Source organism: Sorex araneus, chromosome 6 (genome assembly GCF_027595985.1).
Source record: "Sorex araneus isolate mSorAra2 chromosome 6, mSorAra2.pri, whole genome shotgun sequence".
Lineage (NCBI taxonomy): Eukaryota > Metazoa > Chordata > Mammalia > Eulipotyphla > Soricidae > Sorex > Sorex araneus.
In genome coordinates, this window is record NC_073307.1 from 154,573,571 (window position 1) to 154,633,072 (window position 59,502).

The 59,502-nt window shown below is 59.0% G+C and overlaps 2 protein-coding genes across 4 annotated transcripts in view; one reads left to right on the forward strand and one right to left on the reverse strand.

Moving 5' to 3' along the window:
• Positions 1 to 15,292, forward strand: part of RTN4RL2 (reticulon 4 receptor like 2) — a 19,198-nt gene extending 3,906 nt beyond the window's left edge. The window contains 3 exon segments of the mRNA XM_004620391.2: positions 4,115 to 4,158; positions 4,160 to 4,597; positions 13,941 to 15,292. Of these exon segments, the coding sequence (XP_004620448.1) occupies positions 4,115 to 4,158; positions 4,160 to 4,597; positions 13,941 to 14,690 (1,232 nt within the window). The 3' untranslated portion in view covers positions 14,691 to 15,292.
• An 8,004-nt stretch (positions 15,293 to 23,296) lies between these two features.
• SLC43A1 (solute carrier family 43 member 1) lies at positions 23,297 to 53,461 on the reverse strand. Of its 3 annotated transcripts, none has more exons than XM_055142810.1 (15): positions 53,184 to 53,461; positions 51,589 to 51,755; positions 39,902 to 40,079; positions 39,744 to 39,799; positions 39,524 to 39,600; positions 36,434 to 36,526; positions 33,442 to 33,575; positions 32,069 to 32,247; positions 30,901 to 31,047; positions 30,768 to 30,803; positions 30,484 to 30,622; positions 28,503 to 28,638; positions 28,240 to 28,313; positions 25,732 to 25,855; positions 23,297 to 23,968 (listed from the first exon to the last, which is right to left on the reverse strand). In XM_055142810.1, the coding sequence occupies exons 2-15, from the start codon at positions 51,740 to 51,742 to the stop codon at positions 23,843 to 23,845; spliced, it is 1,653 nt and encodes a 550-aa protein (XP_054998785.1). In that variant the 5' UTR covers positions 51,743 to 51,755; positions 53,184 to 53,461; the 3' UTR covers positions 23,297 to 23,842. The 3 variants fall into 3 exon arrangements, with proteins under 3 accessions (XP_054998785.1, XP_054998786.1, XP_004620505.2); XM_055142811.1 differs by lacking the exon at positions 53,184 to 53,461 and adding an exon at positions 52,487 to 52,597; XM_004620448.2 differs by lacking the exon at positions 53,184 to 53,461 and having other exon boundaries at positions 51,589 to 51,839.
• Between the last annotated feature and the right edge of the window lie 6,041 nt (positions 53,462 to 59,502).

The following is a 59,502-nucleotide window of genomic DNA, read 5'->3' on the forward strand; positions in this document are numbered from 1 at the left end:
CACGCACGGGGCGGCGCGCACACACGGCACCACACAGCCCGCGCCCGCCCGCCCGCCTGCCCGGGAAGGCCAAGCCCGCCCAGCACCTGCTCGGGAGTTGGGGAGATGCAGAAATCGAGACGGGGGAGGTGCTGGAGCCATAGCACAGCAGGGAGGGCGTCTGCCTTGCACGCGGCCGGCCCGGGTTCGATTCCCAGCATCCCATATGGCCCCCCGAGCTCCTGCCAGGGGCGATTCCTGAGTGCAGAGCCAGGAGTAACTCCTGAGCATCGCTGGGTGTGACCCAAAAAGAAAAAAAAATCTAGAGGGGGCAGAGGAGGAGGGAGTGTGCACGACACACAGCAGGGCAGGGGTCCCCGCCCCATGCCCCCCACCACAGGCTCCGCAGAGCCGCCCCTCCCGTCGACACCCGCTCACACCCCGAATCTTGCACGTTCATGCATTCGCTCCCACGGAGGACAGCTCGCACGCACACACGTGTGTCCACGGTGCTGTTGGCGTCACGCCTTCACACGAGCATGAGCATGGGCCCGTGTGTGCAGGTCACACCCAGACATGCACAGCGGCCTCTGAAGGCCGAGGGAGAACCTCCCCCGAGGGTCTCTCCAAACCCGTCTCTAGTCCCAGGGGTCTGAGGAGCGAGCCTTCCCGCCCTCAGCCCCACACACTGCTGCGTACATGTGTGTGCGTGCGCATGCGCGTGCATGTGCAGTGCCGGGGACTAAGCCCAGACCCTCACACATGTGAGGCACGTGCTGTGCCCAAGACTGGTTGGCTCTGCGCCTCCCAGGGCAAACTGCAATGGAGAACCCAGGAGGCGTCCGGAAGCCATGCTAGCGCAGAGGTGGGGCGTGGAGGGAGCATTCAGGGGACAGAGGTGGCCGTCGTCTCAGTGTTAGCCCAGACTCAGCACATCCCTGAGCACCCGAGGGTGTGGCCCCAAGATACCGAAGAAAGAAAGAAGAGATTGGGTTCAACTAGGTCCCAGCCAGAGCTTGGGAGGGAAGGAGGGAGGGAAGGGACGGAGGAGGAAGGAAGGAAGGAAGGAAGGAAGGAAGGAAGGAAGGAAGGAAGGAAGGAAGGAAGGAAGGAAGGAAGGAAGGAAGGAAGGAAGGAAGGAGGGAGGGAGGGAGGGAGGGAGGGAGGGAGGAAAGAAGAGGAAGGAAGGAAGAAGTAAGGTAGGAAGGAAGGAAGGAAGGAAGGGAGGGAGGGGGGAGGGAGGGAGGAAGGGGAGGAAGGAAGGAAGGAAGGAAGGAAGGAAGAAGGAAGGAAGGAAGGGAAGGAAGGAAGGAGGGAAGGAAGGAAGGAGGGAAGGAGGGAAGGAAGGAGGGAAGGAGGGAAGGAAGGAGGTTATTGAATGTCTTTGAATAGGAAGAAGCTGGAGTGGGAAATGCAGCTTCCTGGCTGTCCCCCAGGAACCCTGGTTCCACACAGGCTGAGCTGAGGAAGTTCCGGATGATTCTGTGGCAGGTGGGCCCTTGTCCAAGGCCCACTGCCCCTGGTCCCTCTGGCCCTTGCTGCGTGGAGGGGTTTGGTTTGCTGGTTTGGTTTTGGGTGCGGGGCCACATCTGACATTATTGCTCCAGTGCTCCTCCCAGCTCTGTGCTCAGGGGTTGCTCCTGGCCATGCTTGGGGCCCCCCTTGTGTGCTGGGGATCAAGCCCCAGACGCCTCGTGTAACATGAGGGACACCTCCTTCTCTGTGTCTCTCTCTCCTTGTCAAAGGTTTTGCAAAGCAACAGGAAAGTGGGGGGTCCTGGGGAGCAGTGGGGTGCCATGGGGGGACTCCAGCGAGGCCCGAGCACCCCTGCCCAGGCGCCATGGATTCCCGGGTCGCAGGCAGAGGCTTTCAAGTTCATTCTGACCTATGTTCTCATGTGGGGTGGACACATCTGCTTCCCAGGGAACACAGGGCAATGTCTGGAGACCCTGGGGCGGGGCGGGGAGGGGGGTGTCACTCACACTGAGGAAGGGCCAGAGCCATAGACCAGCAGGGAGGGCACTGGCCTTGCACACGGCCAACCTGGGTTCCATCCGGGGACCCCCACCAGGAGTGATCCCTGAGCACAGAGCCGGGAGTCAGCCCTGGGCACAGTTGGGTGTGGCCCCCAAACCAACCAAAAAAGTCGTTGTCTTGACATTTAACGGGGAGAGGACACAGTACTAGTCGGCACCTAACTAGGACCCCACCCAGGGCAGTCCCCCACACACACCCACAAAGATCTGTCCCCCTCCCAGCGCTGAAGCCGGACAGACCTGCAGGGAGCAAGGGGAGCCCCCCCGCCCCACCCCAGCCAGGGCAGCAGGGGAGGAAGAAGCTGCGCCTTGAGCCCCCACAGCCTGGCCAGTGCTGCCCGAGCTGCCCGGAGAGGCGGAGAGTGGACGTGACCAGAAGCGCGGGGTGCGGGGCTGGACTCAGATTCCCGAGGGGTCGTGCCTCAGTGGTGCATCCAACAGTGACAAGGCACCAGGGCTACACCCCACAGCGCCAGCCCAGGCCGTGCCAGGGGGATGAAGCCCCGGCCGGGGGCATGCCAGGCTAGGCCCTGGCTCCTTTGGAGCTGTGTGCCCAGTGAGGAAGTGGGGGGGTCACACCTCGTAGTGCTCAGGGACCCTCTGGCTCACTCCCGGGGATGCTCGGGGCCCGAACCCGGGTCTCCTGCAGCCCACGCATGCGCCCCGCCCGTTCACTCTCCGACAAAATCAATTGTTTAAAATTGGGGGCTGACTCCTGGCTCCGAGCTCGGGGATCCCTCTTGGTGGGGCTCAGGGGACCCTGTGCGGTGCCAGGGGTGGAACCCAGGCTGCTGTGTGTGCGTGCCAGGCCAGCGCCTTCCCCGCTGTCCAGTCTCTTGGCTCAGCCAATCAATGTTTTGTTTTCTTTTTTTTTTTTTTGGGGGGGCCATGCCCCAGCGATGCTCAAGATTCACTCCTGGCGGGGCTGGAGCGATAGCACAGCAGGTAGGGCGTTTGCCTTGCACGCGGCCGACCCGGGTTCGAATCCCAGCATCCCATAGGGTCCCCTAAGCACCGCCAGGGGTAATTCCTGAGTGCATGAGCCAGGAGTGTGACCCAAAAAGGAAAAAAAAAAAGATTCACTCCTGGCTCTGCACTCAGGAATTACTCCTGGCGGTGCTCAGGGGACCCTATAGGATGCTGGGGATCGAAGTTGGGTCACCCGTGTGCAAGGCAGACACCCTCCCTGCTGTACTATCATTCCAGCCCCAAATCAACTTGGGGGGGCCTTCTTGAGTCACATCCGGCAATGCTCAAGGTTCACCCCTGGCAGTGCTCAGGAATCACTCCTGGCGGTGCTTGGGGGACCCTGTGTAATGTCGGGGATTGAACCTGGGTCAGCCACATACAAGGCAAACACCCTCCCTGCTGTACTACCACCCTGGCCCCCAAATCAATTTTTTATTTTTACTTTTTGGGTCACACCAGGTGATGTTCAGGCGTCACTCCTGGCTCTGAGCTCAGGAATCACTCCTGGTGGGTGCTTGGGGGGGCCCTATAGGGTGCCGGGGATCAAACCCAGTCAGCCATGTGCACGGAAAACAAACACACCTCCTGCTATACTATCGCTCCAGCCCCCAAATCAATTTTTTTTAATTTTGGCTTTTTGGGGGGGCCACATCCGGCAATATTCAGGGGTTACTCCTGGCTCAGCACTCAAGAATTACTTCTGGTGGTGTTCAGGGACCATATGGAATGCCGGGAATCGAACTGGGGTCGACCACATGCAAGGCAAGTGCACTCCTCGCTGTAGTATTGCTTCAGCTCTAAATCAATTTTGTGTGTGTATGTGGGGGGTACTTTTTGTACATTCTGGGCCACACTTGGCGATACACAGGGGTTACTCCTGGCCCTGCACTCAGGAATCACTCCTGGAGGTGCTCGGGGGACCATACGGGATGCCAGAGATCGAACCACAGCAAAGGCAAGGCAGACGCCCTCAATCAATGTTTTTAAAGGTTTTTAAGTAAGCGGGCGTGGGCCGAGGGCTCTGGGGGCCTCCCACCTCCCGGACCCTGGCACGACCCTGGCACGTTGGCTCGGGCAGGGGTGGGGGGGCAGGAGCGGCCCCCTGAGTGGTCTCTCCCTGACCCCCGCAGGTCCAGCCTCCGCCTGCCTCCTGCTGCTGCTGCTGGCGCTGCCGCCCCGCCGCCCCCAGCTGCCCCATGCTCTGCACCTGCTACTCGTCCCCGCCCACCGTGAGCTGCCAGGCCAACAACTTCTCGTCGGTGCCTCTGTCCCTGCCGCCCGGCACGCAGCGCCTCTTCCTGCAGAACAACCTCATCCGCACGCTGCGGCCCGGCACCTTCGGGCCCCACCTGCTCACCCTGTGGCTCTTCTCCAACAACCTCTCCACCATCTACCCGGGCACCTTCCGCCGCCTGCAGGCGCTCGAGGAGCTGGACCTGGGCGACAACCGGCACCTGCGCTCGCTGGAGCCCGACACCTTCCAGGGCCTGGAGCGGCTGCAGTCGCTGCACCTGTACCGCTGCCAGCTCAGCAGCCTGCCCGGCCACATCTTCCGCGGCCTGGTCAGCCTGCAGTACCTCTACCTCCAGGACAACAGCCTGCTGCACCTCCAGGTCAGCCCCAGCCCGGCCCCCCCCCCCGCCCCCGCGTGTCTGTCTGTCCATCTCGAATGTCTGTCCATCTCTGCGTGTCTGTCTGCCCGTCTCTGAGTGTCTGTCTGTCTGCCCGTCTCTGCGTGTCTGTCTGCCTGCCTGCCCGTCATGCGTGTCTGTCTGTCTGTCTCTGTGTGTCTCTCTGTCTGCCCGTCTCTGCATGTCTGTCTATCTGCCCATCTCTGCGTGTCTGTCTGTCCATCCATCTCTGAGTGTCTGTCTGTCCATCTCTGCATGTCTGTCTGTCCATCTCTGCATATCTGTCTGTCCATCCATCTCTGCATGTCTGTCAGCCCATCTGTGTGTCTGTCTGTCCATCTCTGCATGTCTGTCTGTCCATCTCTGCATGTCTGTCTATCCATCCATCTCTGCGTGTCTGTCAGCCCATCTGTGTATCTGTCTGTCCATCTCTGCATGTCTGTCTGTCTGTCCATCTCTGCATGTCTGTCTATCTGTCCATCTCTGCCTGTCTCTCTGCCCGTCCATTTCTGCATGTCTATCTGTTTGTCCATCTCTGTGTGTCTGTCTCTGCATGTCTGTCCATCTCTGCATGTCTGTCTGTCCATCTCTCAGTGCCTATCTATCTCTGCATGTCTGTCTGTCCATTTCTGTCTGTCCATCTCTGCATTTCTGTCTGTCCTTCCCCCCCCCCCCCCCGCCACCATCCCTCTTTGCCTCGCTGGCTCACTTGCCTCCCCCATCTGTCCTCTCCTGCCTCCTCTGTCTGTCTCCCTTCGCACGCCCACTCCACACACACCCCCATGTCTGTCTGGGTGTATGGGTGCGTCTCTTGCCACGATCTTATCTCTCCATCCACCGCCCCCCCCATTTGCCTTCGGGGGATGTGGCCTCTCCCCAGGCACCCCAGCCCGAGGGCCGTGGGGGGATTTTCTCGCCCCCACTCCAGCCAGGGAAGCAGAGCCAAGCTAGTATCCCCACGGCAGCCCCCTGGGCCATGGGGCAGGGCCGCCTTCCCCTCTCCGGGCCTCTCTGGATGCCTGTCCCGTCCACAGCTGCTGTCTCAGTGCCAGGGAGGATGGGAGGGGGGCGGAGAGCAATTAAGGGGCTGGAAAATGGATGCTCCGGAAACGGAAGAAACAACAGTGACTGCTATTCATTGTTATTATTACTGATCTGGATGTTGCTTACCGTTGTTACGATGCGGACTGTGCCCGCCAGAGCCTTCCCTTCTGTCTCCCTGGGAAGCCGTACCACACCCTCCAAACCATTCTGGGAGAAAATCCCCCCTCGCAAGGCAGCGCCTGGTAGAAGGAACCAGGAGCCCCCTCCCCGGCTGCTCCCTAGCGAGGGCTAAGGTGCCCCACACAGGAGCCCGAGTGACCCTGAGGGGGGACAGGGCCACTCGAGACAATCATTTCACAGACTGAGCCCCACCCTGGACCAGGTGCTGAGAACACGGCACTGAACAAGGCAGACAGAACTCTCCTATAAATAGTATGTTGGGAAAATATGTGGCACGCTATTGTGATTGCAGAAATACAGAGGATAAGAATAGCAGGCGGGCCACGGCGTGGGCACAGCGCGAGCCTGCACTGTGGTGAGTGAGGACTTGACAGGCGACGACATTGTCGGGCCCTCAACTCGCGCCGAGCCTCAGCTTTCCCATCTGTAAAATGGGGGCACGAGAGTGCATGTCTCTGTGGGATTTTGTTAAGCGCCGAGTGCAGGGGTAGCTTGCGAAGCTCAGAGATGGGTATGTGGCGTGCGGTGAGCACCTGAGTGGCGCTTGTTAACATGTGATTTCAGACAAAAGAATCAGGCCAGAGAGATGGCTCAGTGGGCTGGAGCGGGTGCTTGGCACGCAGAAGGTCTGGGTTCAAGGCCCAGCACCAGATGTTCCCCTAAACACCGTGGGGAGAAGCCCTTCCCTGCCACTGCCCAGAGGAAGAGGAAAGAAGGAAGGGAGACAGGAAGGAAGGAAGGAAGGAAGGAAGGAAGGAAGGAAGGAAGGAAGGAAGGAAGGAAGGAAGGAAGGAGGGAGGGAGGGAGGAAGGGAGAGAGGGAGGAAGCAGAAAGAAGGAAGGAAGGAAGGAAGGGAGGGAGGGAGGGAGGAAGCTGAAGGAAAGATGGAAGGGAGGGAGGGAGGAAGGAAGGAAGGAAGGAAGGAAGGAAGGAAGGAAGGAAGGAAGGAAGGAAGGAAGGAAGGAAGGAAGGAAGGAAGGAAGGAAGGAAGGGAGGGAAGGAGGGAGGAGGGAGGGAGGGAGGAAGGAAGGAAAGAAGGAAGGGAGGAAGGAAGGAAGGAAGGAAGGAAGGAAGGAAGGAAGGAAGGAAGGGAGGGAGGGAGGGAGGGAGGGAGGGAGGGAGGGAGGGATGGGGAAGAAGAGGAAGGAAGGAAGGAAGGAAGGAAGGAAGGAAGGAAGGAAGGAAGGAAGGAAGGAAGGAAGGAAGGAAGGAAGGAAGGAAGGAAGGAGAGAGAGAGAGAAGAGCCTCATTTCCCGGTGCCATGCTGGCTGAGGCGGCCCATTTGGACCCATCCTGGATATCTGAGTCTGCTTCAGTCCTCAGAAACCCCGGGTAGGTTCCAGAACACTCTCTCCCTTTCCTTTCCTTTCCTTTCCTTTCCTTTTCCTTCCGTTTTTCCTTCCTACGTGTGCCCTGCACCTCAGCTGCGAGAGCCAGGGCCAGGGACATGGACTGCAGGTTTCCGGGACCACACGACCCTGGAGAGCCGATGGGCCTTGGGTCTTGATCCTTGGCTGGCGTTCTGGCACGAGGGTGAGCTCCGCCCTGGAATCACGCTCTTTGGCAGCTGCCAGCTCAGTCCTGGCTCCCGTGTGACTCCAGGCAAACCCCTTCACCGCCGCAGCCCCCTGTTCCCGGCGCCCACTGGCAGCCACCTGTACGGAGCAGATACGGCCCAGCTGAGAAACCCGGTGGGGCTCAAGTTAAACTCAGGGCCGGAGCCATAGCACAGCGGGGAGGGAGTTTGTCTTGCACGTGGCTGACCCGGGTTCAATCCCGGGCATCCCGTACAGTCCCCCGAGTCCTCCAGGAGAGATGCCTGAGGCCAGTCAGGAGTAAGCCCTGAGCACTGTGGGTGTGGCCCCAAAACCAAAACCTACCAGGGGCTGGAGCCACAGCACCCATAGCGGATGGGGCGTTTGCCTTGCACACGGCTGACCCGGGTTCGATTCCCAGCATCCCATAGGGTCCCCTGAGCACCGCCAGGAGTAATTCCTGAGTGCATGAGCCAGGAGGAACCCCTGTGCATCGCCGGGTGTGACCCAAAAAGAAAAGAAAAAAGAAAAAAAGACCAACTCCTTTATCCAAAACCAAAACCTACCCCCAAACTTTTTTAATTAAACTCAGGGCCACACTCTAGCCAATGTCCTCCTCATCGCTGTCACTTTCATCACTGTCAGTTGTGCCCGGATGACCGCTGCGGAAACTCGGACTCCTCATCAATCTGTAATGATTGTTCAGAATGAGGAATCAGATTGGGGGCGGGGGGGCGTGGGGGACGTGCTTGAATGGCCTAGAACATAAACTCTGCATGCAGGAGCCCCACGGCCCAACCCCAGCACTACACATAGTCCCCTGACCACCTCTGGGGGTGGTTCGCCCAAGCACGGAGCCTGGGATCGACCCCAGGGCACTGCCGAGTGTAGCCCCAAAGCAGAAACTAAAAGCCAATAACCAGGGCTGGAGAGATAGTACAGCGGTGAAGGCACTGGCCTTGTATGCGACTGACCTTGGTTTGAACCATATGCGGTCACCCAAGCACTGCCAGGAGTGAGCCCTGAGCACAGAGCCAGGTGTGGCCCCAAAACTAAAAACTAAAATCAAAACACCAGAATGAGGAACAGGACTCAGAGGGCCTGCGTTTGACTTCCACTTTCCCGGGCCTTTCTCTGACTTACCTAACTTTGGGGCAAATTGCTTCCCCTCCCGGGACCTCAGTGTCCACATCCTTGAAATGGGAATGCAAAGTGCACCTCCCACAACCAATGGCAGCCCTGAATGATGGAGGCGTGTATGTGCGTGCGCGTGCGTGCATGCGTGTGTGTGTGTGTGTGTGTGTGTGTGTGTGTGTGTGTGTGTGTATAGCACAGAGCAGGGTGATAGCTTAACAGCATCCCTAAGACCTGAGCCCCCCTCCCTGCCTGGCCCCATGCCTTGATGGGCAGCAGGCCAGGGTCTGGGCTCAGGGAAGCCTGGACAAAGGGGCACTGGGCAGGCCTGTGGGGTACCAGGCCGCTTCCCACCTTGCCCTGGCTCCAGGAGAAAGAGGGAACTGCCTCACTCTGGGCACTGCCTGGAGGGAGCAGGCTGGGGCGGCCACAGCAGGTGTAGAATCAGAGGGGCTGGGGTGCGAGCCACAGGGTACAGGTGTCGTCCCCAGGCGGGACTTGGCAGGAGGCAGTGGTCTGCAGCTGCAGGCAGCGTGGAAGGGAGAAAGGCAGCAGGGAGCTGGTGGTTCCCACAGCTTGTCTGCTAGATGCCAGGCACTTTGCCACAGGGGTTCATGCATCACCAATATTTATTGAGCACCTACTACATGCCAGGCAGTGCTCTGGGTGCCAGGGACGTAAGAGAGAGAATATATATATATATATATATATATATATATATATATATATATATATATATATATATATATATATCCCCGCTCCCGCTCTCTGGAGCACATTTCCTGCTTGAGAAGAAGCAGATGCTGGAGACGCCCGTTCTCTCTCTTCATCGTGACAGGACAAGTTTGAATCCCAGCCCCAACTTGCTTGGTGTCTTTTGGCAAGTTACTTAACCATTCTGAGTCTCACTGGACCCATTCATCTCTCTCTCACTTTTCCCCCCCCCCCCGGGTGCTGGGGATGGAGCCCAGGGCCACCCACGTACAAGCAAGCACTGAACCACTGAGCCACAAGCCCGGCCGTGGCCCATTCATAAAAGGGAGAGAATGATCGGCACGGGGAGGGGCGGGGGTGGGGGGGAGATTCGGGGTTGGCAGTTGTCCAGATTAAAGAAGATTCGGGGCCAGAGCCATAGTATAATGGGTAGGGCGTTTGCTTTGCATGCAGCTGACCCAGATTCGATTCCTGGCATCCCATACGGTCCCCCGAGCCCTGCCAGGAGCAATTTCTGAGTGCAGAGCCAGGAATAACCCCTGAGCATCGTGAAACAACTCTAAATAAATAAATAAATGAAATGAAACAAAATTAAAAAGATGTCCCCAGGCCCAGAGCAATAGTACAATGGATGGAGCACTTGCCTTGCACATGGCCAACCTGGGTTGGTCCCTGAGCCCCGCCAGGAGTGACCCCTGAGCACAGAGCTGGGAGTCAGCCCTGAGAATCACTGGGTATGATCCAAGAACCAAAAACTAAAGGCGAATGGGGCTGGAGCAATAGCACAGCAGGTAGGGCGTTTGCCTTGCACACAGCCAACCCGGGTTTGAGTCCCAGCATCCCATAGGGTCCTCAGAGCACCTGAGGTAATTAGGAATTACCGCCAGGAGTAATTCCTAAGTGCAGAGCCAGGAGTAACCCCTGTGCATCGCCAGGTGTGACCAAAAAGTAAAACATAAAGTCGATAAAGGGCTTAGCTCGATGTGTGGCCCTGGGTCAGCATCCTTGTGGGCCGGAGCTATAGCACAGCGGGAAGGGCGTTTGCCCTGCACGCGGCTGAGCCAGGTTCCATCCCCAGCATCTCATGGTCCCCTGAGCACCACCAGGAGTAATTCCCAAGTGCAGAGCCACGAGTAACCCCCGAGCATCACTGAGTGTGACCCCCAAAAAATCATCCTTGCCTCCATCTCCCAGGCTTTCAGCAAAGTGAGGGCACCAGTCAAAGCCCCCCCCCCCCACAAAGATTAGGGGTCACATTCTGCAAAGAGCTTAGGGCCGGTCTTCAGATCCTCAGATCTCCTGGTTCCCAGGTGCTGAGCCGCCAGGCGCTGGGCTAGTCGCTTGCCTTCTCTGATCTTCCCTCTTGCAATCCCAGAAAGAGGGAAGGAGGGAGCCCCAGGTCAGCCTCTGGCGGGGCAGGGCGGGGAGGGGGCTGGTGACAGTTGTGGTTACTTCATGGGATCTGCGTGGCTCCGAGCGTGGCACCTGGTTCAAACCAGGAAGGCAGCCCGCAGGAGGCTGGTGACGCGGGTGATGACGATGGCAGCGGGCCCCCCCCCGGGGGCGGGTGGGCCCGGCGACGGGGGGGCCCTGGCACGGAACAGCCCCCCCGCCCCCCAGGACAGTTCTGCTCAATGGCTGAGGTGTACTCCAGGGCTGGCTCATCGATATCGGATGAGGTCAGAGCTTAACCCTCAGCAGTCTCCATTCGCGGGGTTCAGAGACCACACAGGACTGGAGGCTCAGAGAAGGGCGGGAGCACCTCAAGGTCACACAGCCCCGAGCCTGATGAGGGGAGGTGGGTTGGTAGTGGCAGGTCAAGAGGAGGAAGGGGTGTGGGAGGGGGGCGGGCGGGCGCTGCTGGGCTGAGATTCCAAATGGATGCAGGGCTCTGGGAGAGGGAGGGAAATGCGGTTTTGAAATGGAAGAAGATGACTGGAGCAGACGGCCGGCCCAGAGGGAGGGGGGCGGGGGGGGGGGGCAGAGGCAGCGGGGAAGGCTGTGAAAGTCGAAAGTCGAGTGCTTATTAATGCACAGAGAGGAAGGGCCGGATCTGAGAGCTACGGTCCAGGAAATGGCAGTGGAGTTTGACAACTGGTGGAGGGGGGAGGGGGAGAGGGGGGATGGGGGGTGGGGGATGGGTCCCTCAGGCGGAGGCTCCAGGAGCCCAGAGCCAGGCCGTTAGAGAAAGCAGGAGGGCAGGAAGGAGAGAGGCACGTTCGGATCCAGGGTTTCTTTAGCCCCCAAATCGGAGCGGGGGTGGGTTTGGGGGCTGGAATGATAACAGAGCAGGTCGGGTGTTTGTCTTGTGATGCGGACCCCCGCCCCCACCCCAGGTGTGACACCCCCCCCCCCGCATCCCATCAGGTCCCCCCGAGCACCGTCAGGAGTGATACCTGAGCACAGGGCCAGGAGTCACCTCTGAACATCTCCAGATTTGGCCCCAAAACAAAAATGAATCACGGCTGAGGTGGGGGGGGGGTGTGAAAAGTGCCAAGCCCCCAGGGCTTCTGAGCGTTGGTGGCCCTGCTGAGTCCAGCGGTCCCCAAAGCATGGGTCACCTGTGCTGCTCCTACTGGCCCTCTTCTGACCTCTGGGCATGCCCTCCCTCTGCCGACCCGCCATGACAGAGTGACTCTGGGCTGGGGGAACACAGAGCCTCCAGGACTACCCAGAGTCCCCCCCCAACTGAGCACCCCGAAGAGTGACCCCTGCGCACAGAGGAATCCCTGGGCACTGCAGTGTGGAGCTTTTTTTTTTTTTTTTTTTTTTTTTTTTAGTTTTTTGGGGAGGTTTTTGGCTTTGGGGATCACATCCCACGATGCACAGGGGTTACTCCTGGCTTTGCAATCAGGAATTACTCCCGGGGGTGTTCAGGGGGTGCCATGGGATGCCAAGGATGGAACCCCGGTCGGCCGTGTGCAAGGCCAACGCCCTCCGCGCTGTCCTATGGCTCTGACCCCAGAGTGTGGACAGAGACAGAGACAGAGATCCCAAGTGGGCCGTCGAATGGACGGGTTGATGGGGGTCAAGGGCAGCAGGACCCGCTGGGCAGGGGCCAGGAGAGGGGGTGGGGGCGCGGTGGTGACAGGCAGCGGGGCAGGTTGAGGGGGACGGATCTCAATGCGGCCAAGAGGAGGGCTCTTGGCAGCCTCGGTTCCTGGAGCGGAGAGGGCGGAAGCCAGATGGGAGGGGGCGAGGAGACGCAGGAGCACAGGAAGGTGGGGACTGGGAGTGTGGGCGGGGAGTCAAGGCCCTCCCCCAACCCGAGAGCCGCCAGCAGGCTCCTGGGGGCGGGGCGGGGGGGCAGCCACACCCCAGGCGGGTTCGGAGGGGGAAAGCTGCAGCCCGCCAGAGAGAGGACCCCCGCGGCCGCCAGCCCCCTCAGGAGTGAGCTGGGGACTCTGTCTCGGAGCCAGCCCATGGGGGGGGGGCCTCACTACCTCTCAACCCCCACTCCCTTTCGGACAGGGGCAGGCTCCCCGCAGTGGAATGGGATGGGGGGATTCCCCAGCCCTGACGTGCGCCCCCCTCCCAAGAAGAGAGTGATGAAGTAGGGCAGCGTCTGCGCGCCTGCAGGGCTGACACAGTCCTCTTCTTTTTTTTCTTCCTTTTTTTTCTTTTTTTTTTTTGCATCACACCCAGCGATGCACAGGGGTTCCTCCTGGCTCTGTACTCAGGAATCACCCCTGGCGGTGCTCAGGGGACCCTATGGGATGCTGGGAATCGAATCCAGGTCGGCTGCGTGCAAGGCAAATGCCCTAACCCGCTGTGCTATCGCTCCAACCCCTGACACAGTGCTCTTATAATCCCAAACTAGCAGCAGATGCTGGACCCGGGGAAGCATCTCACTGGAGGAAGGGGGCTGGCCTTACCTTCAGGGAAACCCCAGCTGGGCTGGGGGTCTGTGTGCTCACTCGACCCCCGCCCAATACACACCTCCTTGAGACCTTGTCTAGTCTCATCTTCTGAAACCTCCTGCCCAGTCCTCTGCATTATTCATACTGAGGAAACTGAGGCTAAAGAACTTCTCCGAAATCCTGCCGCCGGAACCAGGGCCAGCTGGGTGCGGGAGTCGCTGGACCAAATATGTGGGTGCAGGCGCTCTGCCCAGCCCTTCTTCGCTCACATGCTCTTGCTGGGGGGCGTCTTCATCAGTCTTCCCGCTGAATACCCCATCCCCATGCCTCCCGGAGGTCTCCTTCTTCCCATTTGACAGATGAGGCCACAGGCTTAGAGGGTCACCGCTTCCCCTCTACACGCACAGAGCGGGTGCCAATCACACTCCCTGTGCCGGGTGCTGCAGGCGACAGAGGAAGAAACTGAGTCACGGACCCTGTGGTTGGAGGAGAGAGAGAGAGAGAGAGACCCCGCATGCGAGGGCAGGGAAGCTGGCGCCCGGCTGCGTGCTGAGCGCGCCCCAAGGTGCCAACGTCACCAAGAGCATCACGCGCGGAACTTGCAAAGCGGTCCTGATGCGGGGTGGCGGGGGAGGCGCCCCAGAACTGCTGAATGGGAAACTGGAGGCAGACCTGTGGTGGGGGAGAACCGTGGGGAGGCGGGGGAAAAGGGGGGGCCCTCCTGCGGCACTGTAACGTTTCGGGGATGCCCTGGCCAAGGTCCCCCCTCCCCCCAGCCCTAGGGGGACTCCCGGGGAGAAGCCCCCACCCGTCTGAGACCCCCCCCCCCCCCCCCTGTCTTCTCTCCCGCCGCCGCAGGATGACCTGTTCGCGGACCTGGCCAACCTGAGCCACCTCTTCCTGCACGGGAACCGCCTGCGGCTGCTCACGGAGCACGTGTTCCGCGGCCTGGGCAACCTGGACCGCCTGCTGCTGCACGGGAACCGGCTGCAGGGCGTGCACCGCGCGGCCTTCCGGGGCCTGGGCCGCCTCACCATCCTCTACCTGTTCAACAACAGCCTGGCCTCGCTGCCCGGGGAGGCGCTGGCCGACCTGCCGGCGCTCGAGTTCCTGCGGCTCAACGCCAACCCCTGGGCGTGCGACTGCCGCGCGCGGCCGCTCTGGGCCTGGTTCCAGCGCGCGCGCGTGTCCAGCTCCGACGTGACGTGCGCCAGCCCGCCCGAGCGCCAGGGCCGCGACCTGCGCGCGCTCAGCGACGCCGACTTCCAGGCCTGCCCGCCCGCCGTGCCCACCAGGCCGGGCAGCCGCCCGCGCGGCAACAGCTCGTCCAACCACCTGTACGGGGTGGCCGAGGCGGGCGCGCCCCCCGCCGACCCGTCCACGCTCTACCGAGACCTGCCCGCCGAGGACCCGCGGGGGCGCCAGGGCGGGGACGCGCCCACCGAGGACGACTACTGGGGGGGCTACGGGGGCGAGGACCGGCGGGGCGAGCAGACGTGCCCCGGCGCCGCCTGCCGGGCGCCCGCCGACTCCCGCGGGCCCGCGCTGGCGGCCGGGCTCCCCAGCCCTCTGCTTTGCCTCCTGCTCCTGGCGCCCCACCACCTCTGACTGCGGTGCTGAGACTGAAGAGGCCGGTGTGCCCTACCCCCCCCCCAAAAAAAAAAACCTCTTGCCGCCCACCTTCCTGCGGCCCCAATCCTCCCTCTGCGGCTCGGACCCAGCGCCAGTCCAGAACGCCCCCTCCGGGAGGGCCAGGCCCCTTCTCCCCGCCTCCTGGGCTACTACTGGTTTCTGCCTCAGTCCGGTTTGCCACCACTGTGGCCGTTAGTCCTTTCCCACCCCAAGGCCGGGGTGCCCCCCTGCCCCCCTGCCCCCGAAGCCCCCCCACCCCCGCAGTGGACTCAGAGGGGCTTTTCATCTGCAAAGCAACTTCCACCAGCAGAGCCTTTGGGAGCTCCGGGGACGGTCCCACGCTCCCCCCCCCGAGCCGTTTGGAGAGAAATCCTCCACGGGGCCAGGCGAACCCTAGGTCCCTGCTTAGCACCCCCTCAGCCTCCCGACACTGGAGGAATACTTTTCTCCGAAGTCTACTCTGGACACTTTTTAGGGTGCCTGGAGAGAGCTTTCCTCTCCACCGTGGCCCCTGTGTAGTGAAGATCAACAGGAGTTGTTTGGGAAAAAAAAATTTATTAAAAAATTCTATTATTTTATCTTCTTCTGTAAGATGTGTTGGCTTAGGACCTCGAAGGCGGGGTGGGGGATAGAACCGGAAGGATGTCGAAGCCATGGCGCTCTCACGATAGCACAGCAAGGAGGGTGCTCGCCTTGCATGCGGCTGACCTGGGTTCTATCCCGGACACCCCATAGGTCCCCCAAGTGCCAGCAGGAGAGATCTCTGAACACAGAGCCAGGAGTAACCCCTGAGCATTACCCCATGTGACCCCAGAACAAAAGGAGTCCAGGCCGGGAGGGTTAGGAGAAAAGGGGAGCACCCAGTGCTCTAGCAGGACAAGAAGCTAAAGTTTGGGACCACAGCCCTTGGGAGCTCTGGAGGTGGGGAGGGTCCCAGGGTCCCCTGAGCACCGCCAGGAGTAAGTTCTGAGTGCAGAGCCAGGAGTAACCCCTGAGCATCGCAGGTGTGACAAAAAGAGAAAGAAAGAAGAGGAAGGAAGGAAGAAAGAAAGAAAAGAAAGAAAGAAAGAAAGAAAGAAAGAAAGAAAGAAAGAAAGAAAGAAAGAAAGAAAGAAAGAAAGAAAGAAAGAAAAGAAAAAGCCCACAGAAAGAGGGAGAGTGTGAGGCTGAAGCAATAGCACAGTGGGTTTGCCTTGCATGCAGCCAACCCGGATTCGATTCCCAGCATCCCATATGGTCCCCCGAGCACCACCACGAGTAATTCCTGAGTGCAGAGCTAGGAGTAACTCCTGTGCATCGTCGGGTGTGACCCTAAAAAAAAGGGGGGGAACCAGCCAGGACGGGGGAAATAATCACAGCCAAGAGCACGGGTGTCTGTCCTGCTCTGCTCCTGTGCCCAGAAGAAGCTGCGGGCAGGGGCCTCAGAAGAGCTCAGAGGAGGCCTGGTACCGAGGGTCCTGAATCCCATCATGTTGGCACCCACCATCATCTCCAGGAGAGCCTCCACCCCCTCAACGAAGCAGCTCCCTCTGGCCCCTGCATGCTCTTGGCTTTGGAGAGGGGGTGCCACTGGGCCAGGGGAAGGCCTCCAGCCCGGCCCATGGTCCCTCCTTTCCTTCAGGAAAGAAGAGCAAGTTCCCAGGGCCTCTGCAAGGTCGGGACACACATCAGAGGGTCAGAGACCCAGTTTGGGGGCAGATCTGAACAAAATAAAGGTACTAGGGGACCCAGGCCCCCTCCCAGAGCCAACCCCTTAAGCAAGCCGTGCCTGAGGCAGGATTTCAGCGTGTGCTTTTGCTCCGTGCACAGTCTGCACGCCTGTTCCTGGCAACCCTTAACAGGGGCTCCCAAACTTAACCGAGATCACTGCCCCCTTTCGAGGAAAAATAATCACTCAGTGGGCCTCTGCAAATCTACCTTCTTTGGGGGCCGGAGCGATAGCACGGCGGGTAGGGCGTTTGCCTTGCACACGGCCGACCCAGGTTCGATCCCTGGCATCCCATATGGTCCCCCAAGCACCGCCAGGAGTAATTTCTGAGTGCATGAGCCAGGAGTAACCCCTGAGCATCTCTGGGTGTGACCTCCCCCCCAAAAAAAAGAAAAAAATTTTACCTTCTTTAAGCAAAGGAAAAGTGCCCAGCAACTGTAGCTGAGGTCATATCCCACCCCCATTTCAGAGACACACCTCTTCCCCCCACCACCCTTTTCTTGGCTGGGCGTAAGGAACAAATATTCTAAGTTGGGGTGGCTACACCCAGAAACCCCGTATTTCTGGTGTAAGGAGGAAGGCCAGAAAGGGAAGATCCCAGCCTAAGAGGGATTTGGGATGCAGCCAGAGCATCAGCACAGCAGGGAGGCGCTTGCCTTGTGCACGGCCCATCCATGTTCCATCCCCAGCATCCCAGATGGTCCCCCGAGCATGCCAGGACTGATTCCTGAGTGCAGAGTCAGGAGTAAGCCCTGAGCACTGCCAGGTGTGGCCCAAAACATTTGTGCGTGTGTGTGTTTTTTTTTAGAAAGATTTGGAATGAAGACTATAGGTGAATTCATAAAGAAACTGAGGAGAACATCAAAGGTTTAAATTCAAACTTAAGAATCTAACCTGGAGGGGGCCGGAGCGATAGCACAGCGGGTAGGGCGTTTGCCTTGCACGCGGCCGACCCGGGTTCGATCCCCGGCATCCCATATGGTCCCCCAAGCACCACCAGGAGTAACCCCTGAGCATCGCTGGGTGTGACCCAAAAAGCAAAAAAAAAAAAAAGAATCTAACCTGGAGGGTCAGAGCGATAGTATAGTGGGTAGGGCACTTACTTTGCACCCAACTGACCAAGGTTCGATCCCCAGCATCTCATATGGTCCCTAGAGCACTGCCGGGAGTAATTTCCTGGATACAGAGCCAAGAGGAACCCTTGAGCATCACTGGGTGTGCCCCCCCCCAAAAAAAGGAATCTAACAGTGGTCTGGAGCGATAGCACAGCCAGGTAAGGTGTTTGCCTTGCATACAGCCGACCCAGGTTCGATTCCCATCCCATAGGGTCCCGCAAGCACCGCCAGGAGTGATTCCTGAGGGTAGAGTGCAGAGCCAGGAGTAAGCCCTGAGCACCACTGGATGTAGCCAAAAGAAAAAAAGAAAAAGGAAGAAGAAGCTAACCTGGGAAGTGGCCGGGGAAAGGGGGGGGGTCCCGGAAGCTGGGGGCTCACAGAGGAGGGGTGCTGAGATGTGGTGGTTCTGGTGGCCAGCAAAGAGGCAGAAATGGGGAGGAGTGAACACCTTGGCCTGAGGCAAGGAGACTTCGGGTGTGGGTCACCTGGGACGTGGGGGCAGGAGAGGTGACTCTGGGGGCTCACCGGCGGACTCTGAGGAGAGGACAGAGCGGCAGGCAGGAGGGGGCTAGCCAGGCCTGGCTGAGCTATGCTGGAGGAGGGGCTGCCGCGGCCAGGGCAGGGGAGGGAGGATGCTGGGAAACCAGCAGCCGGCTGTCCAGGTCACTGAATTATCATTGTGAAATATTCATGGGCCTTGGGTCCAGATGCTATTTCCGAACAGCGAAAGCAAGAGGAGTGTGTGAGCCTCAGGAAGAAGCCCAGAGCGATGCCACCCGCCCCCGCCCCGGGCCCAGACAGGCCCACGGACGCCCGCCCGTCACGTGCACACCCACGCGTGCACGCTCGCACAGTGAGCTGGAGAGGGGCACGTGCAGGCACGCCGACTCCCACGGGCCCCACGAGCAGGCAGCTGTACCCCAGATTCTGACAGGCACACACAGCCGCTCTGAGGGGGGGACCCTGCACGAAGACCATCCCCAGAGATCTCAGACGCCCCCCTCACCCCCTCTCCAGCCTCTACAAGCAAACCCCACTCACAGCTTTGAGTCAGATGCCCTGAAAATAGAGGGAGACTGACAGGAAAGCAGGGCTATCCAGACCCACCCGGCCACTGATCATCTGATGGGGAAACTGAGGCACTGGAAGGAAAAAAAAAAAAGCATAAAGCATTTGTCCAAGACTCCTGAACCCCCCCGCCAAGGTTCAAAGCCCATCTGCCCCTTGAATACTGGGAGTGCACCCCCCAATCCCTCCCACCCCCGCACACATTGCAGATTCTCTTCCAAACTCCCAGTAGTTAATCCCCCTTTCCCTAATCTTCTGGTTCCCCTGTCCCCTCCCTTCCTCTCCATTCCCCCTGCCATCTCCCTGCTCTGTCTCATTACCTCATGCCTCGAATAAAGGAGAAAATAGCAATAACGTCCCCTCTGGTTTCCCTACATTCAAGCGTTTGCTTCCTCCCACCCAGCCTGCCTGGGGTAGCCAGGAAATCTGCATTACCTCATCAGGAACCATCGCTCCCCAGTGCCTACAGGTGAAAGAAAAAAAACACCTTAATGACTCGCCAAGGGTCCTCTGGGGTCTGGGACCTATTGCCTTTCTACTGCTCTTTGCCCCCTCCCCCCCATCCTCCGCAAAGCCTTGCCCCGACCCTTCACTCCAGCTCGGATGACTGCAGCGTGCCGTTTCCAAGCTGGTGAAAGCCACAAACTCGCCTTACACTCTCCCTCAGTGCCCCCAGACTAGGAATCCTCTCCCCTCCCTCCTCTACTCGGATGAGAGTTTCCAGGGCTCTGCCCTCAAGGTCAAAACTGCATCTCTTTAACCTCAGCCGGGCGGGGTGGAGGGGGGTTCACGTCCTTCAAAAAACGGTGGCCGGGCTCTGCTCGGGGCATCTCCAAGCGGATGGCTGCCCCCCACTGGCCACCTTGGGGATCGCAGCCAGGCTGCATCCCTCGGCCGGCCCCGAGCGGGAGCATCCCTCGGCGCCGCCAGCGCAGAAGGACGCCAGATGCCGAGCCCTTAAGCCTCTAAGGTTCTTACAGTCGCCGCGAGGATGGAGAGAGAGCGCGCGGCTCTGCTCCGCGGCAGCTGAGCACTGGCTCTTAGAGACCTAGTCCACCCTCCCTGGGGAAGGCAATTTGCCCACCCGGCTTGGAGAGGCCACGAAGCCAGGGAGGGGACAGTCCAGGTGGCCGGGCCCCAGGTCCAGGTCGGGTCAGGTTTCTACATGAATATTTAATGCCTCCAACCAGACCTGTCAGATGTTCCGAAACCCGAGCAGCTCCTTTCATCCTGGACACGATGCCCTTCCCCACGCTCCCATGGCCTCCGGGCGGGGGGGGGGGGGGGAGGCGGGAGGGAGGGGGGGACAGACAGACGGCAGGGTGGGCAGACCTGGGAAGATGATTCTGGGATAGAAAAGTATACGATTTCGTGGTTCTCACATGTACTTGGCGGTGTGACCTGGGGCAAGTTACTTAACCTCTCTGAACATCCTCTCACAGTCTTTTTTTTTTTTTAAGGTAACCCAGAGGCAATAATAGCACCTGTCTAAATCGAGTCATCGTGGGGAAGTGAGTGCAACAGCCCATGAAAAGGTGACCTACATGCTTGCCGTCACCTCTCCAGGCCACTTCCTTCCAGGCCTTGGAGGGGAGGGGGCGGCGGGCCCTTTCTTTGGGTGGTGGGAACTTTGGCGGCTGCCATTCTCCACTAAGTCCTGTGGGCTCCTAAGAACCCGAGGTCAGAAAGGGAAGGAGGGAGGGAAGGAGGGAGGGAGGGAGGAAGGGAGGGAGGGGGAAACAGGGGGGGAGGGAGAGCAGATACACCCTCCTTCCTCCCTGGCTCCTTCTTTCTCCAAGCAGGGGCCTTTCCCAGGAACCAGAGTTGGGCACGCAGAGGAGGGGGGTGGCGTGGAGCGCCGGAGCTGGGAGGAAACCGGTTCCCCAGCCCACCCGTCCTCAGCACCGTTTCTAAAAATGAAGGTCTCTTACATCTGCGTGAGGTGAGAAGCTGCTGAAATGCAGATTCCGGCGCCCTGGGCCCCCTGCTGACTCAGACGTCTTCAGGGGGCCCCGGAATGCGCATTTTAACGAGTGGGGGTGAGTAGTTTCTGCAGCATGCTAAAGGCTGAGAAACTTCGCACACGTGGGGGTGGTCAGTGGGGGGCAGAGAGGAGAGAGCCGAGAAATGTCAGCTCCACACCCCACCCCGCGCCCCCACGCACACTTTGGTGAAAGTTGGAGACAGTGGCCCGGCGTGGAGAGCGGGTGAGGGGAGGGGGAGGCGGAGCTGAGTGCGAGGACACCCGTGCAGAACCGAGGTGCGGGAGGAGGGGGGGTGTTGGGGGCGGGGAGGACACTGGGCAATGGGGACCCATGGGAAGCTGTCCTCGGAGGTCACACTCTGAGCTTCCAGAAGGGTCCGAGATGGGGAAGAGCCTGGACGAACCCCACCCCCGGTGCGCGCGTGGCGCAGGGCCGAGCCAGCCCCGCAGGGGTGCGGCGCGCAGGTTTGGGGGTGCGCGTGCGAGCCCCCAGCTCCGGCTGGCCCGGGTCCAGCGCCGTCTGACCTTCTCCCTCCCGCCACCCCCAGCCCGCGTCCCCGCTCATCTGCATAAAGTTCCAATTAACACGTTTTCCCTCTGCTATTTACGATCCCTGAACTCGCTCCCAGCTCGGGAACCCGCTTCCCACCGCCCCCTCGGCCCTGCCCGTGCAGGGCCCCGTTAACCCTTGCGCCCCGGGCTGCTCCCCGAGGCCTCGACCCCCGGGCGGCGGGGCCAGCGCCTGGGATGGGGGTATCGGGGAGGGGAGGGTGGTCTCAGGGAAGTCAGCGGGGGCGGGGGGCGCGCCGCAGGGTGGGCCAGAGGCCCGAGGCCAGGGCGCGCCGGGACAAAGGCAGAGCCCCCGGGCTTGGGCAGAGCTGGGGAGGGGGGCTTCTCCTGGGAGACTCGGGGCGTCGAAATTCCTCGTTCCTCATCCTCCAGCCCCCGCACCCCTCCTCCTCCCCTCCACGTACCCTCTCCCCTCCCCAGCCATCTGTTCTGCTCGGCAGCGCCGCGACAAACACGGCTCGGCGCGCTTCCGCCCCGGCCCAGCCCCCCTCCCCGAGCTCCCCAACCCGGGAGGTGGAGTGGGGGGCGCCCCCCTCCCCGAGACACGCCCGCCAGCCCCGGGGGGCCTCGCCCCGCGCTCCGCTCCGAGTCCTGTGCCGGCCGGGGGCCCGCGCGCCCACCCTCTCCGCCAGCCGTCGTGGGGCGCTGGAGGTCAGGCTCGGAGAGATGGGGGTCGAGGGGAGGAGAGCCAAGCCCGGCGAGGGGGCTGGAGGTGGCGCCCCTGGCAGAGCAGATACTTGCGCGCGGGGCGAGGGGGGGGTCCCCTGCCCCCCTCGCCCGCCCGCTGGGTCCCCGCAGCGGCCACGCAGCGCCCCCTGCCGGGCACGCCGGGCACAGCGGGCGCGCGCGCTCGCGCTCCGGGGCCGACCCCGCAGCCCGCACCCCAACCCAGCCCCGCCGAGCCCCCCCACTCCCCGCCCTACCCCGCCGCCTCTCTAGCCGCCACCTTCACCAAACTTCAGAAAGTCAAGACCCGAGGGGCAACCGACAGACCCGAGGGGTCTCTGGGCACCCATCAGGCCGTTGCTGGGTGCTGTCTGGCTCCCTCCGTGTTGGTATTGGGGGGAAGATGAGGGGGTTGGGGTGGGGGGCGCGCACGCCCTCCCAGTCTGTCATCCGCCCTGACCCACCAGTCGTCCGACAGATCCTTCATTTTTCTTTTTTGCTTTTTGACGATGCACTGGGGTTAATACTGCCTTTGCACTCAGGAATCACTTCTGATGGTGCTCAGGGGACCCTATGGGATGCTGGGAATCGAACCGGGTAGGCCGCGTGCAAGACAAACGCTCTACCCGCTGTGCTATGGCTCCAGCCCCTCTTTCTTTTCTGCTTAAGTGGACCGGTCAACCTGTGTCCATAAGTTCCAAAGGGAATCTGGTCTCCCAGTGCTCACCTTGGGGGTGGGGGGGTTCTCCAAGGGTTAATGAAGTTTTTGGATAAACCTTTTCTGCGCACTCTTGCACTGGCCTACCCACTCCAGGGCTCCAGCAGAGCCGGTGCCCTTGACCTTCCACCTTTCTGCGCTTTCCTCTCCTGCAAAGCCACAGTGAGATCCCCAGGGTCCATCCCCGGGGTCCATCCCTGGCGTGGCTTATTCTGGGGGCCTGAGGCTTTGGCCTCCGACTCAGACCTGGGCTGGGCAGGGCTTTATAAACTAGGTAGATCTTCCTGACTGTCCTTGTCTTCAAAAATGGTGTCTCCACTTCCGGGAGGGAATGTTCGAGCTTCAATTCAAGAAATGTTAAAAGTGAATGTAAATCTAGTAGACAACGCAGCTCCTCATTTGCATGAAGCTTTAAGATAAAAACAGGAGGCTGGGGGGGGGGGGAGAGAATGTGTTACTTTCACCAGGCCCCCAAGGATGGATGCTTCCAGAGCTTTCTTTCTAAAGCCTCCAGCCCCTGTTGGCCTGATGAAGCCAGCCAGCCTCCCTGGGGGGTGGTGGTGGGGGGGGACACCCCTAAACCCTGGGAAGTGGGGGAGGAGCCGAGGGCAGCTGTGGGAGGTGAGTCACACAGCCAGGACCAGCCAGCCTGACACTTGAGGTGTCCTACTTCATGCCCAGCTCGGCCCGGGTGAGGAAGGCGGCTGGGGTGTGGGAAGACACAGCACACGCTAGCCAGTCTCTCACTTCCCTTTTTATTGCCTCTAAGATCTGCAAGGGCCCACAGCAGCACCAGGGAGGGAACCCGCCCTCCAGCCCCCCGGCAGGGGGTTACCCACCCGCCCCGCACATTCCAGCCAGGACACAGCCAGCACCCAGGCCCCTTTCCTCGAGGGGGGGAAGGTTGTCGCAGACACACACACATGCCCACAAAGACACTCACACCCACACACATGCCTGTGCCCCCCTGCTGGGACCATTCTTGGTGGATCCCAGTACCCCCAGGGGGAAAAAAAAGGGGGGCGGGGAAGCCCCAGGAAGAAGACCCCCCCAAGGGCCCACCCCCAAGCCCAGGGCTGTCTTCAGTCAATGGAGCGTTGTGTTGGGGGGACTTTTTTTTTTTTAGGTTTTTTTTTTTCCCGTTGTTTTTTCCCTTTTAGCAAGTCCCTACAAAAATAGAACTTCTCTTGGTATTTATAAATCCGCGGGCGCTGGCTGTGTGTCTGGTTCAGGTAGAAACGCCCAGTGGTTGCTCGGCTGCTTGTCCCCCGCGTCCCCGGGAGGGGGGTGCTCCGAGCACTAGGCCTTCATCGGGCCCTCCCAGTCGGTGTTCGCGTACTCCCGCCGCAGCTTGGCACGGTAATAGAAGAGGTAGGCAGGGAGCAGGAATCCCACGAAAGAGAAGAGCAGGAGGCCCAAGTTCATCTGGAGGATAAGAGAGAGAAAGCGTCAGGGACCCTCCGGGGACCCTCCTGAGCTTCCCAGAGGGAAAAGGTCCTACAGGAAGCAGCCCGTGTCTCCACCACCACTACATGCACAGTCACTGTGTGTGTGTGCGTGTGTGTGTGTGTGCGTGTGTGTGTGTGCGTGTGTGTGTGTGTGTGTGTGTGTGTTGGGAGACCACCATATGGGGTGTGCCAGGGACTGAACCAGGGTCGGCTGTGTGTGTCTCCATCACTACATGCACAGTCAGTCTGGGGTGTGTGTGTGTGTGTGTGTGTGTGTGTGTGTGTGTGTGTGTGTGTGTGTGTGTGTTGAGAGACCACCATATGGGATGTGCCAGGGACTGAACCAGGGTCGGGTGTGTGTGTGTTGTGTGTGTGTGTATATTGGGAGACCACCATATGGGGTGTGCCAGGGACTGAACCAGGGTCAGGTTTGTGTGTGTGTGTGTGTGTGTGTGTGTGTGTGTGTATGAGGGTTAAGGACCACCATATGGGGTGTGCCAGGGATCGAACCAGGGTCAGCTGTATGCCAGGCAAGTGCCCTCCCCGCTCTCCCAGCCCCCCAGCCCCCCGAGGCTGGTCTGAACGCCTGACTCAGGTCGTCTACCCGGAATGGGACCTCCGGAGGGCACGGGCCCCAGGGGCTGTGCGCTTGCACTTTTGAAGGGGCTGAGAGCCGGTCTCCGTGGGGGGCTCCAAGGTGCATTCATGCTGCTGGGCGTGCAGCCTGGGCAAGGCAGGCTGTGGATTTGAGGGCCAGAGACCCCCACGTGGCTGACACTGGCTCAGCCCAGGATGGGGCCAGTCATCTCACCTGAGTGTCCCCTGGGGAGCACTGTGCAAAGAGTAAACTCCCAGAGGTGACTTGGGAGTGGAATGCCTAGTAACCCAGGGTTCGGCAAACAGCCTTCGGGTCACAGTGGTTGTAGGGGTGAGGTGGGGACAGTAGAGATTTAGGGGAGTGGGTGCCCCACAGGGATAGCCCTCAGCCTCCCACATGCCCCCCCCAGGCAGCCAGGAGTGATTCCAGTGCTCAGAGCCAGGAATCGGGGGTGCTGCCACCCCCAGGGGTGGCCCAAACACGAGAACTAAAAGAAAGGGACCGAGCCCCAGGCCCCGGGGAGAAAGGCCTTTCCGGCATACCCGTGACTGCAGGTCTGAGAGAGGGGGGAGGAGGAACCCCTTTTCTGCGGGCGCTGGGGAGAGTCACCGGCACAGCGGAGCCGACTGAATCAGGACGAAATCCCTGCGAGCTTGTTCTTACACACTCCGGGCCGGAGCGGGCAAGGGGCTCTGGCCTGGCTGGCACGTGGCCGAGCAGGTCTGATCCCCAGCAACCCACAGGGTCCCCTGGTCCAACCACCAGGAGCGATTCCTGAGCCCAGAGCCTGGCGTAAACCCTGAGCATCGCCAGGTGTGACCCAAAAAAAGCAAAATAAAAAATAAAAAGAAATGCTGGGACTGGAGCAATAGCACAGCGGGGAGGGCGTTCGCCTTGCATGCAACCGACCCGGGTTCGATTCCCAGCATCCCATAGGGTCCCCTGAGCACCGCTATGGGTAATTCCTGAGTGCATGAGCCAGGAATGACCCCTGTGCAACACCGGGTGTGACCCAAAAAGCAAAATAAATAAATAAATAAATAAATAATAAAATAAAATAAAAAGAAATGCTCTGGTCTGGCTGTGCCAGACCAGAGAGGCAAGGACCGAGGGACTGTGTACTCCCGTGCCTGTGTACTCACGTGGAAGGGCTCGCCCTTCAGGGGGCCCACCATGGCCATGAAGAGCGGCTGCTGGAGGAGAGCAAACATGGCGCTGATGAGGGACTGCAGGCCCGTCAGCGTCCCGAAGTGGTTGGACGGGAACCTGGAATGAGGCGGGGGGGTCATACATGACTCAGGGGGAGGTGGCCCCCCATACCCCCCTGCTGCTCTGGGTTACCCGGACAGGAAGGAGGTTAAGACGGCACATCGGGGCCTGGAGGGGGTTGGCGGCACAGGCCTGGCCTGCAGAGGGCCCCGGGTTCGGTCCCGGGCATGACCAGGTGGATCTCCAGTGGGTCCCAGCAGCGTATCGCCAAGGCGTGAGTCCCGACCCGCTGGCCTGGGAGGCGGACACCACCGGGAGTGGCCCTGGGGGCTGGAGTGATAGTCCAGCGGGGAGGATGTTGCCACTGTACACCAGTGACCCTGGTTCAATCCCCGGCATCCCACTGCCAGGAGTAATTCCTGAGTGCAGAGGCAGGAGTCACCCCTGAGCATCGCTGGGTGTGACCCAAAAAGCAGCAGCAACAACAACAACAACAAAAAGACAGAAGACAGAAGACAGAAGTGGCCCTGGGCACTCCGAGCACGATCTGGCCGTTTTCAGGGGGGTGGAGATGACACAGTGGGCAGGGCACTGGCCTTGCACACGGCCAAGCCAGGTTCGATCCCTGGCACCCCACATGGTCCCCTGAGCCCACCAGGAGGGATCCCTGAGTGCAGAGCTAGGAGTCAGCCCAGAGCGCCACCAGCTGTGGCCCCCAAACAAACTAAAGTTCCGGTTCCTTCTGGCACAAGCTCTTTTCACCGAGGGCCTCCAGGATGACGCTGGGACGTCAGGGTCAGAGCTGGCTACTGACACCTACCGTGTGAGGGACAGGGGCGAGGGACACCCAGCAATGCACAGGGGTCACTCCTGGCTCTGCACTCAGGAATTACTCCTGGTGGTGCTGGGGGACCATATGGGATGCTGGGAATCGAACCCGGGTCGGCCGCGTGCAAGGCAAATGCCCTACCCACTGTGCTAGATGCAGGGAGAACATCTCTCTCTGTCTCTCTGTCTCTCTGTCTCTCTGTCTCTCTGTCTCTCTGTCTCTCTCTCTCTCTCGTTTTGGGGACACACCCAGCGGTGCTCAGCGGCTACTCCCAATTCATGCTCAGGGATCACTCCCAGGGGCTGGGTGGGGTGGATGGAACCGGGGCCCCCTGCACCTCCTCCAGTCCTAGGAGCCAACTCCTCGGCCCCCGGGCTCTCCTGACCTGCAGTGACCCCCAATGTGCAGACACTGTTCAGGGCACGTGTTTCCAGCCCGCTCTCGGGCCGGAAGCGGAGACCCTGGGTGGGGACAGTGCCCGGGAATGCGGTAGGCCAACAAGGACAGCGGGACCGGGACCGGAGGGTGTCTGGAGGGGAGCTCAGCAGGGGAGGAATGTTCTAGCAGGAGGGCGGGCGGCACAGGCTTGGGGTCAGGGCCAGGCCTGGCTGGGGTTCATGACCACAGGGGTGGGGCCACATGACCAGGAGGTGGATGGCAGAGGGCCGGGGCCCAGAGCCCAGAGGCGCGAGCCACCAGCTTCTCTGGTCAGGGGAGGGGGGGCAGGGGGGATGGGGGAGTAGGGGGGCGGGGTGCCGTGCTGGAGTGACACGCAGAGTTATGTCCTAACAGGTGTCCCCAGCTCCTGCGTTAAAAATAGACAGAGGGAGGGTGAGGGCAGGTGTGGAGGGAGGGGGGTGGGGGGTGGACCCCGGGGAAGGGGTGGAGTGAGGGTGGGGCTGGCAGAGGGGCGGAGGGGGGACACATGTGCAGAAGAATCATGAGGCATGACCGTGAGGTGGCACCAAGGAGGAAGCCAGGGCTGAGCCAGCGGGCGGGAGGGCCGTGCGCTGACCCCGAGCTGACCTTACCCGCGTCCACATGGGCAGTGTGGGGCTGGGGCAAGCAGGGGAGAAGCGAAAAGGGAGCCGGGCGCCGGGCAACAACTGCAAGCTGAAAGTTACACGGGGAAACCCGGAAATTTCAACCGGACTGGCTGGGGGGGGTACAGACAGATCCCCCAGTGCCACTCCACCAGCCTCACCCAGATGTGCCCAGATGCTTTTGACCCTTTCCAGAAAAAGAAAGAAACAGCGCCCCCCGCCCCTGGAAATCCACCTTCTGGAAATGAACAGACAGGAAGCACCCCCAAAGATAACTCTCCCCCTCATCCCAGTGCCCCCCAGAAATACGGCTCTAAGGGAAGGAGAAACTGGGGTCCTCCCCACACCGGGAGAGCCTGCCCCAGTGGAGGTCACCCCGGCCTGGAGGGGGCTCGGAGGGGGCTGTGGACCCCCACGCCTCCAGGACAACCCCCACTCCGGAGAAGAATCTCGGAGGGGAGTTGGGTCCTTTGGACTCTGGGGTCCTCTGGATAGGTCGGGGAGCGGGGGGCGGGGTTTCAGAAGGCAGCGGGGGTGCCGGTGGCGGGGAGCGGGGGGGTCCTACTCACACGGCAGCGTAGAGGCCCCCACAAGCCGAATGGTAGAAACCACGAACCATGGTGTGCAGGACAAAGGTCACGAGCTGAAAGTGAAAAGAGAGGTGAGGGGAGAGGGGGGAGGGGGTGCCAGCAAGAGGGGCGGGGAAGGAGGATGCTGGGGTGACCCCCCCTCACCTGGCCCCTCCACAAGGGAACACCTTGCCCGAGGACCCCACCCCAAACAGGCAGGCCCAGAGACGCCCCGTAAGCGAGGGGGTGGCTGGGAGGGGTACCTGGAGGTGCAGGTTGTGGATGAGGCAGGTGACGCCAAACCCCACCAGCAGAATGTTGGTCAGGACGAAGGCGTTGATGGCATTGGTGAGCTTCTGGATCTTGCGGTACCGCGGTCGGGCCGACTTACTGGCCGACCTGTCCTCAAGGGGGGAACGCCATCAGCAGCTGTCACTTTGGTTCTGCCCCAGCACCCCTCGACCCCGAGTCCTGCCCTCCCCGGGGGCCTCAGCATAGGGGCAGCAGAAAAGAGCAGAAAACCACGGCCCAGCCAGAGCTCGCACAGTGCAGCAGCGCCCACGCTGCCGGCACCCCGGGGCCTCGCGTGAAGGTGCAGATTCCAGAGTGGAAAACTGTCAAACAGCACAGCGGGTGGACTGGAGCGATAGCACAGCGGGGAGGGTGTTTGCCTTGCACGTGGCACACGGCCGACCCAGGTTCGATTCCCAGCATCCCATAGGGTCCCCTGAGCACCGCCAGGAGTGATTCCTGAGTGCAGAGCCAAAAGTAACCCCTGTGCATCGCCGGGTGTGACCCAAAAAGAAAAAAAAAAAACAGCACAGCGGGGAGGGCTCTTGCCTTGCACGTGGCCAACCCAGGTTTGATCCCCGGCATCCCATAGGGTTCCCCGAGCACCGCCAGGAGCAATTCCTGATTGCAGAGCCAGGAGGAACCCCTGAGCACCGCTGGGTGTGACCCCCCCCCACCAAAAAAAAAAAAAAAGAGAGAAAGTGTCCTGCTTTGTGTTGGGGTCTCAGCCTGAGGTGCTCAGGGCTTACGCCTGGCTCTGCCCTAAAGGATCACTCTTGGCAGTGCTTGGGGGACCCTCTAGGGTGCCAGCTGGTCAGCTGGATTCAAGGTCAGCATCTTGTCCACTGTACTCTCCTTCTGGCCTGAAAACTTTCCCGGCCCAGAGGACCCCTCCCCAGACAGCTCTCCCCAATCCTGCACAGCTCGGGGAGAACGTGAGTGCAGGCTAACAGGAAATGTGGGGTGAGGGCAGGCCCCAGGGAAGTGTCCCGGCCCAGCAGCCTGGACAGAAGGAGGCGCAGCCAGGCCCCCCTCTCTGGGGCAGGCGGGGCAGGGATGGCAGGAGGCGAGGCTGAGGGCACGCTGCCCAGACGTCCCTGCTGAGGGCCCCGGGCCATGAGGAGCAGAGGGCAGGGGACAAGGGAGGCGGCACTGGCCACCGGAGACCTCCGCGCCAGACCCAAGTGCCAACAAGAAGACAGTGCCCAGGGCTCTCAGCGTGCAGCCGGGCCCCGGTACCCGGGGCCACAGTGCGGCCACGGTCTGAGCTGACATGACAAAAGGCATTGCAGGAGCTGGAGGGATAGTCCAGGGGTTACGACGCTTGTCTTCTGCATGTCGCCCACACTGGCACCGCGTAAGGTCCCCTGGGCCTTGCCAGGAGTGACCCCTGATCACCGCTGGGTGCACGCTCAACAGGCAGAGGCACCTGGCAGCTCCTATTTATTGATCTCTCTTGATTTTGCACTGCAGGAAGGCGAGATGCAGAGGAAAGGACCTCCCAGCAAGTGCCACAAGGGGGCGCTCGGGAGCGGCAGCCAACAGCCTCCCCAGCGGGTGCTGCAGTGGTCTGGGCGCCCCCAGATTCCTCTGCTGAAATCCTAAGGCCCCCGGATGAGATGGTACTAGGAGGTGGGGGGGAGCCCTCCTGGGAGGCGATCGAGGAACGAAGGGAGAGCCCTTAGCACTGGTGCTCCCCAGAGAGCCCTTGTTCTTCCTGCCGCTAGAAACCTAGGACCTGGGGCCTGAGCAGAGAGGGCATTGATTGTCCTTGCACGTGGCGGACCTGGGTTTGATCCCCGGCATCCCATAGCGTGCCCCGAGCCCCGCCAGGAGTGCGGAGCCAGGAGTAACCCTTGAGCAATGTCAGGTGTGGCCCAAAACGGAACACTCAGGAGAAAGGGAGTGGGAAGCCCTAGCTCCACCCTGTCCCATCCCTGGGCGGGTCATCACCTGGCTTCTCCGGAGGCAGCGCCCTCTGCGGGGGTGTCCACACAGTCCTTGATCCTCCAGTCCATGATGTAGCCAATGAGGGGGCAGGTGATAAGGCACAAGAGCTGCATGGCCCCAAAGACGGACGAGTAGAACCCCACTGGGTGGGACACGGAGAGAGAAGTGGGGTGAGGAGCAGGCACACGCTCCCGCCCTGACGTCCCCCCAAGACCCAGCGCCCCTCGGAGAGGGCAGTGAGGCGGGGGAGGGGTGACCGGGGCCAGAAGTGCAGCTTGGTCCCTTACCTGTCTCTGCAGCCCGCTGGCGAAGCTCCTCGGTCACTGTCGGGGGGGTCGGGAGGGGAAGAAGGCAGGGTGAGCACAGTTTAAGGGGGGTCTCTCCCGCCCCCACCCCCGGGGGGACCCCGCCGCGCCTCACCATGCTCCTGGCCCCTGATCACCAGGTACTCCAGCATCTTGTTCATGGAGGCCATGTAGAAGATGACCCGCAGCTGGGTCATGCCCATGGTGACCAGGCTCCACAGGAAGATGGGGGAGCTGAGGCTTCTGCGTAAGGGCACAGACTCTGGGGAGACAGCAGGGGGCGCCCTGAGACCCAGGACCTCCCATCCTGAGATTCCCCTCCCAGTATCCCAAGCAGGTCACTCTGCGCCTTTGGACAGATGAGACCTCTGCAAAAAATAAGGGGTTCCGTCCCCCTGGCCTCCCAGGTGCCTCCCGCCCAGCTCTCAGAAGAGCACGTTTGGGGGGGTCTCAGGCTGAGTCACCGCGGCAACCGTCCCTCTAGCTGGTGCCCCTTCTCCAGGTCTGTCTTTACTGTGCTTTATAGAGGAGGAGCCCAACTCAGCCTTCCAGGGCTGGCCCACCCGGGCTCCCCGTGGCTGGTTCTGCATCTGCCCGAAAAATCTCAGGATCGGGGCCAAGGTGATAGTACAGCAGGTAGAGTATTTGCCTTGCACGCGGCCAACTGGGTTCGATCCTCAGCACCCTGCAAGGTCCCTCAGCACCCTGCATGGTCCCTCAGCAGCCCCAGGAGTAATTCCTGAGTGCAGAGCCAGGAGTAACGCCTGAGCATCGTCGGGTGTAACCCAAAAAGCCAAATAAATAAATAAGCATCTATTTAAAAAAAAAAAGTGCCATGTGACCGCCCCCGTGTCCAGGGCTGGTCTTAAAGATGCCAAACGCGACAGCAGGGTTAAGTGATGTTCCCAAGGCAACAGACAGGGCCTGTGCTGGGGAATCGGGGACTCAGATCCCAATCTTCTGTCTCCAAGGTGGCAAGAGCCTTCCAGGAAATCCGTGGCCCAGGGTGGAGATGGGCGCAGTTACTCCTGGCGGCCTGCAGGGGGCGCCGGTTGGCTAGGGTGATGCAGGACAACTCTGGACCCCCCGACACACAAAAACACACACACACATATCTGAACCCGCCAAAGTTCTCCAGATGCCCCACTGTGCTTTGCAGAGGGGGGCGCATGGCCCCCCAGCGAAATCACACGGGGTGTTGTGAGGATGGCGGGGGGGGGGCACTGTGCACGGTGGCACACGAGCGTCCCCTCCCGTGAGTGTCCAGATGGGTGGACACTCACTCTCCGAAGGCTTTTCCGAGGTGCCGCGCACATCCTCGGACGAGAGGAAGACGTCGGCGCCCTCCTCCAGGCTGGGGGCCTTCTGGCTGAGCCGCTGGCCCACGATGGTCACGTGGGTGTAGAAGCGGTCGCCCGTCACCTTGTGATCCAAGGCCAGCCCGCTGAGCTTGATCTTCTTCCTGCCAGACCACAGCACCAGGAACCAATCACGCCACGCTCTCCCGGGGCTGTCCCTGGGGTGCTGAGCACCCCGACACCCTGCCCGCCACGCCTGGCGCCAAGCCGCGTGTCAGGGGCCCGGCCCTGGGACCGGCTTATCACGGCTGCCCAGTGAGGGAAGGGTGGCCGAGTCGGTTTTCACTTGGCCTGTTGCCAGGAGGCAGCACTGAGAAGGCGCGGGGGCCCCGGGGGAATCGGCTTCTAACCTTGGATTCGCCCCTTTGCACTCTGGCAATGACCTTGCCGAGTCCAGTCCCTGGGTCCCCTTTATTTTTCCAGGGTTTTTTTTTTTTTCTTTTTGGGTCACTCCTGACTCTGCACTCAGGAATTACCCCTGGCCGTGCTCAGGGGACCCTATGGGATGCTGGGAATCAAACCCGGGTCGGCGGCATGCAAGGCAAACACCCTATCCGCTGTGCTATCACTCCAGCCCCAATTTTTCCAGGGTATTTTGTTGTTGTTATTGTTGGATTTGGGGGGTTGTTTGTTTGTTTGCCCGGGGAACCTCCAGTGCCTGGGATGGTGGAGTTCGAGGCTCCTGCATGCAAAGGCTGCACTCAGTCCAGTCCCCCCACCCCCGGCCCCACCCCTCCGCCCCCAGCTCCCAGCTCTCTCTCCAGCCCCTCCCTCGCTTAGTCCAGGATAAACGGCAGATGCGCATGCGCGGGGCTGTTGGCCACGGTCTGAGGGAGAGGCACTGCACTGGACAGAGGGCAGACCCTGCACTGGCATCAGTTCTGGGCTGGCATCCTCTATGCTGGGTGGTGGGCACCGCCCCCTGACTTCCGCGATGACAGAGCATGAGAAGAGTCAGGGTTGGGGGGTCTCCCGTTCCTCGGCATCCCCCCCCCTTCCGGGGCCACAGGGCTCATGGCGCTATTGCAGGGCTCCCTTGCCCTGCCTGCCTCCTGTACCCCCCAAACCTAGACGGGGGCATGAGGTGGACAGTGTTCCCGTGCCTCATCTCCGGCTCTGCCAGGCGGCTACCAGCACCCATGGGACGCACGCTTGGCCTCTTGCAAATCTGCAGCTCTGACTGCCACAGGGATCCTGCCGGAGTGGTGGCCACCCCCCCACCCCGCCCCCAAGCCTTCCCACTCTGCAGCGGAGGGACCCCCCCTTCCTGCCCAGCCCGGTCCCCCACCCCCTCTCACGTGTAGTCGGCGTCCTCGGGATCTGGAAAGGCTTCACTGGGCCAGTTGACAGCACAGTTCAGGAAGATGAGGCAGGCCAGGCCAGACCAGGTGAACATGATGACCATGAAGGACACGCCTGCATCGTAGATGAGCTGCCAGGGGAACGGGGAGGGGACAGGTCTGCGGGAGCAGGTCCTGGACCGGGACTGACCTCCCAGGCCGGAGAAAAGGTCGCCGACCGTTGGCCATTCCTGGCGGCCATGGCTAGCCAAGGGAGCCAAGCGGGAAGTTGAGTCAGGCCTAAAACCCCCTCCTTCCTCTCCCCAGCCCCCTCAAGAGATGGGAAAGGGGGTGCTGGAGACAGCACAGGGCTTCAGGCACCTGCTTTGCTTGTGGCTGATCTTAGAGTTAGATCCCCTTCCCCCAAGCCCTACCGGGAGTGAGCCCTGAGCACAGAGCCAGGAGTAACGCCCTGAACACGGCAAGCAGGGTGTGGCCCAAAAACTAAAAGAAAAAGAGATGGGAGAGGGGTGGGGCAGGGAAGGAACTTCGACGAGGAGCCAAAGTTGCAGACCACAAGCTCCAAATGTCCCGGAAACCTCAACTGTTATCTTTGAAGACGCAGACGGGTTCGCTTATCACCCCACACACATGGTGAGCACCCGGGAATGGGTCATGTCTGTTCAAGGGACTTGGAGGCCCGGCTTTTGTCTGAGGGAGCCCTGGGCTCAGTCCCAGGCACGGCGTGGACCCCTGGGCACCGCCACGGAGGCCCAAACCAAACAACCTCATTTCGCTTTAAGCACAAAAGAGGAAATGAAGGCTTCCGGTGTGCCAGGGCTGCCCGCGGTGATCCCGCCCCTTGCTGGCACCTGCCCTAGGGCTTATCGGGCAAATACAATCTGAGTCTTATCTCACAGGTGCGTCCAGGTACAGTAACTGGAGGTGGGGCGGGGGTGGGAGGGTGGGGGGGCGGGGTGTTCCAGGCCTACCGTGCCCAGCACCAGGAGTTCTGCAGAGATCTGGTTTGGTTTTTTTTTGGGTCACACCCAGCGATGCTCAAGGGTTACTCCTGGCTCTGCACTCAGGAATTACTCCTGGCGGTGCTTGGGGGACCATATGGGATGCCGGAGATCGAACCCGGGTCGGCCGCGTGTAAGGCAAACGCCCTACCCGCTGTGCTATCACTCCAGCCCCTCTGCAGAGGTCTGGGTCCCATGTGTGATCCCAGGGCCCTGCTCTGCTCAGAACCCCAGCGCTGCCCCCAGGAAGCCCCCCACCCTATTCTTCAAGTGGTGGGGGAGGCAGGAGCTTCCAGGGCTCCCAGCCCAGCGGATGAGAGGGAAGACAATCTGATCTGCCAAGTTTGCTTTGCTTTGGGGCTCTTTTTTGGGATTTAGGCCACAGCCACGGTGCTCAGAGCTCACTCCTGACAGGCTCAGGGGCCCCTAGGAGGTGCTAGGAATGGAACTCGGGTCAGCTGTACAAGGCAAGCTCCCTACCCGCCGTACCATCACTCTGGCCTCCTCAAGACCTGACTTCATAAGCCCCAATCTTTGGGGTACCCACCCGCCATGCCTGCTGTTTCCACAACAAGTGAGGGTCAGGGCTGGATCGATAGCACAGCAGGCAGGGTGTTTGTTTGCCTTGCACATGGCTGACCGGGGTTCGATTCCCAGCAGCCCATATGGTCCCCCCGAGCACCGCCAGGAGTAATTCCTGAGTGCATGAGCCAGGAATAACCCCTGTGCATCACCGAGTGTGACTCAAAAAGCTGAAAAAAAAAAAAAACCACCTAGAGGGTCATTCCCATCCTCAAACTCTTTGGGGAAACTGAGCATGTGCTTAATTCTTCTGTAATCTGCAGTTTTTCCCCTAACGGCTCATTTACTTACTGACTTCTTCTTCCTCCTTTCACTCCTTCTGCCTCAGTCAGCAGCCCCGGGGATTGAACCCAGGGACCTCACACATGAGCTGTGCCCTCTCTACTGTGTGCCCTATGTTCCCAGCCCTGCAAGTGTCTCTGAAATGACTGACTGGCTGAGGCAGAATCTCACAGTTGTGACTCTGGCCCCAGTCCTCGGGTATCATCTGGGGTGTTGATTTTTGTTTTTCTTCTTTTTGCTGTTTGGGCCACACCCAGTGATGCTCAGGGATTATTCTGCACTCAGTGCTCAGGAATGATTCCTGGCAATGCTAAGGGGGACCGCACGGGATGCCGGGGATTGAACCCAGGTCCCTGCGTGCAAGGCAAACGCCCTACTTGCTGTACTCCTGTACTCTTGCTCTGGCCCTCCAGCCCTTTCTTTCTTTCTTTTTTTTTTTTTTTTAAAAAGCTTTTTCTTTATGCTTTATTCTATGAGTTTAGAGTTTCAGGTCTTACATTTAAGTCTTTAATTAAATTTTATTCGGTTTTCTATATATAATGTAATATAGGCATTCAGTTTTATTCTTTTGCTTGTATTTAGCACGTTTCCCCTATGTGCAAATCCATACTTTTCAAGAGCTCTGAAATAAATTAAAATATTAGCTACAACTAGTTTAATTAGTTCAAAGAAAGAACACAAAACATAGAAGAGAAGAAAGAAATATAAATATTATTCTGATGATATATAGAATAAAATTGTCATGAAAAATATACGTGTCTTTTTTTTTTTTTTTTTTTTGCTTTTTGGGTCACACCCGGCGATGCACAGGGGTTACTCCTGGCGGTACTCAGGGGACCATGTGGGATGCTGGGAATGGAACCCGGGTCGCCTCCAGCCCATTCTTTTTTTTTTGGCGGGGGGGTCACACCCAGCAATGCTCAGGGGTTACTCCTGGCTCTGCACTCAGGAATTACTCCTGGCAGTGCTTGGGGCACCATATGGGGTGCCGGGGAATCGAACCTGGGTCGGCCACGTGCAAGGCGAACACCCTCCCCGCTGTGCTATCGCTCCGGCCCCCCTTTTTTTCTTTTCCAGCCCATTCTTATGTCAGGTCAGAAAGGGAAACCCCAGCAGCTCCATACCTTGACTCCTGGGAACGTGATGGCGGAGGACGCGTAGGAGCCGATCATGAGCGCCATGAACGTGGAGCGAAGGTTCCCGAACATGTTGGGCAGCTGAGGCAGGAGAACAGCAGCAGTGAGCGGGGAGACCCAAGCAGCCACCCAGGGCTCCCCTTTCCTGGCCCAGCCTTGGTGGCACTGAGCCAGGTGGGGAGTCCAGGGCAGGGTCCCATGAGCGCCCCCCGCCCGCCCACGGGAAAATTCAGAGGCAAAGTTGATGCTGGAAACTGCACTTGAAGCCCCTCTACAGACCCCCTGCTGCAATCTGCTGTTGTTACTGTTGTTTGTTTGGGAGCCAAACCCAGCGGCGCTCAGGGCTTACTCCTGGCTCCACACTCAGGCGGTCACCCCTGATGCACGCGGGGAATCCTATGGGGTGCTGGGGAGCAAAGCCGGGTCAGCCGCATGCAAGGTCAAGCACTAACCCGCTATACTGTCTCTCCAGCCTTATCACGATGCACTTTATTTATTGGCTATATTGGTCACACCCAGTGATGCTCAGGGGTTACTTCCGGCTCTGCACTCAGGAATTACTCCTGGCGATGCTCAGGGGACCCTATGGGATGCCAGGGATCAAACCCGGGTCACCTCACACAAAGCAAATCCCCTACCCACTGTACTGTCACTCCATCTTCCTCGTGACGCACTTTTTTTTTCTCTCTCTCTTTTAGGTCACACCCAGCGATTCACAGGGGTTACTCCTGGCTCTGCACTCAGGAATTACTCCTGGTGGTGCTTGGGGGACCATATGGGATGCTGAGAATCGAACCCAAGTCGGTGTAAGGCAAAAACGCCCTATCTGCTGTGCTATCACTCCAGCCCCTCATGATGCACTTTAGCATTGAAAAGGCTCCCAGGATGCCAGGGAGACGGCTCAAAGACTCGAGCACATCTGTGCATGCAAAAGGCCCGGGTCTTATTCCTGGCACCACAGCATCCCCTAAGTTCTGGGAGTGAGCACTAAGCCAGGAGTATCCCCTAAGCACCTCCAGGTGTGATGCAAAAATAAAAAAATACATTTTTTTTGTTTTGGGGGCCACATCCAGTCAAGCTCAAGGCTTACTCGTTGCTCTGTGCTCAGGGGATCATATGGGATGACAGGGATCCAAGCTGGGTTGGCCACAGGCAAGGCCTTACCCACTGTACTATGTCTCCAGCCCAAAATCAAAATTAAATGAACAGCTCCTAGAAGTAACCTCGGGGTTTGCCACATTAGCTATTCAAAGGACCCTATATCACATGCTGCTTCTAGTGACCTCTTGGAAAGGGGTTTTCACACAGCCATTAGCAGAACTCAGGGGGAAGAATCTCACGCCCAGACCAGGAAAGCAATGTCCTCAAGTTCCCCGAGCACATGCACTTCCTCCAGTTCTATCCCTGACCCCCAGGCTGTCGACCAGGAAGTTGCCCCTTTACGACTCCTGGCAGCCCTGGTGTGACCTCAGCCCCCCGCGGTTCCCACAGCTGGGAAGAACCATATTGAGCTTGAACCTTTTCCACGCCCGGCCAGACGGGGAACTTCAAAGCGCTCAGGAAAGGAAGGTCGAGGGTTGAGTCCCCCCACCAAGTCAGGTGGCCCCGGGCACGTCGCTGGGGCCAGGTTGACCGCCCCTGCCTGCCAGGGGCGCACAGATTTCCCTGGCACCTTGCAGAGGCGAGGCACTCGGCCAAGGACGCCAGGGAGAGGTGCCAAGGCCAGAAGAGCTGTCGGTCCCTTGGCATCCCCCACCCCCAAAAGGCAAGGGGAGGTCGCGGGGCGGGCTCTGGTTCAGGTTCAGCGGGGGCCCAGCACTGGACGTCCTGGCTCCTCTGTGTGGTCCTGGCCGGGGCTGCAGCGGCGGGGGGGCGGGGCCGGCTCGGGGGCGTGGCAGCTGTGCGCCCTGCTATTGGCTGGAGATTACGGGGGCTGGGGCCGGGGGCGGAGCCGCGGGCTGCGGGCAGGACCCTCGCGGCCGCTCGCGCTGGAGGGGGGGGTGGTCCGCGCCAGGCCCGGGTCCGAGGGGGGGAGACCCCCGCGGCCTGGCGCCGGCGAGAGGGGCCTGGGAATCCCGAGCCAAGCTGCCGCACAGCACGCAGGGGCTGCGGAATGGGGCGGGGAGGAAGGGATCGCTTCCTTAGAGAGTTGTGAAATGTCCCGGGCTGGAATTAAAGGCGGGGGCCGGGTGAAGGGAAATTCGGCCAAAAACACCCAGTTTGGCGGTCAGGCGGCCCTCGTTTGAGATAAACAGCCCCATCCCGAGTCTGAGCCTGCCAGGAACCCCACCCCCCCTCCCCCCAACCACCACCACCACCAACACACACTCTCCTAAGCCCTTAACCCTTGTCCTCACAACACACTCTTACGCACTCCAAACGCACCCCGGCTTTGTAAGAAGTGCCGCCCGCCGCCGCTGCTGTGTTTGCAGGTCAAGCACGGTCAAGTCTGGGCGCTTTCCTAGGAGCCGGTCCTCTACGCACAAGTACATTCCCCGCCTGACCTTGCCCACGGACGGACAGCACCGTACCTACGCAGGCACACACACACATACACATACACACACGCACACACAGAGGCACAGACTCACTCACACACACACATACACACAGACTCACACACACAGACACACACACACACATACACACACGCACACACAGAGACACAGACTCACACACACACACACACACACACACACACTCACTGGGGCTCCCTCCCTATCCCCTGTCACACGACCCCCAGCTTAAATTGTCTTTCCAGTACTGACATAATGTATGCATTTGCTTGGTGTTCGGAGGTGCCTTTACACTGCACCCCCCACCCAGTGTAAGTTCCAGGAAAAAGAAGATCCAGCTTGTGCTTTGCACACACACACACCCCACCCCCACAGAGCTCAAAGTCTCAGGGGTTCCGGACGCACAGACACACACACACACACACACTCTCACACCAGTCTTGACTGCACGGGGCCGGGTGCCTGCGGTGGCCCCTCTCATCCTCCCTGGCTCCCGCCCCTCCACCCCCCCCATTCCATTCCTGGGTGCCCTTCGGCCAAGCCCAGGGCCTGTCACACTCACCGTGAGTGAAGAGAATGTTAGGCAGATGCCACCAAAGCCGTTCAGGGACAGTGCCAGGAAAATCAACGGGGACAGAACTGGAGGGAGGAGAGGGGGTGGCTGAGGGCGCTGGAGGAGCGAGCAGAGCGAAGGGAGGCCAGGGGCGGGAGCTGTGGCAAACGTCCACCGTCATCCCACCCCATCCTCTTCCCCAGGGGCCCCTCACGGCCGGCCAGCTCACCTCTGGTGTCCCGAGAGGCCAGGGCCATCAGGGTGCAGGACGCGGCAAAGCAGGCACTGTGGGGGGCACGGGAAGGGGCAGGGGTGGGCCGCTGGACGCTCCTCCCCGCCCCTCGTCCCTGCGGCAGCCCTGCGCCCCTCTGGGCCCGCCCAACTCACCTGCCAACCAGCCGCACGGGCCGGGGGCCAAAGCGGTCCATGAGGATCCCCAGCGGCAGGGTAGTGGCGCTCAGCACGAAGGAGCCAATGGTGAAGCCCAGGTTGAGCATCTCGTCCTGGGCATCGCAGCTGGCCATCCGGGGCGGCGTCTCCTGGGTAGTGTTGGTGGTGTTGTCGGCTGCGGAGGCGGAAGGGAGAGATGAGGCCAGGCTGGGAGGTGCGCTGGGCGCGGGAGAGTCGGGGGTCAGGGCGCCCGCTGTGGAGCACTGGGATTCCGAGTCTCGGCCATCTTTCCGGGGCGGAGGTAGGATCCGGGGTGGGGGATCCACACCGACCTGAAGGCTCAGTGAGCTCAAAAGCAATTGTGGCTGGAGCCATAGCACAGCGGGTAGGGCGTTTGCCTTGCACGTGGCCAACCCGGGTTCGATTCCCAGCATCCCATATGGTCCCCGAGCACCGCCAGATGTAACCCCTGAACATCGCCGGGTGTGACCCAAAAAGCAAAACAAAAAAAATTTGATTTTGGAACCAGAGCAATAGCCCCGAAGGTAGGGCGCTTGCCTTGCACATGGCCGGTTGACCCAGGTTCAATCCCTGGCACCCCAGATAGTTCCCGGGGCCACCAGGAGCGACCCCTGAGCTCCGAGCCAGGAGTAAGCCCTCAGCACTGCTCTGTGTGGTCCAAACACAAAACTCATAAAAGTTGATTGTGGGTATCAAGTATTTACTTAATGTCCAAGTTGAGGGGGTTGTGGACCCTGTGAGGAAGCCCCCTAAATCCCTGGGTGACATTTAAGAAAAGAAACAAACATTTCTGGAAAAGTTCAAGACTTTCCCTCTAAGAACCTTGAAAAGAATCACAGTTGCAGCAGTAAGGCCTTACCCTATCCCCCACACCCCACAGGGGCCTGCGAGCCCCACCTAGCGAGATCTCTGGGCACAAAGCCAGGAGGGAGCCCTGAGCAAAGTTGGGTGTGACCCAAACACTAAACCAGAACGGGGCCGGAGCGATAGTACAGCAGATGGGGCATTTGCCTTGCACATGGCTGACCCGGGTTTGATCCCCAGCATCCCATAGGGTCCCCCGAGCACCGACAGGAGTGATTCCTGACTGCAGAGCCAGAAGTAGCCCATGAGCATCGCTGGGTGTGACCCCAAAAGTGGAAAAAAAAAAAAAAACCTAAACCAAAGTTATCACAGCTAACATCAATTAAGCCGGGGCCCATGTTCTAACCAGCTGGGAAAGAACCAGCCCATAAAGCAGCCGCGGGTGATGAAGCGGAGTCCAGGATTAGGAGCCGGGCACTGCCCCCCAGGACTGGTCAGGAGGTCCCCTGGAGAAGTCTCTAGAACCTGACTCCGACTCAACTGAAACAGGCTCTGCAGGTGAGCTGCCAACTGGGCGCTGTGACAAGTTCATGGAAGAGGCTAGCGGTGGTGGGGGAGGGGGCGGCTGCACTTAACCCTCGAGGCTCCACAGCCAGGAGGTGGCTGGACGCTCCACCGCCTCCGGCAGCTATTTAGGTGTCCTTCCCCACCGAAAACGTGGGGTGCCCCCCACCCCCAGGAAGGCAGACAGACCCAAGTGGGAATTCCCACCACCGTCCTTAACTGGAGGTGCAGAGAGGACAAGGGGCTGCTTCTCTCAGAGCCTCAGGCCCGCGGCAAAAGGAGCAGAAACCGTGGGCCCAGAGAGACAGTAAGGGGCTGGAGTGATAGCGCAGCGGGGAGGGCGTTTGCCTTGCATGCGGTAGACCCGGGTTCGATCCCCGGCATCCCATAGGGTCCCCCCAGCACTGCCAGAAGTAATTCCTGAATGCAGAGCCAGGAGTTAATCCCTGAGCATCACTGGATGTGACCCAAAAAGCAAAAAGAGAGAGAGAGAGAGAGAGAGAGAGAGAGAGAGAGACAGGACAGTGGGGAGGGCTTTCTGGCACATGGCCAACCAGGGTTCGATTCCCCAGCACCTCCATAGGACCCCCCTAACCCAGCCAAGAGTGACCCCTGTGTACAGAGCCAGGAGTAAAGTCCTGAGCTTACCAACGGGTGGAGCCCCCAGAAACAAACAAACAAACAAACAAAAAAGAGCAAAGAACACATAAGCCCCAAATTCCAAGGAGATCCACTGGGAAGAGGAGAGCCAGGAGCAGGACTGGAAGTTCCCCCTTCCCGTGGCACTTACGTTAAAGAATAAATAGAGGAGTAAACAGGTGTTGATTTGAGACACTGAGACTGATGTGTCCACCAGTGGTGCTCACACTTGCATGTGGTTTCGTGAACACGCACTGGGGTTGGCGTGTTAAAGAAGACAGGCCCTGTCACCGCTCCCTTCCATCAGGCCCGTCGGCTCCCACTCATTCTCCTGTGCAGTCCCTGTCCAATAAGCACCGTGGGTAAAAGCAGGCAGGACACAGGGCATTTAGGTCACAGGCTGCAAAAAGGGGACCAGAAATGGATGGACCACCTGAGCACCGCCAGGGGTAATTCCTGAGTGCAGAGCCAGGAGTAACCCCTGTGCATTACCAGGTGTGACCCAAAAAGCAAAAAAAAAAAAAAAGAAAGAAAGAAATGGATGGACCACCCCCCAAAAAGAGAATTCAGCTTTTAACTGGTTACTAGTTTCAAATAAGGAGTCGCCATGTAAAAAATGCAGCAGTTCTGCATTACAAAGAAAACCAAAACTGGGGGATGGTATTTATTTGGGAGCCACATCCCAGGGGTCCAGGGGACCATCGCTGGCTCTGTGCTCAGGAGTGACCCCCGGTGGTCTCCTCAGGATATGTGGTGCAGGGGATTTGAACCAGAGTCTCATCTGCCACAGAAAAATGCAAAAGGCAAGGAACTTCTGTGGCTTGGGGTGTGTGTGGGGGGGTGGTTTGTTTTGTTTTGATGTGTTAGAATGATGCCCAATGGTGCTCAGGGGCTGTTCCCAGCTCTGTGCTCGGGGAACCATACAATGTCAGGGATGGCATCTGCGCCTTCCTCAGGCACGCCACCCACTGAGCTTTCCGGCCCTCTGGCTTCTCTGAGAAGTCCACAGCCCTGACCATGCTGCATGGAGCCAAGACCAGTCCTTTCTCCTGGGCTTTCACTCTAGATCCTCACGCCCTCACCTCCCTAGCTCCCCACGCATGCCTTCTTCCAGTACTAAGTTAGTCCGAACCGCCCTGCCTTCCTCAATTAGCATTAACTCTCTGGGCACCCCGGCATGAGTGTTTGCAGACCCCACACGAAACCCTGGCCCTGCTCCTCAGCCTTTTCCAATCAAATGACCCTTTCTCTCACCCACAGTCCCACCGGTGCTGCCTGCTTGTCTCTGCCGGGCCACGTTTTTTTCGCGTAGAATCTTATTTCATTCCTTCAAGACCCTCCCGTAATGATCCCCGTTTTAGGGACCACGTTCCCGGGAGCAAAGCAACTCACAATCACCCAGACTCTCAGAAGCAGGATCAGAATCAAACTCAAAACACTGTCCAGGGGCTGGAGGGATAGCACAGTGGGTAGGGCGTTTGCCTTGTACGCGGCCAACCCGGGTTCGAGTCCCAGCATCCTATTACATCCTGAGCACCGCCAGGAGTAATTCCTGAGTGCAGAGCCAGAAGTAACCCCTGTGCATCACCAGGTGTGACCCAAAAAGCAAAAAAAACACACTGTCCCAGGCCAACACTGCCGAGGGTCGTCTCTGCCCACTCCAGGGCAGCCGGCCCTGCAGGAGCATCTGTGAGGAGACGTGTTTTCCATGGGCAGAGGATTTCCACGCTCCTATTTTAGGGCCAAGCAAGGTACTTGTTTCTCTGGTCCACCTCTTGCGATTCTGGTTAATGGGAGCTTGTTCATGGGGGCTGGTCACTGAGAGGGTGGACAAGAGAGCGGCCGGCCCCGAAGGCAAACACCTCTTAGATCTCTCTCTGCAGGTCAATTCTGACAGAAGATAACTGTTGAAAGCCACCTTCCTGCTCGACAATGAGGCAGGACAGATAAAAGGACTGAGTGTGTGAGTGATAGCATCAGGACTAGCAGGTACCATCAAGGGGGTGTCCGGGGAATGTTTCCCAACACAGAGCCTGGGGCATTCAAGAAGTTTTTTTTTTCTTTTTGGGTCACACCCAGTGATGCTCAGGGGTCACTCCTGACTCTGCGCTCAGGAATTACTCCTGGCGGTGCTCAGGGGCCCAGATGGGATGCTGGGAATCGAACCCAGGTCGGCCGCGTGCAAGGCAAATGCCCTACCCGCTGTGCTATTGCTCCAGTCCCAAGAAGAATTTAAGACAAGGGACAAGGTCCAGAAACATAGTACAGCGCATACGGCGCTTGCCTCGCATGCAGTTGACCCAGGTTTGAAGCCTAGAGCCTCATAAGGTCCCCCAAGTCCCGCCAGGAGTGAGCCCCAATAGCAGAGCCAGGATAAGCCCTGAGTGCCACCAGGCGTGCCCCCTTCCCCCAAAAAAGAGGTTCTTCAGAAAGTTTCTCTTGCTTCATGTTATTAGTCATGGAATGTGCATCAGACGCACATCACTGTATATTAGAAGCAGCTACACACACAGACAATGGGAGCATGTTCACACGCGATGAGTCCAACCCATGTTACCAAGGACATTCATTATACTACTGGATGCAGCTCATTTTCTTTTTTGTTTGGGGGCCATACATGGTGATGCTCGGGAGTTATTCCTGGCTCTGCACTCAGGAATGACTCCTGGTGGTGCTCAAGGGGGGGTGGGGGATCTACGGGGTGTCAGGAATCGAACTCAGGTTGGCAGCATGCAAGGCAAGTGCCTACCTGCTTATACTATCATTCCAGCCATAGACACTAATACACAGACACTTTTGTGTGGGCTGATACATAGATACCTGTTGGGGGGGGGGGGGACAGGAAAGCCAGGGGGTGGTTTGAGGCCACTCCTGGTTCAATCATCCTCCTGGCAATGTTTGGGGACTAGGGATCAAACCTGGGTCAGCACATGTGAGGCAAGTGCCTTACCTGATGCACTATCTCTCTAGCCCCTGAACCTGAAGTTTCTAGTTTTGAGGTTTTGAGGGTCTTATTTGTTAAGTTTTTGGCTACACTTTGGCTTGGGGGACCCCATAGGGTGCAGGGGGTTGAACGCAGACTGGCTGCATACTAGGCAAACACCCTACCCACTGTACTATCGCTCCAGCCCTTGAAGCTAAATTTTTCTTTTGAGGGCCACACCCAGCAATGCTCAGGGGTTCCTCCTGGTTCTGCACTCAGGAATTACTCCTGGCGGTGCTTGGGGGACCTTATGGGATGCTGGGGATTGAACCCAGGTTGGCCGCGTGCAAGGCAAACACCCTCCCTGCTGTGCTCTCTATCACTCTGGGCCCCTGAAGCTAATTTTTTTTTTTTTTTGCTTTTTGGGTCACACCCGGCGATGCACAGGGGTTACTCTTAGCTCTGCACTCAGGAATCACTCCTGGCGGTGCTCAGGGGACCATATGGGATGCTGGGAATCGAACCCGGGTCGGGCGCATGCAAGGCAAACGCCCTACCCGCTGTGCTATCACTCCAGCCCCCCTGAAGCTAAATTTTTAAGTGGGTTAGTTTATTGAGTTATTTAATTAGGATTTGGGGTCACATCCGGCACTGCCCAGGGCTTCCTCCTGGCTCTGGGCTCAGGGATCACTCCAGACAGGACTTGGAAGATGGGGGAAATCAAACCCGGACTGGATGCCTGCAAGGTAAATTCCCCACTGTCTCTCTGGCCCTGAAGTGGGTTGACTGCAAGGCAATAAGAAGCTAATGACCCATGACACTCAGCAAATGGACTCTGGTGAGTGCTAGAAAGCGGGGCGGTGGTTAAGCCCTCCCCGCTCTGGGATTCGACCATGTTCAAATCCGGGCCCCCACATCCTGCCACCCCAACTGTGCCCTTGGTTATCCCCTCTGTAAAAAGAGAGAGTGGCCGTAACGGCCAGAAAGCCGCCTAAGGAGGGCCCCACAGAAGTAGTCACAGGCCGTGAAGGCGCTGGCTTTCTCTCCCATCTCAGAGGGTCCTTCCTCATCCACAGGCAGTCCCCTCCTGCAGGGGACACCAGGCCCGGTCACCAGGACCATCTACAGGCCTGGGCTCTGGGTGCTTTGTCTTGTTGAGGGCTGCCCTTCCCCTGAACAAAACTGGAGGCCAAGGGAGGTGGGAGGCAGCTGCACTCTGGCCAAGTTAAATCCTGGGGAGAAGGTTCTAGAGTCAGCCCTGGGGATGAATGCTCTCTCTGCAATTTATTCAGTAGCCATGTGACCTCCGGCAAGGTTCTTTGCCCCTGTTTTGGCTTTCCCCTGTACAGAACAGGTTAATAAGAACAGTTCTATCACAGGCGGCTCTGAGGACGTAAGGTCTCCCGATACTACTACTACTAATACTACCCGGGGACACACAGGGGTAAGTAACTACTGTTACATTACTTGAGCCCTTCTACAGAATGTTCCATGGTGAATTGCCTCATTTCTGCGTGTCAGAGCCCTTTGTACCTATGATGCCTACAGGGAAATCCCCCAGCCCAAAAAAATCATCCAAGAGAGGGGCTGGAGAGATAGCACAGCGGGTAGGGTGTTTGCCTTGCACGCGGCCGACCCAGGTTCAAATCCCAGCATCCCATATGGTCCCCTGAGCACAGCCAGGGGTAATTCCTGAGTGCAGAGCCAGGAGTGACCCCTGTGCATCGCCAGGTGTGACCCAAAAAAGCAAAAAAAAAAAAAATCATCCAAGAGGAAGAGAAAAATGACTAAGACTGGGCCAGGCAGAAGGAGAGAAACAGTAAGAGAGAATATGCCTGCCGCAGAGGCAGCGGAGGAGGGGTGGGGGGGAAGGGGGCGGGAGGGATACTGGAAACACTGGTGCTGGAGAATGGGCACTGCTGGAGGATGGGTACTCAAACATTGTATGACCTAAACGTAATCAGGCAAGCTTGTAAATCTGTAACTGTAGCTCCGGGTGATTCATTAAAATAAAATAAAATAAAAGACTGGGCCAGGGGCTGGAGCAATTAGTACAGCGGGTAGGGCGTTGACCGACCCGGGTTCGATTCCCAGCATCCCATATGGTCCTCTGAGCACTGCCAGGGGTGATTCCTGAGTGCAGAGCCAGGAGTAACCCCTGTGCATTGCCAGGTGTGACCCAAAAAGGAAAAAAAAAAAAAAAAGGACAGGGCCAGGGAGACAGTGCAACAGACTGGAGGAAATGCTTTGCAGGAGGGCAGGAGGGCCACCAGGGTCTGATGCCTGGGCACCAAGCACTGCTGGGTGTGGCCCCCCCAAAAAGGCAGAAGAAGGCCTGGAAAAATAGTCCAGGGGGAAAGGCACTTGTCTTTCATGCAGCCAACCCAGGCTTGATTCCCAACCCCACATACAGTCCCAGATCCCTGCTAGGAGTGAGCCCTGAGTACTGCAGGGTTGGCAACCCCCACACACACACACAAAAAAAAAAAATTAATATATATAAAAGAAGAGAAGGAGACTTTTTTTCAAAAGCAAGTACAGGGGCTGGAGCAATAGCTCGGTGGGTAGGGTGCTTGCCTTGCATGCTGCCAAGCTGGGTTCAGTCCCCAGCACCCTGTACGGTCCCCTGAGCACCACCAGGAGTGATCCCTGAGCGCAGAGCCAGGAGTAAGCCCCCAGCGCTGCTGAGTGTGGCCCCCAAACCAAAACTATTGAAAAGTAAGTTAATTAAAAAGAAAGCACTAAGACAGCAGGGGGTATCTGCATGACACCATTGGGGGAAGGGGGTCTGGAGCCCCAGTGTCTGTGGTGGTGACCCTCTGAAGGTTGGACGCCCCTCTTTTTCACTGCTGCTTAAGTGACGTCCTTTGGTCCTCACATCCCTGCTGCAAGGAAGAGTTTACCCCTCCCCCCACCCGGTCTATGAGCAGGACTGGGGGTGGAGGCCTGAGAACGGGTTTGAGCAGCCTAGGACCTCGCACCCAAGAAAGGCCAGGCTGCGCCTGGGACCCAGAGCCAGAATTCAGTGTGCTGGCTCTCATTTTATTTTCACAAAGCCCCCATAAGGGAAGGATTATAGATTCGATTTTTATCAGGTCCTATTTTGGTAATTAAGAAAACTGGGGAAGGGCTGGAGCGATAGCACAGCGGGTAGGGCATTTGCCTTGCATGCGGCCGACCCGGGTTTGATTCCCAGCATCCCATATGGTCCCCCAGCACCGCCAGGAGTAATTCCTGAGTGTAGAGCCAGGAGTAGCCCTGTGCATCACTGGGTGTGACCCGAAAAGCAAAAAAAAGAAGAGAAAACTGGGGAGCCGGAGCTATAGTACAGCAGGGAGGGCATTTGCCTTGCACATGGTCAACCAGGGTTCGATCCCCGGCATCCCGTATGGTCCCCCAAATACCGCCAGGAGTGATTCCTGAGTGCACAGCCAGGAGTAACCACTGAGCATCACTGGGTGTGACCCAAAAAGGAAAAACAAAAAGAAAAAAGAAAAAGAAAACTGGGGCCATGGAGAGATAGCTCAGTGGCTATGTGGGAAGTGTCATGCAGCCCCCTGGGTGCAGCCAGGAAGGACCCCTCAATGCAGAACCTGGAGCACTGCTGGAGGAAGGAAGGGAGGGAGGGAGGGAGGGAGGGAGAGGAGAAGGGAGGGAAGGATGGCGAGAAAAAGGAATAGCCATCATAATAAATAAATTAATTAAAAGACATACAGAAAGTAGGGTTTCTAGGATGTGGGAAGAATGTAAAGTGGTACAGCCTCTTCGGAAAACAGCCTGGGAGTCCCTCAAAGTATTAAACTTAGAGTCAGCCTTCTGGGGCACTCCTAGCTAAGAGGAAGGCGAACATACGTCCCCATCTAAACCTGTGCACAAATGTTCCCAGGAGTCTCAGTCATAGAAGCCCCAGAGTGGAAGCGGCCCAAATGCCCATCGCCCGATGAATGGATAAATAAAGTGTGGAGGAGCCACACAATGGAGCCTTATTCATTCATGGAAAGACACCAAGTCCTGCTCCTCTACAGATGAACCTTGAACTCGGGCTGACTGAGGAGAGGCTGCCCCGAAAGGCCACATCTCAGAAAGCGCCACCTAGACAAAGGCCCGGCACAGGCCCCTGTGCTGTTGTCATAGCAAAACTATGACAGGAAGTCGGTGAGTGGTTGCTTGGGGGGTAAGGAGGGGACTCAGCGGGGGGTCCCCTACTGCTAATAGGCACAAGGATTCTTTGGGGTGGCGTGGGGGAGCAGAGTGTTCTAAAGTTGATTGCTGTCATGGTTGTGTAACTCCGGATAGACCAAACCACCACTAAATTGTGTTCCAAGTGGGTAAAAGAAATATCTGTGACTTAACATCTTGCTAAAACTTTCTCTGTCTGTCTGTCTGTCTGTCTGTCTGTCTCTCTCTCTCTCTCTCTCTCTCTCTCTCTCTCTCTCTCTCTCTCTCTCTCACACACACACACACACACACACACACATTCCCTAAAACACAGGAGGAGGGAAGTAGGAGTTTGGGGTTGACAACTATTTTACAGATGGAGTTTGGGGATAGTTACTAAAACGTACACATTTGTCAAAACACATAAAAGTTTGGGGTGCAGGGGCTGGAGCAATAGCACAGTGGGTAGGGCGTTTGCCTTGCATGCGGCCGACCCAGGTTCAATCCCCGGCATCCCATAGGGTCCCCCAGCACCACCAGGAGTAATTCCTGAGTGCCGAGCCAGGAGTAACCCCTGAGCATGGCTGAGTGTGACCAAAAAGGTAAAAAAAAAGTTTGAGGTGCAGGGTTAGAGACAGCAAAGATGGGAAAGCACTTGCTTTGCATGGGCCCAGCCCGGGTTCGATCCGGGTCACGGCCTCTGGTTTCCTGAGCACCGCCAGGAGTAATAGCAGAGTACAAAGTCAGGAGTTAGCCCTGAGCACTGCCAGGTCAAGGCACAAACACCAAACACAAAACCACAACCGATGGAAACTGCAGGCAGAGGCTTCCAGACAGGCAGGGGGAGGGATAAAGGCCCTCGGAAGGAGGCAAAGGGCTGAGTTTCTCCTCCCCCGGAAACAGCTCACAGGGCACCTGGGCTTTCAGATTCTCTCCTAGGATTCTTCTCTGAGCCGCCCTGACGCCTATCATTTCATCCCAGGCCGGCCCCTCCTGCCCCGGCCTGCCTCCCCGGGCCAGCTGCCAACTCTAATCGCCACTTCTTGCAGTCCAGCACCCCATCACTCTCCATTCGGTGCCACCTGCTGCTGTCCTACTGATAACCCCAGCCAGGCGGCACGGCCCCCGTGGCAGAGATCAAGACCTCCCCGGCTCCACCCACAGGGCAACGGTTTTCTCCCACGGCTCAGGCTGGCGTTCACGGGGAGATGCCACGCTGGGCCGGTGCCAAGAATGACACTAACATTTATCAAGCGGCTATTGATTCTCACGACATTGCCCACTGGAAGAGTCTTTCCTTCGTCCCATTTTTGCAGACCAAGCCATTGAAACACAAGCAGGTTAAGGAACAGCCACTTGTCACCCTGGCTGGGAAAAGTGGTGAAAGGTGAACTTGTAACCCCATCTGGTCGAGCTCCAAAACCTGTTCCTTTGGCGGCAGCTTCGGAGGGAGTCGGAGGCAGTCGGAGGGTGGTCGGAGGGTAGTCGGAGGGTAGTCGGAGGGAGAGTCAGAGGGAGTCGGAGGGAGTCGGAGGGAGTCGGAGAGAGTCGGAGAGAGTCGGAGGGTGGTCGGAGGGTAGTCGGAGGGTAGTCGGAGGGAGAGTCAGAGGGAGTCGGAGGGAGTCGGAGGGAGTCGGAGGGTGGTCGGAGGGTAGTCGGAGGGAGAGTCAGAGGGAGTCAGAGGGAGTCGGAGGGAGTCGGAGGGAGTCGGAGGGAGTAGGAGGGTAGTCGGAGGGAGTCGGAGGGAGTTGGAGGGAGTCGGAGGGAGTAGGAGGGTAGTCGGAGGGAGAGTCGGAGGGAGTCGGAGGGAGGAAGAGAGAACCCAGAAAGGGAGGAAAGAGAAGCGCCACACTTGACAGCCAGCTAGTTCCTGGGACTGAGTGTGTCTTCACTTCTCTCTCCTTCCCAGAAAAGCAAGATAGCCATCAGACCGCTGGCAAACAGCGGCAGGCGAACTCCATCCCCAGCCCAGCCAGAGGCTGCGGTTACGGGGTGATGGGCCTGAGAATCCCCAATCTCTCATTCCAAGCCTGAAACTGGAAGCCAAGTGACTGAAGTGGGAACAATGCGCCATTGCCACGCAAGGTCTAGAGCGAAGGGAGTTCACTAACAAGCCCTGGGGGTGAGGACCCGAGGGCAAGGTCTGGGGGAGAGAAGTGAGAAAGTCTTTGACATTCAGATCCGCCTCTTTCAGCCTCTCCAACTGGGCCCACCCAGAAGGGGAATAATTCAACTTCTGCTTCTCAATGTCCAGCTTGCTCTGGGCCTGCAACTGCCCAAGGACCCCGGCAATCCTCCATGAGGGGGACCCTCAGGATCCCAGGTCAATCCTCCATGAGGGGGACCCTCAGGATCCCGGGTCAATCCTCCATGAGGGGGACCCTCAGGATCCCGCGAGTTCTGGGTAGGGCCAGAGAGGGAGAGGGTGCAGAAAGGGATGGATTCTTCAGGAAGCTTGAAGAGGTCTAAAGGGTGTCCATTTCCTGCCCCCCTGCACGGGATCTCAGCAGCCGCCGACTCACCCCTCCAGTCTCTCCGTCCACGGTTGCCCACCCGGTGCCCTTCCCGGGCATACCTGGGCAGATGCTGGAATAGAAGCCCTCAGTCTTCAGGATGATCAGCAGGGAGCCCCAGCCCAGGAGCACGGCGGAGAAGAAGAGGTTCTCCAGCACGGCGGTGCATGCCATCCACCAGCGCCGCTGGTACGCCTGCTGCAGCGTCGGGGCCATGCTGGCGGCGACCCTGCACAGGAACAGGGCGCTCAGGGACGGGCGCGGCAGCGGCCCTTGAGAAGGGTCCTGCATCATGGTGCTGGCCTCTCGGACCCCTCGAACCCACCCGCCAGCGGCCACTCATGGAGACCCCCCCACCCCCCGTGGAGACCCGGGCGCGGGGCGCCGTTGAGCTGCCTGGTGGCGCGCTGGCAGTGCCAGGGGCGCACGCGGCACTGGGCTCCCGCCGGGCCCACTATCAAGGAAGGTCCTGTCTGCGCTCAACCGCTTCCTGGCGCGCTGCCGCGCTCCCTGCCAACCCCGGCCAGCATGCGCGGGGGCCCGGCTCCCGGGGAGCCCAACCCGCACGACACCCCCCTCCCCCCGCCCCCAAAGGGCAAGCAAAGGGCCGGGAGCACTCTCGAGTGCCCGCTGGCCAGCATCCGGTCTCCCGCGCCAGGCAAGACCCTCCACTCCAACCCAGCCCCCAACCAGAAGCAAACCCGAGGTGGAAGCAAGGGGGAGAAAAAAATGTCTAGGGCTGGCTTAAGACAACCCCCACTCTGCGCACCCCGTGCCCCCTAAAATGATTCCTCTCTGGTGAGTTGGGGCGAGGAAGGGGACAGCCAAAACTCTTTCGGCACCGGGCGACCCACGTCCCGGCCGAGTCCCGGCGCGAGCCAACAGCTGCCACGTGGAAGGCGGCGCCCCGGGGACCGGCCCTCCCGCGCCCCGGCGGCCCCCCGCACGCCCCTCACTCACTCGCTGGGGCGCGGGGCCCCCCGCAGCTGTGCGCCGGGGTGTCCGCGCGCCCCCTCCTGCCCGGAGAGGGGGATCGGGTTCGGGCAGGAAGTCCGGTGGCCGCTGACTTTATAAGGGCAGCGGCGGCGGATGGGCGGGCGCGCGTGTTTACCCAGGGAGGGAAGGAGCCGCGCGGCGCGGCCCCCCGCACCGCCGCCCGCAACAGCCCCGCACCGGCCCGCCCTGCCGCCGCGGCGGGAGGTCGTCGGAGACGCCGGGCGGGGGGCGATCGCGGCCGGCGACGGCGACGGCGGCGGGGGGGGGGGGGGACAGGGCCGGAGGGACGCGGCGAGGAGCGGGGCCGGTCAAGGGCAGGGGAGAAAGGGCACGAGCGGGGCGAGGATGGCACGCGCCCGGGCCCGCATCTGGGCACCGCAGCTTCGGGACGGGGCGCGCCCGCTGCGCCGTCCCCAACTTTGCCCGCCACGGTCCCTCGCGGCCGAGGAAACGCGGCTGGAGGAGGAGGAGGAGGCCCCGGGGCGACAGCGGGGAGCGGCCGGCTGCGCCCCGGGGACCCGCGCGCTCAGGTAACGGATCGGGGTGGCGGGCGGGGCGGCCCGAGCGATCTCCCCCCGTGGGCGCGCCACGGGGGACCCCGCTGATTTCCAACCCCCCCCCCGCCCACCACCACCACCACGGCCCCCGCCCCGCCGCTCACCTCGGGCGCACTCGCAGCCGGAGACGACGCGGAACTCGGGCGGGTCCTGCCTCGGGGAACCCCGGCGCTCCGCACGGCTCGGGGTGCGCCCGGTCCGACCGCGCGGCCTCGGCGGGTCAGCCCGACAGCTGCGTGTCCGCGTCTCCGGTGTCCCCTCCCTCCACCGCCTCAGACACCGGGGAGCCGGAGACCCGCGGGGCGCCCCCGAGCCGCCAAGTGGGTCATGGAACTAAGTGGGTCTAGGGAGTTGATGGGTGTATTTACACCCGTCCCGGGGCTGAGCCCAGAGGTAGGGGCGGGGGCTCCCTTCCCTACCCCTCCCCCTAGGTCGAGTTTCACGCGCACGTGACCCGCCCTCGGGTCCCCAGATACTCTGCCCGGCACGCGTCCCGGCACCTAAACTTTCCACCCTCGCCCCCCACCCGCTCCCTCGGCACCCCCCACCCCCACCCCCGACCCCGGTGGCGGACGAAAGCTGGCGGCGCCCTCCGTTATCCGCGGTCAAAACAAAGAAGGGCTCCGCCGGGCTGACCGCGAAGCAGGGGCAGGCTTGGGTGGGGTTTCTGAACTCTGCAGTTGGGAGCTGGATTTTCCCAACAGGCTGACAGGACACGTGTTTCTTTGGAACGCGTCGGGTCGAGGTCGGAGTGTCGCCTTTGCAACTGATTGGCCCGGGCTCCCTCGGACAAGCCTCTGAACTTTCGGCTCCGCTGCAAAGGCGGATAATCGCAGCACACACCTACCTGTGGGCCGCTGCGGGGGATGTGGGTGGGCGTGGGGGTGGAATGCTTGGACACAAGAGGGAGAATAAGAATGTGCGTTGTTGGGGCTGGAGCAATAGCACAGCGGGTAGGGCTTTTGCCTTGCACACGGCCAACCCGGTTAACCCAGCATCTCATATGGTGCCCTGAGCACCACCAGGGGTAATTCCAGAGTGCAGAGCCAGGAGTAGCCCCTGTGCATCGCCAGGTGTGACCAGAAAAAAAAAAAAAAACACTGCGTTGTTGTGGAGGCTGGTCGTTACTATCTCCGAGAGCTGGTGTGGCATGCTTCTTCCTTCAGGGACAGATCACTAGTGAACCTTACTGCCTCCGGGGCCAAATTTTCCTCCTCGGTAAAATAAACGAGGAGGCGTCATGACTGTGGGTCTTGGTGTCCTTTCGGGAGAGGGTGAAGCCATCAAGAGAAGACAGCGGTGGTGAACGAAAAAGCAATACTGGTGACACCAAGTTCTATGGAATGGGAAAGTGCCCGGGAAGTTTCCAGAAGACCTCAGCAAAGAGGGCAAGGCGGAACTGCCCAGCCAAGTGAGGAATGTGTTGGGTATCTGGGCAGTTTCAGTTAGAAAAGATCGTTCCCTGCACAAGATATCATGATCTCTTTGAAGGGTCACCGCTTTTTTTGTTTTCTTTTATTTGGGGGCCATACCCAGCAGTGCTCAGGGCTTACTCCTGGTCCTGTGCTCAAGAATCACTCCTGGCATTGCTCAGGGATGCCAGGCCATCAAACCTGCATCAGGGCTTACAAGGTGGGCGCCTTACTGGCTGTACGATTACTCCAGGACCCAAGGTCATGGCTTGTCCCAGAGGGTGGAGATGGGTGGCTGGTCGCTGGTCCCGGGTGAATAGAGGAGGGTGCAAAGACACGTCTGTCTGACTTTCCCTCTCTCTGGCCCGAAGCAAAGGCTGAGAAGTAGAAAAGGCACCGAGGCCTCCCTCCCTCTCTCCAGCAGGAGCTCCGTGTCCAGCTCAGGTGATCTCAGTTCTTAAAATTCACTGCTGCCTTCCAGAGCTGCAAGCTCAAGGTCGAATGTCTGAGCTCAGCCCGTGGAGGCCATGGAGTCAGGCTCTCACCCGAGACGGAGCTGCTCGAGGACTCCGTGAGCGATGTGTGAGCCCACTCCCTGTGGAAACGCATGCAAGAACACAAGCACGCACACGCCTTGGCATCCCGGTGGCAGGGCCATGGGGGCGTCCCGGCACGGATCCTAGCCAGGGCCCAGCAGCGGGAGGGTTTGTTCTTCCTCATACTTGACCCACATCCCTGTACTTGCCTCATGATCTGGCAGTTCCTGGAGGACAGGGGCCTGGTCAGCTGAGTTCACTGCACCCCAGCCCTGAGAACGGCACCCGGGCCTCTGAGAGGTACTTGAGTGAGCACCTGCGGAACGAAGTGTAAAGCCAGCTGGCTTCACGTCTCCTTGCCTTTCCACCTGCTCTTCCCCGTCGGGGGGATGACAGATTCCGTTCTTCCTTTCCCAAGTGCTCGTCCTTCCCAGCTGAGCTCAAGTGTCAACTGTTCAGGAGCCATAGTGCAGTGGGTAGGGCATGTGCCTTGCATGCATCCGATCTGGGTGCAATCCCTGGCATCCCATATGGTCCCAAAACGCCACCAGGAGAATTTCCTGACTCTAGAACCAGGAGTAATCCCTGAGTATTGCTGGGTATGGCCTAATAACAAACAACAACTACATCAACCACATTTTTCTAGACGTTGTTGGACCTGGGCTGGGTTAGGTTAGGTTAGGCACCAAACCCACCAGGAAGCTCTCTCTGAGAAAGTATTCACTGATCCAGAATCATCTAATTAGTTGGCTGCCTCCTCTCCTCTGGGAGAGAAATTTCTTGAGGGAAAAGAACCTCATTGAAGGACACGTGCGCGCCTGTTCCCCACCACAGACCCGGCCAGACACAAGCCAGTGGTAATCTGTTGAATAAATGAAAGGGTCTGCTAAATAATAAATGAAGCTGAAAAAGGCAGGCAGGAGTCACTTTGGAGTGACTTTTGTCATGCTCCGTCTCAACACGGTGGATGGGAGGTCTTGAGTTTTGTTTCCTCGCCGAAGGTTGAAGGCGGGCTGGAGACAGCAGGGTCAGGCCTGGGGCTCCGCTGAAAAGGAAGAAACCTCTAAGCCGCTGGGAGGCCCCTGGGATTGTTCAGAGAGGATGGGGGGCGGGGTGAGGGGGGAGAGAAGAGCCCTGAGGCAGGCTTCCGCGGCCAGCATTCACAGCCCTTCCCTAGACTCTGTCTCCCGGCCTGCCCCCTGGTTGAGCAGCGTTATCATCACCCTGGATCTCCAGTCTGCTCCCTGTCAACTTCACAGCTGAGTGGACAGGGAACCGGGCCCAGGAGTCACCCAGGCTGGCTCCAAAGCTGATTGTGTGCCTTTTGCCCGAGGCACTTACCCAAGCCTCGCTCATTTATTCTGTTAAGTGTTGGAATTAATAGCACCCAGTTGACTGTGTTAGGAATTATTCAGCCTAACAAAAAGACAGTACAAGCCTAAGCATAAAGAATATGAATGTTGCATTCACTTTGGGAAATGCTTTCCCAATTCCTCAAATCTCTTGTTTGTTGTTGTTTTTTTAAGGTTTTTGTTTTGTTTTGTTTTGGGGTGGGTTTTTTTTTTTTGGGGGGGGGTGTTTGGCCACACCTGGATATGCTCCCAGGGTACTCTGGCTTTGCACTCAGGAATCACTCCTGGATCAGATGCCGGGGATGGAACCTGGATGTCTGAAGCAAGTGTCCTATCCTCTGTTCCATCTCTCAGGCCCCAGTTCCTCAAATATTTAAAGAGATACCACCAGGGGCCAGAGAGAGAGTACAGTGGGTAGAGCATATGCCTTGCACATGGCCAACCCAGGCTCAATCCCCAGCATCCCAAACGGTCCCCCAAGCACCACCAAGACTGATCCCTGAGCACAGAGCCAGGAGTCAACCCTGGGCACAGCTGGGTGTGGTAAAAAGCAAACAAACCAAAATTGGCTGGAGGTGTGGGGGGGGGGGGGGTTTGCGGGGAGGAAGTCTATCACCAATTGAGCACTAAACAAAATGTATGCTGGTTGTGTTGTTAATCAAAATGTGTGTGCACTGGTCTGCAGTGTAATATTATTTGCTCCTAAAAAGGAATAAAGGGAAAAATAGCTAAAAAAAAAAAAACTGATCTATACACAACATGGATAAACTTGAACACATTGTTCTAGCTGAAATAATGCATCAAAAGCCACATGAATGACTGAGCTTAATTCTAGGAACAGCCCAGACGAGGGGTAGATCTGTTATAAGACAAAATTTGATTTGTGGTCATCAGAACGGAGGGAGGGGGAAATGGGAAGTACTTGCTAATGAATCTGGGGTCACTTGGGGGGGGCACAATGAAGATGTGCAATTGGATCATGGTGGTGACAACTCTACCAGCATGCTACAATCTACTGAGTTGTACATTCTATGAAGGAATCTAGGGGACTGGAGAGACAGCACAGTGGGTAAGGTGCTTTGCCTTGCATGTGGCCGGCCCAGGTTTGATCCCCAGCATCCCTTATGATCCCCTATGCACTGCCAGGAATAATTCCTGAGTGCAGAGCCAGGAATAACCTCTGAGCACTGCCAGGTATGCCCCCAAAAGGGAAAAAAAAAAGAATTCTAGGGGGTTGAAGATACAGTCCAGGAGACAGAGGGCTTGGTTTGCATGCAGCTGACCCAGGTTTGATCCCCAGGACCCCACATGGTCCCCTGAGCCCTGCCAGGAGCATGCCCTGAGTGTCACTGTGTGTGGCCCAAAATCACACACACACACATACACAGAGGGAATTTTATGATATGTGAGTTATACCCCAGTTTCATAATAAACACTTCGCGTGTATCAGGCCCTAGGGATTTGACAATAAGACTTAGCTCCTTCCAAGGACCAGAGATCACAGGGGAGAGAGGCGGAGGTGAATCAAATGATGCATCACAAGTGTCCTCCATCAAAGGGAAGGACCGTGGTGGGGACACCCGGCGCTGTGGAAACGTATCTTTGTAGAGGGGAGCTTTGATGGACTCCAGAGGCCCGGGAGGATTCCCTGAGGACTGCCATGATGAGATTTCCATGTTCTCATCAGGATTTTTCAACTCCTACAACAGGAGGGACCTTGAAACATCCAGAGAACCCAACGAGAGCCCCAGGCAGGCCACAGAGGTGGGGTCCTGGCAGAGGCTTGTAGCTGTACAGGCTAATTGCGCTGGACCTTCTCAGACAAACAGACATGCTCAAAATTAGCTAGAAATGACGTGGTCCTACTCCCGCCTGTGCCAGGAATAGCACCGCTGTCAACCCAGGTGGCCAAAACCACAGAACGGGAGTTTAGCTCAGAACTTTGCTCCCCGCCTCATCTTCCCCTTCCAATCTCCTTCCCAGGAGCCTGTGGGTCTGGCTTTCAAAGACCTTTGCCCCCGAGAGCCAGGAATTAGCCCTGAGCACAGCTGGGTGTGTGCCCCCCCCCCAAAAAAAAATAAACACTGTGCCGGAGAGATAGTGGTGGGTAAGAGAGATAGTGGTGGGTAAGGCGCATGCCTTGCATGCGACCCAACCAGGTTTGATCCCCCACATCCCATATGGTCCCCTGAGCCCGCCAGGAGTGATCCCCGAGTACCACCAGGTGTGGCCACATAACAAAAGCAAAAATAAACACCCCTCCACTCCACTTCCTTCTCTCCCCATGGCCAACATCCTGGAGTCTGAGCAGACCCCAACCCAGCTCGCATCTGGACGCCTGCAGAGGTTTCAAGCTGACCTTTGGACCCCACCTTCTGTCCAAATCAGCTACAGGGAGAGGGCATTTGCCCTGCACGCAGCCAACCCGGGTCTGATTCCGGGCAACCCATCTGGGGCCCCCACAACGTGCCTCCAGGAGTAATTCCTGAATGCAGAGCCAGGAGTAAGCCCTGAACGTCCCTGAGTTTGGTTCAAATCCCAAACCTTGGCCCCCAGCACTCCCTCCCCCCCCAAAAAAAAAAAGGAAAGGAAAAGAAAAGAAATAAAGCAAATTCCCAGCCTTACAGACTCCATCCAAGCCCTCTGCTGCCGCCAGCCCACCTTCCTCCCAGCTTCTCTTCCCTCCTGGCTGTCGGCATGGGGAGCCACTAACACCCCATGTTCTTCTACTTTAAATTTCGTCTGAGCCTGAAACTCACCCCTCCTGACCTGGCCTAGTGAATCCTTCAGATTTTCATCTCGAGGCCACTTCCTCGGGGAAGGCTCCTTGCCTGTTGCCAGCAGTAAGTCCCCGTGCTTGGGGATGGAGGTGTCCTGCGCATTTCCCTTGGGTAAAATAGCGTCTCCTGTATTTCCTCTTCGGGACTCCCTGTGCCCACCTGTCCCCACCTCCCTCTCCACTGTCCTCCCTCCACTTCCCAAGACCCCTCAGGGCAAATCCTCATCTGTCCTTCAAATCTCACTCACTGGACTGGGAGAGAGATTACAGCCGGGACACTTGCCTGGGTTCGATGTCCTGGATTTGCCATCTGGTCCCCCAAGCACTTCCAGGATGGATCCCTG

Bases quoted from the DNA above. Each gene is read 5' to 3' on its own strand.
- SLC43A1 (XM_004620448.2), bottom strand. From the start codon at position 51,820: ATGATGCAGGACCCTTCTCAAGGGCCGCTGCCGCGCCCGTCCCTGAGC. The intron at 39,800-39,901 runs GTGAGTTGGGCG...TGCCCCCCACAG, and splicing joins CCCGTGCGGCTGGTTGGCAG to TGCCTGCTTTGCCGCGTCCT. The intron at 25,856-28,239 runs GTGAGTAGGACC...GCCTCATTCCAG, and splicing joins GGGGGCCTCTACGCTGCCGT to GTTCCCGTCCAACCACTTCG.